We start from the raw sequence: 72,089 nt of genomic DNA, 5'->3' as shown, positions 1-72,089 counted from the left end.
AGCAACAATTCTTCCAATCACCTCCTTTGGCTTGAGATCTTTGTAATTGGGCATCATTTGGATCAATGTGCACACGGTATCATATTTTCCATCCAAGGCTCTTAGGATCTTCTTGATGATGAATTTATCGGTCATCTCTTCACTTCCTAAGCCGGCAATCTCATTTGTGATGAGAGCAAGCCTAGAGTACATTTCAGCGACACCTTCACCATCCTTCATCTTGAACTTGTCAAGTTGGCTTTGAAGCACATCCAACTTGGATTCCTTGACGGAGTCGGTACCTTCGTGCATATCAATCAAAGTGTCCCAAATTTCCTTTGCATTCTCAAGGCGGCTGATTTTGTTGAATTCTTCGGGGCATAATCCGTTGAAGAGAATATCACAAGCTTGAGCATTGTATTGCAACATCTTCAACTCATCCGCGGTAGCTTCACGGTTTGGTTCTCTCCCATCAAAGAAGTCACCTTGCAAACCAACACACACAATAGCCCAAACAGCGGGGTTATGTCCAAGAATATGCATTTTCATTTTATGCTTCCAACTAGCAAAATTAGTACCATCAAAGTAAGGACCTCTACGGTGATAATTTCCCTCGCTAGACGCCATACTCTCCTAGGTTGTGAAACCAAGGCTATGACCACCAAAAGCTATGGAGATCAAGCAAATGGAGACCAAAGCTCTGATACCACTTGTATGATCGAAAGTATGTCTAGAGGGGGGGTGATTAGACTACTTGACCAAATAAAAACTTAAACCTTTTCCCAATTTTAGTTCTTGGCAGATTTTAGCTATTTTAGGACAAGTCAAGCAATCATCACACAATTCAAGCAAGCATGCAAAGAGTATATTGGCAGCGGAAAGTAAAGCATGCAACTTGCAAGAATATAAAGGGAAGGGTTTGGAGAATTCAAACGCTATTGGAGACACGGATGTTTTTCCCGTGGTTCGGATAGGTGGTGCTATCCTACATCCACGTTGATGGAGACTTCAACCCACGAAGGGTAACGGTTGCGCGAGTCCACACAGGGCTCCACCCAAGGGCAACGGTTGCGCGAGTCCACGAAGGGCTCCACCCACGAAGGGTCCACGAAGAAGCAACCACCCACAAAGGGTCCACGAAGAAGCAACCTTGTCTATCCCACCATGGCCATCGCCCACGAAGGACTTGCCTCACTAGCGGTAGATCTTCACGAAGTAGGCGATCTCCTTGCCCTTACAAACTCCTTGGTTCAACTCCACAATCTTGTCGGAGGCTCCCAAGTGACACCTAGCCAATCTAGGAGACACCACTCTCCAAGAAGTAACAAATGGTGTGTAGGTAATGAACTCCTTGCTCTTGTGCTTCAAATGATAGTCTCCCCAACACTCAACTCTCTCTCATAGGATTTGGATTTGGTGGAAAGAAGATTTGAGTGGAAAGCAACTTGGGAAGGCTAGAGATCAAGATTCATATGGTGGGAATGGAATGTCTTGGTCTCAACACATGAGTAGGTGGTTCTCTCTCAGAACATATGAGTTGGAATGATGTGTGTGTTCTGATGGCTCTCTCACTAAATGAGAAAGAGGTGGAGGGGTATATATAGCCTCCACACAAAATCCAACCGTTACACAGTTTTCCAATCTCGGTGGGACCGAATTAATAAACTCGGTCGGACCGAAAATGTAAACCTAGTGACCGTTAGGAATTTCGGTGGGACTGACATGCAACTCGGTAGGACCGATTCGGTTAGGGTTTGGGCATAACGTAATCTCGGTGAGACCGAATTTGGTAATTAGCTAACCAGAGAGTTGGTCAGGCAAACTCGGTGAGACCGAGTGGAACTCGGTGAGACCGAAAAGTTACAAAGGGGAAACACTAAGTTTACATTGCAATCTCGGTGGGTCCGATTCGCTCTTTCGGTGGGACCGAAAAGTTACGAAAGGGAAACAGAGAGTTTGCAACCCCATCTCGGTGGGACCGAGATCCTTATCGGTAGAACCGAATTGCTAGGGTTTGGCAGTGGCTAATGACAAGTGAAACTCGGTGGCGCCGGATAGGAAGAATCGGTAGGACCGAGTTTGGCTTAGAGTTTAGGTCATATGTGGATATGGGAAAGTAGTTGAGGGTTTTTGGAGCATATCACTAAGCACATGAAGCAAGAGGCTCATTAAGCAACACCTCATCCCTCCTTAATAGTATTGGCTTTTCCTATGGACTCGATGTGATCTTGGATCACTAAAATATAAAATGAAGAGTCTTGAGCTTTTGAGCTTGAGCCAATCCATTGTCCTTAGCATTTTGAGGGTTCCACTTTCACATCCATGCCATGCCAATCATTGAGCTTTCCTGAAATAATTATCTTGGAATAGTATTAGCTCAATGAGCTATATGTTGTTATGAATTACCAAAACCACCTAGGGATAGTTGCACTTTCAGGAAGCTCCGCGTCGTCCGCCCGCGAGGCCTTGACCCTCGCGAGGGTCTTGGGTCTGTGTTGATGAAGATGGGCTGTGCTGGGCCCACCTTTGAGCCACGCCGCAGGCCACAGGCAGGCAAGTCTGGGGACCCCCGTTCCCAGAACGCCGACATAATGGATCATCAAATCCCAGAAGGTTTCAAACCTGTAAATATTGAATCATACGATGGCACTACAGACCCTGCGATATGGATCAAGGATTTCCTCCTCCACATCCACACGGCCCGCGGCGATGACTTACATGCCATCAAATACCTCCCACTAAAGCTCAAAGGACCAGCGCGGCATTGGCTTAACAGCTTGCCAGCAGATTCCATTAGCTGTTGGGAAGATCTGGAAGCCGCATTCCTCGACAACTTTCAGGGCACTTATGTCCGACTGCCAGATGCCGATGACTTGAGCCACATAATTCAGCAGCCAGAAGAGTCGGCCAGACAATTCTGGACTCGGTTCCTTACAAAGAAAAATCAAATCGTTGACTGTCCGGATGCAGAGGCCTTAGCGGATTTCAAACACAACATCTGTGACGAGTGGCTAGCCTAGCACCTTGGTCAGGAAAAGCCGAAATCTATGGCAGCCCTCACGACGCTCATGACCCGCTATTGTGCGGGAGAAGACAGCTGGCTGGCTCGCAGTAATAACATATCAAAGAACCATGGTACCTCGGATACCAAGGACGGCAATAGCAGGTTACGTCGCAACAAACATAAGCGCTGCATTAATAGCGATAATACTGAGGATACGAGAGTCAATGCCGGATTCAAAGGCTCTAAACCCGGTCAGCGGAAGAAGCCATTCAAACAAAGTACGCCGGGCCCGTCCAGTTTGGACCGCATACTCGATCGCTCGTGTCAGATACACGGCACCCCCGACAAGCCAGCCAACCACACCAACAGGGACTGTTGGGTATTCAAGCAGGCCGGCAAGTTAATTGCCGAAAACAAGGACAAGGGGCCCCATAGCGATGACGAGGAGGAGCCCCGGCAGCCACACACCAGAGGAGAAAAGAGGTTTCCCCCACAAGTGCGGAAGGTGAACATGATATATGCAACGCACATCCCCAAACAGGAATGAAAGCGTGCACTCAGGGACGTATATGCGTTGGAGCCAGTCGCCCCAAAGTTCAACCCATGGTCCTCCTGTCCGATCACCTTCGATCGCAGGGACCACCCCAATCGTTTGATCCTCTGTTCGGCTTTTATTTGTGAACACCGAACAAAGAATCAGGGGCTATAGTCTATGCGGTAATATTTTTCCTCTATTTTAAAACACTTACCTCAAAACCTGTTAGAAGGCTGGCACAGGCTTCAGTCAATCCGCTCTTGGCGGACTGAACCTTCTGGACCACCGCACTCATAAAAGTACGGTGCTCCTCGTCGATGGAAGCGCTTCCAGCAGATTGTCCGGCGCCTCTGGATGGACAGAGGTCACCGGCACAGGCGTCTTGCCCCTCTTGGAAGGAGGCCGCCCGCCCGAGCCCGGAACCACTGGAGGTTCCGGTGCGGTGTTTGGCTGAGGGCCGAACTCGGAGCTCTCAGGGGCCCCGTCCCCTCGGCTCCCGGAGTCCGGAAGGTTGCCTTGAGGTGCCTCCAGGACTGTCTCCCCTAGACCCGGTGCCTCTTGAGACAGCACATCGGCGTTGTCAGCGGGATGAGGGGAGGTGGCGGTCGGGACTGGATCGCTATCCATGTCCGACGAGCCCAGGGAGTCGTCCGATGATACATCGATACCGTCTCATGGTGGCCTGCATAATCATGTTTGGCGTTAGGGAAAGCAGTGCGGCAAAGGAATACTATGACTTACTCTGGTATCCAAATACTTATGAATTCCCCAGGGGCTTGGCCCTGGGCAGCCACTCGTCTTCGCCGTCGGCGGCTGTGGTAGAGTAGTCCGGAAGGAGAGTTCGCCCCTTCTTGGACCCTTCGGCCTCCCTAGTTGGGGCGGCCTTCCTTTTCTTGGCTCCCCCGTCTGGAGGGGGAGCATCCTCTTCTGCCTCCTCGTCTTCGGGGGAGGATTGCGCCGTAGAGTCCTCAGACGGTGAGTCCGATGACACCTGGTGTCGGGAACTCTTTCGGGTTCCCTTGGCCTTCTTGGTCTTCTCCGGCACCGTATAAGGAGTCGGAGTCAGCATCTTTGCCAGAAGAGCGTTTGCTGGGCCTTCGAGCAAGGGAGCCGGACAGTCGATCTGTCCGGCCATTTTCTGCCAGTCCTGTCAAAGGAACGGGAGTTTAGATCCCGCATGGAGTCAATCTATAAAAAAACAAGTATCCTGTAAGAGGTAAAGCAGCCTACCGCACTGGCTTGGCGCTTCGCGCTGAATCCGCGATCCTCAGTAGTGGGAGGGGAGACCTCGGCGCTCTTGAACAGTACCCTCCAGGCATCTTCGTGAGTTGTGTCGAAGAGCATGTTCAGAGTTCGGTGCTGCGCCGGGTCGAACTCCCACAAGTTGAAGGCCCGTTGTTGGCACGGGAGGATCCGGCGGATGAGCATGACCTGGACTACGTTGACGAGTTTGAGCTTCTTGTTGACCATGTTTTGAATACATGTTTGGAGTCCGGTCAGCTCTCCCGAACTACCCCAGGACAGGCCCTTCTCTTGCCAGGAGGTGAGCCGTGTGGGGAAGCCAGATTGGAACTCGGGGCCGCTACCCATGTAGGGTCACGCGGCTCAGTGATGTAGAACCACCCCGACTGCCACCCGTTTATTGTCTCCATGAAGGAGCCCTCGAGCCATGTGACGTTGGGCATCCTGCCCACCATGGCACCTCCGCACTCCGCCTGGCGGCCGCTCACTACCTTCGGCTTGACATTAAAAGTCTTCAGCCATAAGCCGAAGTGGGGCTTGATGCGGAGGAAGGCCTCGCACACGACGATAAACGCCGAGATGTTGAGGATGAAGTTCGGGGCCAGATCGTGGAAATCCAGGCCATAGTAGAACATGAGCCCCGGACAAATGGGTGGAGAGGAAATCCCAGTCCGCGGAGGAAATGGGTGAGGAACACCACCCTCTCATGGGGCCTGGGGGTGGGGATGAGCTGCCCCTCATCTGGGAGCCGGTGCGCGATGTCATCGGGCAGGTATCCGGCTCTCCTCGGCTTTTTGATGTCTCCCTCCATGACGGAGGAGACCATCCACCTGCCTCCCGCTCCGGACATGGTTGGGGAAGGTTGAGGTGGGAAGTGCGGACTTGGGCGCTAGAGCTCGAGTGTGCGAAAACGGATGAGCAAAGGAGGAAGAAGGCGTGGATGAAAAGATGAATCCTTATCCCTTTATATGGGCAGACGAAACTAAGCGTCCCCACTAGCCTGGTAAAACTCGCTTATCCCCCAAGCGTCGTAATCGATGGCGCGATTGGGTTACCCACACCTGTATTGATGAGAATCCCGTAATAAGGGGACACGATCTCTACATTGACAAGACATGTCAAAAAACTGCCTCGCGTTATGTGCGGGGCTAGTTAAAGAAACGGTTCGAATAATCACCGGGCCGTGACGTAATGTCATGTTGCCAAAATAAGTTAGCAAATTGGATTTGTGAAATATTATTCTCTCTATGGTGGTATGTGGAACTTATTTTGCAGGGTCGGACACTATCCTTATATTCAAAATTCTTCCGTGGCGTATTCAGAGGAGGAACCCGCCTTGCAATGCCGAAGACAATACTGCACGCCGGACTCATCGTCATTGAAAGCCTGGTTCAGGGGCTACTGTGGGAGTCCTGGATTAGGGGGTCTCCGGACAGCCGGACTATCTCCATTGGCCGGACTGTTAGACTATGAAGATACAAGATTGAAGACTTCGTCTCGTGTCCGGATGGGACTCTACTTGGCGTGGAAGGCAAGCTAGGCAATACGGATATGGATATCTCCTCCTTTGTAACCGACCTTGTGTAATCCTAACCCTCTCCGGTGTCTATATAAACCGGAGGGTTTTACTCCATAGGACACAACAACTACAACATACAATCATACCATAGGCTAGCTTCTAGGGTTTAGCCTCTCTGATCTCGTGGTAGATCTACTCTTGTACTACCCATGTCATCAATAGTAATCAAGCAGGACATAGGGTTTTACCTCCATCAAGAGGGCCCGAACCTGGGTAAAACATTGTGTCCCCTGCCTCCTGTTACCATCCGGCCTAGACGCACAGTTTGGGACCCCCTACCCGAGATCCGCCGGTTTTGACACTGACAGGGATTATCAGGCTCCCCCCTCTTCATCTTGATCTTCATCAGCCAAGCATCTTCTTCCATGTTGTTGGAGGAGCAAGAAGACATGATGCCTGGCTTGATAAATCTGACCAGAGACAAGAAGAAAAGAGAACAGAGGATTTCTCCGCAGTACGGTGATCAAGAAGTTTGGGGAGTATATAAAGATTTTTTATCTTGGGGGACAAGCATAAGGTAGAAAAATGGAGTACGGAAGGTGTCCCAGGTGGGCACAACCCCCCTGGGCGCGCCAGGTAAGCCTGGCGTGCCCTAGTGTCTTGTGCCCACCAGAGGACGCTTCCTCGGAATTTCTTTATTTCCAAAATTCTAAAATATTCTAAAACTGATAAAAAATATTGTTGCGGGTTTTTCGGAGTCCGTTTACTTAACATATCACGTACCTCCTTATTTTCACGATTCTGGAGTGTTCCGGAAGGACTCTTTTATGTGTGCTTCTGGTGTCATGGTTTGGATAATATTACTTTCAACATTAATAGGCGTACCTGAGATATAATGCTTTATTCGTTGCCCATTGACAACCTTCGGTTTAGTACCTTCAGAATTATTAATTTTAATGGCACCAGACCTGTAAACCTCCTCGATGACATATGGGCCTTCCCATTTTGAGAGGAGCTTCCCTGCAAAAAATCTAAAGCGAGAGTTGTACAAAAGAACACATTCTCCAACTTTAAACTCATGCTTTTGGATTCTTTTGCCATGCCATCTTTTAACTTTTTCTTTGAATAACTTTGCATTTTCATATGCTTGGGTTCTCCATTCATCTAAAGAGCTAATATCAATTAACCTCTTTTCACCAGCAAGTTTGAAATCATAATTGAGTTCTTTAACTGCCCAAAAAGCTTTATGTCCTAACTCAAGAGGAAAATGACAAGCTTTTCCATAAACCATTTTATAAGGAGACATACCCATAGGATTTTTATATGCTTTCTATAAGCCCAAAGTGCATCATCTAATTTCTTAGACTAGTGCTTCCTGGACCTATTGACAGTCTTTTGCAAAATTAATTTTATTTCTCTATTGCTAAGTTCAACTTGACCACTAGACTGAGGATGATAGGGCAATGCAATTTTATGGTTAACATCATACTAGGCAAGCATTTTACGGAAAGCATCGTGAATAAAGTGTGAACCACCATCGGTCATTAAATATCGAGGGACTCCAAACCTTGGGAAAATAACTTCCTTAAGCATTTTAATAGAGGTGTTGTGATCAGCACTACTGGTTGGAATAGCTTCTACCCACTTAGTAACATAATCAAAAACAACCAAAATATGTGTATACCCATTAGAGGAAGGAAAAGGTCCCATGTAATCAAATCCCCAAACATCAAATGGTTCCATAGCAAGTGAATAATCCATAGGAATTTCTTGACGCTTACCAATATTACCTATTCTTTGACATTCATCAAAAGATGAGACATACTTACGGGCATCCATGAAGAGAGTAGACCAATAAAATCCAGACAGCAATACCTTGTGGGCAGTTCTATCTCCAGCATGATGCCCTCCATAAGCCTCAGAGTGACATTTCCGTAGGATTTGTCCCTATTTATGCTCAGGTACACAACGTCTGATAATACCATCTACTCCTTCTTTATAAAGATGTGGGTCATCCCAAAAGTAATGTCTTAAATCATAGAAGAATTTTTTTTCTTTTGTTGGTACGTAAAGCTAGGTGGTAGATATTTAGCAACAATATAATTAGCATAGTCAGCATACCAAGGAGTACTATTAGCAATATTTATTGCAGCTAACTGCTCATCAGGAAAACTATCATCAATAGGTAGTGGGTCATCAAGCACATTTTCAAGCCTAGACAAGTTATCAGCTACTGGATTCTCAGCTCCTTTTCTATCGATGATATGTAAATCAAATTATTGTAACAAGAGAACCCAATGAATAAGTCTAGGTTTAGCATCTTTCTTTTCCATAAGATATTTAATAGCAGCATGGTCTGTGTGAACAGTTACTTTAGAATCAACAATATAAGTTCTAAATTTATCACAAGCAAACACAACTGCGAAGAATTCTTTTTAGTAGTAGCATAATTTCTTTGAGCACTACCTAGAGTTTTACTAGCATAATGAATAACATTCAATTTATTATCAACTCTTTGTCCTAGAACAGCACCAACAGCATAATCACTAGCATCACACATAATTTCAAAAGGCAAGTTCCAATCGGGTGGTTGAACAATAGGTGTAGGAATTAAGGCTTTCTTGAGTATTTCAAAGGCTTCAAGACAATCATCATCAAAAACAAAAGGGATGTCCTTTTTCAAGATATTAGTAAGAGGCCTAGAAATTTTAGAAAAGTCTTTGGTAAATCTCCTATAGAAACCAGCATGACCTAGGAAACTACGAATACCTTTGATGTCCTTAGAACATGGCATTTTCTCAATTGCATCAACCTTAGCTTGGTCCACTTCAATACCTCTTTCAGAAATTTTATGACCCAAGACAATGCCTTCATTAACCATAAAGTGGCACTTCTCCCAATTCAAGACAAGATTTGTTTGTTCACATCTCTGCAAAATTCGCTCAAGATTGCTTAAACAGTCATCAAAAGACTTCCCATAAATAGAAAAGTCATCCATGAAAACCTCAACAATCTTTTCACAAAAATCAGAGAATATAGCAGTCAAACATCTTTGAAAGGTAGCAAGTGCATTACATTAACCAAAAGGCATGCGTCTATAAGCACAGGTTCCAAAAGGACAAGTAAAAGTAGTCTTTTCTTGATCAGGTTGAGAAACAGGTATTTGTGAAAAGCCAGAATATCCATCAAGGAAGCAAAAGTGTGTGTGCTTAGATAATCTTTCAAGCATTTGATCAATAAAAGGCAGAGGGTAATGATCTTTTTCTAGTTGCTTTATTTAATTTTCTAAAATCAATTACCATTCTATAGCCTGTGACAATTCTTTGTGGAATAAGATCATTCCTATCATTAGGAACAATAGTTATACCTCCTTTCTTAGGGACACAATGAACAGGACTTACCCATCTACTGTCAGCTATGGGATAGATTATACATGCTTCCAGAAGTTTTAATATTTCCGTTCTTACCACTTCTTTCATCTTCGGATTTAACCGATGTTGGTGATCAACAACGGGTTTAGCATCAGGTTCCATATTAATTTTGTGCTGACATAGAGTGGGACTAATGCCCTTTAAATCATCGAGAGTATATCCAATAGCAGCTCGGTGCTTCCTTAGAACTTTCAATAATCTTTCTTCTTCGTGTTCTGAAAGGTTAGCACTAATATTTCTCAAAAAAAGGTTAACATTAATAATAACAGGATATATTTTCTTTTCATCAAGGTATGCATATTTCAAAGTGTCTGGCAATTGTTCTAATTCAAACACAGTATCACCTTTAGGTGGAGGAGGACCTCCAAGAGTTTCAATAGGCAAATTATGTTTAAGCAGAGGACGTTGTTCAAAGAAAACTTTATCTATTTCATTTCTTTCATGCATATGTAAATCATTCTCATGGTCTAGCAAATATTGTTCTAAAGGATCAGTACGTGGTACATCAATAGTAGCAAGACCAATTAATTCATCCTTACTAGGCAATTCTTTTTCATGATGATTTCTACTAAAGTTGGAAAAATTAAACTCACGAGACACATCACCAAAACTAACACCCACAGTTTGTTTCTTACAATCTATCTTAGCATTAACTGTGTTCAAGAAAGGTCTACCAAAGATAATGGGACATAAATTATCTTGTGGGAAACCAAGAACAAGAAAATCGGTAGAGTATTTTATTTTCGCACACAAGACATCAACATCTCTAATAATCCCAATTGGTGATATTGTGTCTCTATTAGCCAGTTTAATAGTAACATCTATTTCTTCTATCTCAGCAGGTGCTATATCTTTTATAATTTCTTCATATAAAGTGTAAGGAATAGCACTCACACTAGCACCCATGTCACATAAACCATGATTACAGTGATCTCCTATTTTAACTGAAATAACAGGCATGCCAACAATAGGTCTATGTTTATCTTTTCTATCGGGTTTAGCAATTCTAGCAGCTTCTTCACAGAAGTAAATAACATGCCCATCAATATCTTCTTCCAAGAGATATTTAACCATAGCAATGCTAGGTTCTAATTTAATTTGTTCATCAGGTTTAGGTGTTCTAATATAGCTTTTGTTAACCACAGTTGAAACTTTAGCATGTTCCTTTATCCTAACAGGGAAAGGTGGTTTCTCAATATAAGCAGAAGGAACAACTGGATCAACATTGTAAAGTATAGTTTCTTATTTAACTGGTACTGGTTCTTTAATTTCTTCTTTAATAGGTGGGTGATATTTAAACCACTTCTCTTTAGGGAGTTCAACATGAGTAGCAAATGATTCACAAAAGGAGGCTACTATCTCAGAGTCAAGTCCATATTTAGTGCTAAACTTCTGAAAAGCATCGGTATCCATAAAAGATTTAACACAATCATACTCAAGTTTAATACATGTAAGTGCATCTAGTGCCACCCCTAGTTGGTTTTGGAGTATTGACAACAAACCTGGTTGAGGGACTAATGTGTTTGTGAGAATTGCAGGATAACACAGGTAGTAGTCCCTCATTGATTCAGTTTACCTACCGGAGATGACCCCTAAAAATGTATGAAGACATTGACGACAAAGGTGGTATGTGAAGATATTCACATTGAAGACTATGACAAGAAAAGACATCGCGTGAAGACTATGGAGCGCGAAGACTTAGTTGTTTCGTTGTTTCCTTTTCTTCTGTGTTGAGTCATAGGAACCACCGTACTGTTAAGTGGGGTCCCAGTAAACAAAGTCAGAGTGACTGAAGTGATGCTTAACCAAAATCCTATGTCTTCGAGCGAAGACAATGAGAGCAAATCTTATCTAGAGCTGGATGAGTCAGCTTTACTTGTAGCCCAAGTAAAGTTGTCGCGTGTGTTTGAAATCTGACCGTTGGAACACATGTCAGTTCCTTAGTGACCCAGGGTCATTTCAGACAAATCGGGTCGGGTTGCCTAGTGGCTATAAATAGCCCACCCCCTACACCATAAATTGGTGGCTGCTCAGAGTTAGTGCACGACTTTTGTCGTTTGAGAGCAACCCACCTCGAAGCCTTTGAGAGAGAAATCCTTGTGAGGACAAAGCCCTAAACACCCAGAGCCAAAGAGTGTTAGGCATCACTGAAGTCTTCCTGTATGTGTGATCTGAAGACTTGTTACACTTGAGGACTGTGAATCCTCCAGCCGGTTAGGCGTCGCGTTCTGAGCATCCAAGAGTCATTGTGGATCACCGATGAACGAAGTCTGTGAAGGTTTGGAAGTCTACCTTGAAGACTTACCAGAGTGATTGGGCGAGGACTGGGTGTCCTTAGCTCAAGGGGAATAAGGTGAAGACATGATCTTCTGAGTTAAATCTCAGCCTCCCTAACCAGACGTACAGTTGTCACAGCAATTGGAACTGGTCCAACAAATCTTCTTCTACAAGCCACTGGTTCTATCCTTCCCATCTCTTTATTTACAGTTGGTCCTTGTGAAGTCATTGCTTGTTTGCATTATCTATTTGTCTTCACTGCGTGACTGCTTATTCTGATTGGCTTCATACTATCTTCCATCGTGATCCATACTGCCTAGTTGCTATTAGTCTTTGTGCTTTCACTTCATTGAATACTTGACTATGGCTTTCCTAGTGTAGTCTACCTTCCATTGCATGTTAATAGGTTCATTTTTAGCGTTTGTCTTCGAAACTTCCATGTTTCGAAGACTTCCATAAAAATCGCCTATTCACCCCCCTCTAGTCGATAACTAGCACTTTCAATTGGTATCAGAGCAAGGTACTCCCTTGTTCTGTGTGATTCGGTTTAACCACATGGAGTTTTAGCTATGTCGACTGCAGGGATAATCAAATTCTCCGCTACGTGCCCTGTCTTTGATGGAACTGAATATCCCTACTGGAAGAATAAGATGCGCATGCATCTTGAAGCCATTGATGTCGACCTCTGGTATGTCGTCAAGAATGGCGTTCCCAAGGCTGGTGAAGGTGTCACCGCTGCTGATGTCAAGAAGTTCATTCAACTGGATTCCACTACCAAGAACATCATCTGTGGTCATCTGACCGAAGGGCAGTATGGCCGTGTGAGTGCTCTGGAAACATCGAAGCTAGTCTGGGACTGTCTCTCCAAGGTCAACGAAGGCGTCTCAACCCAGAGAGATCAAAGGATCAGTGTCCTTCGCAACCTCTTCAACCGCTTCAAGAGAAACGACAATAAGAATGTTCAGCTCACGTTTGATCACCTCACTGACATCACAAATGAGCTTCAAGCTCTCGGCGCTACTGAGATCACCAAGCATGAAATCATAAAGACACTCCTGAGATCACTTGACAGCTCGTTTGACACCCTAGCCCTGATGATTCAAGAATGCCCTGACTTCAAGACACTCGATCCGTCTGACATACTTGAAAGGCTCAACACACATGAGTTTTAGCTTTCTGAGAAAAGAGATATCTACGGTCCCAACTATAGCCGAACTCGTGCCTTGAAGGCAAAAGTTGTTTCCTCATATGAAGAAGAATCTGACTATAGTTCTAATAATCCTGAAGACATTGGAAAGGAGCTTGCTATGCTTGTGGAGAAGTTCCAGAAATTCACCAAGAAGAAAGGCTTCAGAAAGTCTTCACGATCCAGCTCAAGGGGGTTCTTCTGGTGGATCTACCCTTGTCTTGGACTTCTCCAAGGGTAGGGTTTTAGCGGATGAGATCTTCAGATCTACTGGGAAAATGGTTCATCCTTCGGGACACAGGAGGTCTTTCATCCTAGTTGTTTCATTCAGCCGTGTAAGTGCATCTAGTGCCACCCCTAGTTGGTTTTGGAGTATTGACGACAAACCTAGTTGAGGGACTAATGTGTTTGTGAGAATTGCAGGATAACACAGGTAGAAGTCCCTCATTGATTCGGTTTTCCTACCAGAGATGACCCCTAAAAATGTATGAAGACATTGAAGTCAAAGGTGGTATATGAAGATATTCACATTGAAGACTATGACAAGAGAAGACACCACATGAAGCCTATGGAGCTCGAAGACTTAGATCTTTCGTAGTTCTCTTTCTTCTGTTTGAGTCATAGGAACCACCGTACTGTTAAGTGGGGTCCAAGAGAACCAGTCAGAATGACTGAAGTGATGCTTAAACAAAACCTATGTCTTCGAGTGAAGACTTTGAGAGCGAATCTTGTTCAGAGTCGGACAAGTCAGCTTTGCTTGTAGCCCAAGTAAAGTTGCCATGTGAGTTTGAAATCTGACCGTTGGAACACATGTCAGTTCCTTAGTGACCCAGGGTCATTTCGGACAAATCAGGTCGGGTTGCCAAGTGGCTATAAATATCCCACCCCCTACAACCATAAACGGTTGGCTGCTCAGATTCAGAGTACGGCTTTTGTTGTTTGAGAGCAACCCACCTCGAAGCCTTTGAGAGAGAATTCCTTGCGAGGATAAAGCCCTAACCACCCAGAGCCAAAGAGAATTAGGCATCACTTAAGTCTTCTTTTTTGTGTGATCTGAAGACTTATTACACTTGAGGACTGTGCATCCTCCAGCCGGTTAGGCGTCGCGTTCTGAGCATCCAAGAGACATTGTGGATTGCCGGTGAACGAAGTCTGTGAAGGTTTGGGAGTCTACCTTGAAGACTTACCAGAGTGATTGGGCGAGGTCTGTGTGACCTTAGCTCAAGGGGAATACGGTGAGGACTGGGTGTCCTGAGCGTGTGTTCAGGACTGGGTGTCCCGGACTATGTGTCCTAAGGTTTAAATACCTAGCCGCCCTAACCAGACGTACAGTTGTCACAGCAACTGGAACTGGTCCAACAAATCATTGTCTTCAGCGAGTCACTGGTTTCATCTTCCCTTCCCTTTACTTACTGTTACTCCTTGTGAAGTCATTGTATGTTCGCACTATCTTTTTCTTCACTGAGTGACTGCGTGTTCTGTGTGGCTTCACAATATCTTCCTACCTGATCCTTACTACATTGCTGCTATTAGTCATTGTGCTTTCACTCTATTGAATACTTGACTATGGCTTGCCTAGTGTAGTCTACCTTCCGCTGCAGGGTAATAGGTTTATTTCTATCGTTTGTCTTCATAACTTCCACGTTTTGAAGACTTTCATAAAAATCGCCTATTCACACCCCCCCCTCTAGTCGATATAACGCACTTTGAATTGGTATCAGAGCAAGGTGCTCCCTTGTTCTGTGTGATTCGGTTTAACCACCTGGAGTTTTACCTATGTCGACTGCAGGGATAATTAAAGTCTCCGCTGCGTGCCCTGTCTTCGATGGAACTGAATATCCCTACTGGAAGAATAAGATGCGCATGCATCTTGAAGCCATTGATGTCGACCTATGGTATGTCGTCAAGAACGGCGTTCCCAAGGCCGGAGAAGGTGTCACTGCTGCTGATGTCAAGAAGTTCGTTCAACTGGACTCTACTACCAAGAATATCATCTATGGTCATCTGACCAAAGGACAGTATGGCCGTGTGAGTGCTTTGGAAACATCTAAGCTGGTCTGGGACTGGCTCTCCAAGGTCAATGAAGGCGTCTCAACCCAGAGAGATCAGAGAATCAGTGTCCTTCGCAACCTCTTCAACCGCTTCAAGCGAAATGACAATGAGAATGTCCAGCTCACATTTGACCAACTCACTGACATCACAAATGAGCTTCAAGCCCTCGGCGCTACTGAGATCACCAAACATGAAGTCGTCAAGACACTACTGAGATCACTTGATAGTTCGTTTGACACCCTAGCCCTGATGATTCAAGAACGTCCTGATTTCAAGACACTCGATCCGTCTGACATACTTGAGAGGCTCAACACACATGAGTTTCAGCTTTCTGAGAAAAGAGATATCTACGGTCCAAACTATGGGCGAACTCGTGCCTTGAAGGCAAAAGTTGTCTCCTCATCTGAAGAAGAATCTGACAGCAGTTCGGATGATCCTGAAGACATTGGAAGGGAACTTTCTATGCTTGTGAAGAAGTTCCAAAAATTCACCAAGAAGAAAGGTTTCAGAAAGTCTTCCTGATCAAGCTCAAGGAATGATGAAGCTTCTGCTCACGACTACAAGAAGAAAACATGTCACAAGTGCAAGAAACCTGGGCTCTTCATCTTTGAGTGTCCACAGTGGGACAATGAGAACAAAAAGAAGAAGAAGAAGAGCAAGGAATATGACTCTGACGACAAGAAGAAGAAGAAATACTCAAAGTCTTCTTCCAAGTCTTCCTCAAAGTCTTCATCACACAAGAAGAGCTCATCTGGCAAGGAACGTGCGTTTGTTGGCAAGGAAATGGATTCAGAGGAGGAGTCCGCTTCTGAGGAGGCGGAGGTGGAGTCTAAGGAGGAGTCCGATTCAGGCGTCGCAAGTCTGGCTACAGCATACGTTGCCAAGTCCATCTTCAACACTGAAGACAATGACTTCATCACCGACACCGATGCAAATGACAAGGACTACTCCGCTTCTACCTACTGCTTCATGGCACGCGGTGCCAAGGTAAACACACGCACTACTCACTATCAAACATCTAGTGACGATGACTCTGATTGTGGTTCAAAACCCAGCTACAAAACACTTGCTAAAATTGCAACTGAACAACAGAAAGCTATGGAACATATTCGAAAACTGTTAGACAGAAGCGATGATCTGTTAGGTGCTGAAATGACTCGATCCGAATCCTTAATTGAAGACATAAAAAATCTTCACGTTAAGTATGAGGAACTAGAAAGTCGTCATGAAACTCTCTCAACAACTCATGAAAAGATTTCCTATGATTATCTTCAAAGGAAGCAAGATCTTGAGAAATTGAGAGCGGCTCATGAAGATCTTCAAAAGGAAAACGAGTCACTTCGCGCCGAACAGATCAGCTCCGCTCAGGAAGGATTTGAACCACCATGTCTTAAGTGCATTGAGCGTGATAATGCTACTACTGTTGCTGAATGTTCTACTGCTACTACTGTTGCAATATCTTCAACTGTTGATGTGGGAACTAACCCCTCTGCTGAGGATTCCACTGCTATTGCTGATGAGAATGCTAGGTTGAAGACATTGCTTGAAACAGGGATGTACAAAAGTCTTAAAGGGCATCAGACACTATGTGATGTCCTCAAAAAGCAGATTTTGAACCGAAACCCGAGGAAAGAGGGTGTTGGGTTCGTAAGGAAAATGAATGCTGATGGCTCTTACTGGAAACCTGAGCAGTACCCCAAAACCACATGGGTTGCTGCAAAGGAATTTTCAGCAGATCCATCCACTCTATCTGGGTTCACTTGTGCTAACCCCATTGTCATTGATGAATCCTTTGATGCAAACTATAAACTGTTTAAGAATCAGAATGGTGAAGTGTTTGCCAGGTACATTGGTACTAACTGCAGGAATGGACCGCCTATGAAGAAGATCTGGGTTCCGAAAAGGTGTCTGGAGAATCTTCCTGTGAATGTCATCATGACACCTCACGTGAAGAAGACAAACCTCAGACCAAAGGCTTCATACGGTCCAAAGGCTTCATACAGACAGAGGACTCACCTGAGTCGCACTAACGCAAATGTTTTGCAGGGAAACCATACTCAGGCATATGAATATGAGAGCGGTTCATCAAACCGCCATGTTCATAAGACCAAGAACTATTCTGCTTATTCTTATGAGTACTATTGTCCGCCTGCAAGACTGTTTGCTAGGGCTCCAAAGCCAAAGTTCTCAGATGCTGTACTTAGACTTATTGCTTCTAAGCCACCCTTGAAGATGTGGGTGGCTAAGAAAGCTTAACTCTCTTTTGCAGGGAAAGGTCTCCAGCAGAAAACCAAAATCGTCTGACGCTATTGCTGGGGACCTTAAACATCTTGTAGGGCGCAAGATCAAATGCCCGAATGGTCTTACTATGTACTTCGTTCCTGAATCGCTTGCTACTCTCCCTATTAGTCCTAATCTGGATCTAAGCTTTCATAACCCACTGATTCATCAAATGTTTTTGCTTCACAATGCTCTTCGTGAAGCCTATCCCCCTAACTGCACTGTAGGGTACGACACCAGCGTCTTCAGAATGGATTATTGATAGTGGGTGTACAAATCACATGACTGGCAAAAGAAGCCTTCTTATGGACTCAACCTTACGTCCATCCGACAAGAGCCACATCACATTTGCTGACACTGGTAAAAGTAAGGTATTGGGTCTAGGTAGAGTTGCAATCTCAAGGGATCAACACATGGATAAAGTCATGCTTGTTGAATCCCTTGGCTTCAACTTAATGTCTATCTCAATGCTTTGCGATTTAAACATGATCGTAATATTTGGAAAATATCGTTGCCTTGTTCTAATGGAATCTGACAAGTCTCTAGTATTTGAAGGGTATCGAAAAGATGATTTGTACATGGTAGATTTCTCAGTAGGACCACAGCTTGCCGTATGTCTTATAGCAAAAGCTTCAGAATGCTGGCTCTAGCATCGGAGGCTTGGGCATGCTGGCATGAGGAACCTCCACACCCTGGCAAAGAAGAAGCAAGTCATAGGCATCGAGGGCGTCAAGTTCAAGAAAGATCACTTATGCGGTGCCTTTGAGGCAGGAAAGATGACGAGGGCCAAACATCCCTCGAAGACAATCATGACCACTACTCGACCCTTTGAACTGCTTCACATGGATCTTTTCGGTCCCACTCATTACTCAACTCTTACTACTACTGCTTGTCTCTATGGCTTTGTCATTGTTGATGATTATTCTAGATATACTTGGGTGCACATAATCCTTTACAAGACTGAAGTGCGGGATGTCTTCAGACGCTTCGCCAATCGAGCAATGAACAACTATGGCGCCAAGATAAAGCATATCAGAAGTGACAATGGCACTGAATTCAAGAACACTGGCCTTGATACATATCTTGATACCTTGGGCATCACACATGAATTCTCAGCCTCGTACACGCCACAGCAGAATGGGGTCGTCGAACGCAAGAACAAAACACTCATTGAGATGGCCAGAACGATGCTAGATGAATACAAGACTCCAAGAAAATTCTGGCCTGAAGCCATTGATACTGCATGCCATACAATCAATCGTGTTTATCTTCACAAGCTTCTGAACAAGACATCTTATGAGATCCTTACTGGCAAGAAGCCAAATGTCAGTTACTTCAGAGTATTTGGCGCCAGGTGCTGGATCAAGGACCCACATCACACCTCAAAGTTTGCACCAAAAGCACATGAGGGTTTCATGCTTGGATATGGAAAGGATTCGCACTCCTACAGAGTCTTCAATCTCTTTCATTACAAAGTGGTTGAAACAGTGGATGTGCGGTTCGATGAGACCAACAGTTCACAAAGAGAGCAACTGCCAAATGTGCTAGATGAAGTTCCATCCAGTGAATCAATCAAACTAATGGGAACTGGAGAAATTATACCTTCTGAAGCTCATCCTGAAGAAGAACTTATCATCTCAGCACCTGATCAACATGAAGACAATGCTTAGCCTGAAGACATTCCTTCTAACAACGACAATGATCAGCAAGAGAAAAATCTTCGCCCTGTACATCCTCGCATTGCCAATGAAGTGCAGATTGAAAGAATAATTGATAGCATCAATGCACCCGGTCCACTCACTCGTTCAAGGGCAACTCAGCTTGCAAATTTCTGTGGGCACTTCGCATTCGTCTCAATAACAGAACCCAAGAAAGTTGAATAAGCCTTCATGGAACCTGAATGGATTCAAGCTATGCAAGAAGAGCTTCAACAGTTTGAGCTGAATAATGTATGGGAACTGGTCAAGCGTCCCGATCCTCGGAAGCGCAACATAATAGGCACAAAATGGATATACCGCAACAAACAAGATGAGCACGGTCAAGTTGTCAGAAACAAAGCTCGTCTCTTTGCTCAAGGATATACTCAAGTGGAAGGCATTGACTTCGATGAAACATTTGCTCCTGTGGCTAGACTTGAAGCCATACGCATACTGCTGGCCTATGCAAATCATCACAACATACTTCTTTATCAAATGGATGTGAAGAGCGCCTTTCTCAATGGCAAGATTGAAGAAGAAGTGTATGTTGCACAACCACCTAGCTTTGAAGATCCAAAACATCCTGTCATGGTATACAAGCTCAACAGGGCACTATATGGCCTCAAACAAGCCCCTCGGGCCTGGTATGACACACTCAAATACTTCCTGAAGAGCAAAGGCTTCATACCTGGTTCCCTCGATCCCACTCTCTTCACGAAGACATATGATGGTGAACTGTTTGTGTGCCAAATATATGTGGATGACATTATCTTCGGCTGCACCAATCAGAAGTACAGTGAAGAGTTTGGATATATGATGCAAGAGCAATATCAAATGTCTATGATGGGAGAGCTGAAGTTCTTTCTCGGTCTTCAAATACGACAGCAACGCAACGGCATCTTCATATCTCAAGAGAAGTATCTCAAAGATTGCCTGAAGAAGTTCGGTATGCAAGACTGCAAAGGCTTCATGACGCCAATGCCAGCCAAGCATCATCTGGGTCCTGACGACAATGGTAAAGAGTTTGATCAAAAGGTATACCGCTCCATGATTGGTTCTTTACTTTATCTATGTGCATCTAGGCCAGATATTATGCTTAGTGTTTGCATGTGTGCTCGATTCCAAGCGGCACCAAAGGAGTCGCATCACTTAGCTGTGAAGCGAATTCTTCGATATTTGGCTCACACCCCAACTCTAGGATTATGGTATCCAAAGGGCTCAGAGTTTGATCTGGTTGGATTCTCGGATGTTGATTATGCTGGTGACAAAGTTGATCGCAAGTCTACATCAGGCACATGTCACTTTCTGGGACGATCACTTGTATGTTGGTCTTCAAAGAAGCAGAACTGTGTATCTCTCTCCACTGCTGAATCTGAATACATTGCTGCTGGATCTTGCTGCGCTCAGCTTCTGTGGATGAAGCAAACGCTCAAGGACTATGGCATTCATCTGAAGCAAGTGCCACTCTACTGCGACAACGAAAGCGCCATCAAGATTGCCAACAACCCAGTTCAGCACTCGAAGACAAAGCACATTGAAATTCGTCATCACTTTCTCAGAGATCATGTTGTGAAGGAAGATATTGATATCATACACGTCAACACTAAAGAGCAATTGGCAGATATCTTCACCAAGCCCTTGGATGAGAAGAGATTTTGCCAGTTACGGTGTGAGCTAAATATCCTGGAATCCTCAAATGTCCTGTGATCAGGCACACATCCTAACCCTTATGCATATTGATGACTTAGATGTGCAACACACGAAGTAAAGTATATCTTCAATCAATGAAGACATACATTCTAAGTGTGAATACATTAATGTGGAATTTGACTTCGGAGCGCCACGATAATTGTGCGCCATGTCTGGGTCTAATACTTCCTATACGGTGGGTAACGCCACCACCAAATGTTCTATTTTGAAGTGTTTCAGTCATGGTGTTACCTTGCTATGTCTTCACATTTGGTTTGGCTTCAATCTCAACATGTCTTCATGATTATCTTCACTATGTTGTTTATATATATACTAGTGTTCTGTCCTCTACAGCATTCACTTATAGCTATGTCTTCTTGTTGAATCTTTTGAACTAAGTGAATGTGATCGGACCCTAACCTCTCTATGCTATCTATCTCAAACTCTATCTCTCCAAATCATATGCATTCTATTGAAACTGTCGAATGCCTTCTCTGTGTCCTTGTCAGCAGAAGATACAAAGACAAACCTTAAGTCCACTTTCAATGCTCATTCCTCCACATGAAACCCGGAGAAGTAGGAACGACCACCCGACAATCCAGGCGTGCGTGGGACGTGGAACAAACCCCAAAATTCTGCATGATGGCCACGTGTTCCTCAGATGCAAATCGCCAGGGGCACCAGTGTAATAACGCAGTGCCGCCCCTGTACCTATAAATACACACTTCACGGCGGTCATTATCTCTTCTTCCACTCTCGCACGAACCCTAGCGCCACCGCTAGCCCTCGACGATTCCGGCGACGAAGCGCTTCGCTGCCGCAACCTCTCCGACGCCGTCTTCACGCCGACCGCGGACATCGTCCTCTTCGCCATCGCCGTAGGTGTCCTCCGTCGCCAAGTTAGGGCATGGAAGATCGAACTGCTCGGCCTCATCTTCCACTCCGTCTAACAGTTCTTAGTGTGGTAAATAAAGCTTCCTTTTTACGGCACCGTTGATCCTATGGCTTTGTCACTTTCTACCACAAGCAGTTTCTATTCACACAAGTTAGATCTCTCTCATACTGCATCTCATAACATACCTAGTATATTCACTTATGCTTCACAAAGTAGTTAGATTCCTCACTTGTACTGATCTCTGGATTCGTACAAATCTGGAACCAACTCCTTATCTATGAGTGAATGTCTTCGCACGATGAGGTCAATGTCTTCTAAACTGATTTATATTCAAAATCTTCTGAGAATGCATATGACATCTTCCCCTTCCCTCGCACCTTAATGTTGTCACAGGTACATGTCCGTGGGAGAATCCCTTGGTTCTCATAGTCTGCATTCATTTGCAGAATTTTTACAGCATCATATAAATTCTCCCGAAGCAAGTTCCTGTTTGTCCAGCAAGCGAAAATCTTTGAAGCCTTTGAACGTGTTGAAGCCTTTCAGTTTAAAGTTCATGGCTTCAGAGAAATCAGCAAGGAAGGGTGGCAGAAAGCGTCGTGGAGAAACATCTAGAGATCTGCCAGATGACCTCTCAGAACTGTACAAGACAGATCCTGAAGAGGATTACAATCAGCGCAAGACCCGAATCCAATGGATTCGAAGATATTGGGCAGAACAATGGTTCAAATACCGATTTGTAACCCAGGAATATGCTGAGAAAAATGCCATCAAGAGACCGTGGGGAGACATCCTATACAAGAATCTTCAACCCAGGTCCAGAGATGAAGCCATTGAACAAGGCTTCTATCCCTGCATGATCCGTGGGCCACAGCCTGCTGATGCACACCCATCGTCACTACTATGGTGTCGTGACGACATTCTGTTCAAGCGCAACTTCCAGTTTTCCCAGAACTCAGCGAAGCAAAACAAGAAGACATTGGGACTAGACTTCAACCCTGGTCCCTCAGCTCCAAGGGCTGATGGCACACGAGATGCAGAACCCAATGTCGTCGGTCCTTTCTACAACCTTGAAGGCCTCATCACCCATATCTTGGTTCAAGGGACTGCAGTGAATGGGCCTGCATCTGATGCTGAGTCAGATGAAGCGCCTGCAGTGCCGAAGCCAAAGAAGTTGAAGAAGCCTAAAGCTTCAAAGCCTGCCCCTTCACCAAAAATCTCACGAGCGAAGCCACTGGCAACTGCACCTCCTAAAGACAGTGTGCAGTCCGAAGATTTATCACGCATCTCCAAGCCCCAGAAGGTCAAGATGCCTCTGCCACACACTGGCCAAGAGCTAACAGCTGCTGCCATTCTGCGCAATGATGCCATTAATCTGTCAAGTGATGAAGATCTTGCAGATGACGCTCTTGAGCAAATCATCAAGAGCAAAGAAGAAGCAGAAATCTTCAATGATCTGCCTCTCTTTGATGTAACAGTCATTCACAACTTCATTGATGAATGGTTTGACACGCCAAACATCAGCTTCGATGATCTCCAACTACCCATTGGCCTCAGTGTCGCCTTCCATGGCGCCATTGCTTCAGAGTTAGCTATCGCCCAGCGCATTGTTGAACTGAAGCAGAAGATTGACTTTGAGAAATCTCAGTTCAAGAAGCATATGGCCAAGCTCAGCGTGCAAGACGTGAAGAATTTCAAGATTATGCTGCACGAGCTCAAGGAAGCCTTTCTAAAGAAACGTGCAGAAGCTCAGGGTTCTCATGAGCGCATGAAGGTCCTGGCTGATAGGTGTGTGCAAGCCTACAATGAGGCTGAGAAGCGCAAGGCCCTTGGGCATCCTGGCATCGACCCCAGGATGGCTGCCAAGAAGCAGAAGAAGCCCGCTATGGCTGAACCTGAAGCACCAAGGCAGGAGGCAGATCCCCTTGTCTTCCCAACTAGCATGACTGGACCGAAGCCAAAGGCCAGGTCAACCGCTTCAGAACTGAAGAAGACCAGGACTGCTAAGGCTGAAGCAAGGAAGAGAAAACATCCTGAAGCCTCTGCTACTGCCCCTGCCAAGAAGAAAAGAAAGACCAAGAAGGAACAGGCTGCTCACACAGAGCCCTTGATTGTTGAACCCATTTCCATGGTTCACCCCGACGCCGATCCACAAGAACGTCAACTGACTGTCCATGAGCCTGCTTTCACAGAGGCTCATGAAACTGAAGACTTTCCAGCAGCTGATCCCATTGCTGCTGAAGACATTGGTCATCATGACCATGTTAAAGATGATGCAGCCCTTCCTCAGCTAGAACACCAACAGGTATCATCACCTATGCTAACACACAGCGAACTCATCAGCATTGGTCGTCCACTGACGCCAATTGCACAGGATGCTTCATGGGCGGATCGCCCACAAGAGAATGAAGACAATTCGGCTGCATCAGCCGCGGAAGAAGAAGTCCCACAAGTTGCCACTCCCCTGTCCCACCAAGAAGCAGTTCTCTAGGAGAACGTGATCGTGACCGATCCTCCTGCTCGTCAAGCGGAGGTTGAACATCTTGAGGCTGCCACCACCAACACCACTGAAGCCACTGACGCTGTCATGGCTGAAGCTAATGTGGAGCCCTCACCAACAAAAGCACCAGAAGTCAGCGAAACCACTGATCCCGTCACTTCTGTTCCTGAGTCTGCTGCCGGTCCCCAGTTCGACTATCATGTTGAGCACAGGCCTCAGGTACAGAAGCCAATCCCAAGATTGCCAAGGTTCCCAGGTCCTGCATCAGCACCTGGCTCCTTCAATATCAATGGCTTCAGAGCAGACAACACATTCTTCAACAGCTCCAGGAACCCCTACTCCAGGGAAAGAATATCATCTGATCGGTTCTGGAGTTATCCGTAGCGAAGCTATTACTCATGCGTTCTTTACAACCAAGGTCGCATCTTCCCACACAAGCGCCTTGACATTGAAGCAATAGCTGGTCTGCCCTGTCTAGAAGAAGCTCTGAATTGCTTCAAAGAGGTTGGACTGCTATCGTTCGTCACTGACCAAGAGCATTGGAATGAAGAGTTGCTGCTCCAATTCTATGCCACACTTCACATCCGCGGGTATAGCAGAGATCTGAAGACTTGGGTCCTGGAGTGGATGACAGGAAACGTTCATCACGAAGCCAAAGCCTTTGACATCATTGAGCTCACTGGTTTGCCCACTCCTGGCGATCTCTACGAGCATGGTTGTCAGCTTCATAGTGAAGCTATTGAGAGCATCTTTCAGAAGACTGAACCTAATATGAGTCAGATGCTCAGTATGATGAAGCCATTGCCCCAAGATGCTGCTTATCCCACGGAGTTCTTCGTTGAAGACCTTGAGTATCTGCCAAGAACCATTTATCACATCATAAGGCGAACTCTCTGGCCAATCAAAGGACATTCTCCCCATGCCAAGCTGGAAGGTGCAATGAAGACTTTGGTCTTCTACATTCTTCATGGAAAATGCTTCAATACACAGGATTTCTTCATTCGCCAACTTGCTGCATCTGGCTCTGATCTGTTTGGTTTGAAGTTCTACGCCCCTTGGGTGATGCGGCTGATCAAACTTCACTCCGCTATCTCATATCATCCCTCGGCCCGCAACCATCGGATCTTTTTGCCTGATGTGGATATGTCTATTGAAGCCATCTATCCTGAGCCTGCCAAGGAACCTCTCAGTCTTCAGAATGCACAGCATCAAAGTTTCACTCAGAACGTTGAAGGCGTTGAAGCCGTAACTCGTGTGTATCCTTTGGCTGGCACTACACGTGCACCGCATCCTGCTCTCACTGAAGCCACTGACAGTACAACTGCTCCACGACCCAAGAAGCGCACTCATGTTCTCAACGACCGAGAGCTTCTTGTGGCTCTTCATCAGAAACAGGATAGGCATCATGACTGGTTGAAGCGTCAGATGCAAAGCCTCTTGGTGGATGTTAATCGCATTCACAATCTTGCCACCAAGAATGCTTTTGTTTCCCATGAAACCTCTCGCCGCACATGGAAAGGGCTAACACTGATGTGTTCTGAAGATGATCTTCAAGAGGATGGCTTCACTGAGCGATTCAAGTTTGACTCCACACCTCCTCGAAGGGCAGTGCTGCGACGAACTCCATCCCTTGAAGACTCTGAGTTCTCTTCAGCACGCTCAGATGCTACTTCACCGCCACCTCCTTCAGCACTCTTCGACTCTGCTCCAAGCTCTTCAGCACCGCCAAACACAACCAACGACCCTGCTGCTTCACCTACTCCTCATGTGGACGAGTAGATGCTCTATGTCTTCAAACCTTTTTGGTCCTTACTAACAAAAGGGGGGAAGCATATGAGGTTGATAGTCTTCAAGCGGGTCCATATGGGCGGGTGCTTTATATTTTGCTTCGTGCTTACAACTCTCGTTTTGCTACATTTGGTTCTTTGAGTTGTAACACTTAAACTCGATGGTCGTCTGCCACTTATATGTCACCTTGTGTTGCGATGATAAATTCCGCATGTGTGACGATAAATTCCGCACTTAGATCATTCTGCAGACGTCCATTTTCCATTATGCATGTCATTATCTTCATATACTTTCACATCCATAGTGGATTGTCATCATAAGTTGAAGTGGATCTCCACAAGTACAACCTGCCATGTGCATTTGCATTCCAAAAGCAAATTACTTATATGCACATCTTCAGGGGGAGCCCTTGCAACTTATGAAGACAATTCCGTATCCTTTACAATTTCACAGATTATATTCCCCGTTGAAAACTTCAACTAGTTTGTCATCAATCACCAAAAAGGGGGAGATTGTAAGTGCATCTAGTGCCACCCCTAGTTGGTTTTGGAGTATTGACAACAAACCTAGTTGAGGGACTAATGTGTTTGTGAGAATTGCAGTAACACAGGTAGAAGTCCCTCATTGATTCGGTTTTCCTACCAGAGATGACCCCTAAAAATGTATGAAGACATTGAAGTCAAAGGTGGTATATGAAGATATTCACATTGAAGACTATGACAAGAGAAGACACCACATGAAGCCTATGGAGCTCGAAGACTTAGATCTTTCGTAGTTCTCTTTCTTCTGTGTTGAGTCATAGGAACCACCGTACTAGTTAAGTGGGTCCAAAGAGACCAAGTCAAGAATGACTGAAGTGATGCTTAAACAAAAATGTCTTCGAGTGAAGACTTTGAGAGCGAATCTTGTTCAGAGTCGGACAAGTCAGCTTTGCTTGTAGCCCAAGTAAAGTTGCCGTGTGAGTTTGAAATCTGACCGTTGGAACACGTGTCAGTTCCTTAGTGACCCAAGGTCATTTCGGACAAATCAGGTCGGGTTGCCAAGTGGCTATAAATAGCGCACCCCCTACAACCATAAATGGTTGGCTGCTCAGATTCAGAGTACGGCTTTTGTCGTTTGAGAGCAACCCACCTCGAAGCCTTTGAGAGAGAATTCCTTGCGAGGATAAAGCCCTAACCACCCAGAGCCAAAGAGAATTAGGCATCACTTAAGTCTTCTTGTCTATGTGATCTGAAGACTTATTACACTTGAGGACTGTGCGTCCTCCAGCCGGTTAGGCGTCGCGTTCTGAGCATCCAAGAGACATTGTGGATTGCCGGTGAATGAAGTCTATGAAGGTTTGGGAGTCTACCTTGAAGACTTACCAGAGTGATTGGGCGAGGTCTGTGTGACCTTAGCTCAAGGGGAATACGGTGAGGACTGGGTGTCCTAAGCTGCGTGTTCAGGACTGGGTGTCCGGGACTGTGTGTCCTAAGGTTTAAATACCTAGCCGCCCTAACCAGACGTACAGTTGTCATAGCAACTGGAACAGGTCCAACAAATCATTGTCTTCAGCGAGTCACTGGTTTCATCTTCCCTTCCCTTTACTTATTGTTACTCCTTGTGAAGTCATTGTATGTTCGCACTATCTTTTGTCTTCACTGAGTGACTGCGTGTTCTGTGTGGCTTCACAATATCTTCCTACCTGATCCTTACTACATTGCTGCTATTAGTCATTGTGCTTTCACTCTATTGAATACTTGACTATGGGTTGCCTAGTGTAGTCTACCTTCCGCTGCAGGGTAATAGGTTTATTTCTATTGTTTGTCTTCATAACTTCCACGGTTTGAAGACTTTCATAAAAATCGCCTATTCACCCCCCTCTAGTCGATATAACGCACTTTCAAGCCGTCATGCCTTCCGTCTCTCGGAGGATTCTGTGGTAGCGGCTCTGTAAGCAGCAATTGGAGGTTCGGCAATTGTTCTTCATGTTGATCACATCAAAGACAAGGTTTATTCTTTCCATGTTTCTTGCAAGCAAGTTGGTTTTATTATTATGGATCTTCGTTCCTTTGCCTGTGATCTGTTCAAGTGATATTTTCATTTCTGGGGTAATGGGGACCCTAATTGGATTAGAGAGCTCCAGATATGGAGGAAGGAATGTGATGCTGAATTGATTCTAGCTAGTCCTACTAAGCGTCGATCATCTTTAGGTCTCTTGGCCATGCATAAACCTCCAGTTAAATCAGCTATCGAATCCGCTGCATCTGCTCCGAAAAAGCTCTCTTTTGCCACGTTTGAGAGTTATTCTGCTTGCAAGGGTTATAGATATCCGGCTACACAAGAGTGTATTGACACCATTAGGGATGCTGGGTATGATCTTCATGTTCATGAGCGTGTAGTCATACATCAATCCCCTCCCGTGGACTTGCTTTGGACGGTGGCTCGTCCACCCATTGTTTTTGGTACATTCACTCCTTTGCCGGAGTTGAGCCGGCCGGCATCATCTGCGCCGGTGACTGATCCGATTTATGGGGAACTTTCCCCCATGCATGATGGGATCTCGCCCGCACATTTCACTGAGGCGGGATTACCACTCATTCAAATCAATTGTCAGGTTTCCAACTCAACTTTGGAGGTCCGACAAGTCTCGAGCCCATCTTTGCTGCCTAGCCCAACTACTTCTGGACCTTCCATGCCTCAGGGTCTGAACCCTCTGGGACACTGTCAGGATATCCCCTCATCTCAAGAGGCTGCGAGGCAGTTTGAAGCTATGGTCGATGACATGGTGGACCATGTGGTTACATGCACTATTTGTTCACAGAGGGGCCACTTGTCAGTGGAATGTGGAATGCGAGCGGTCTGTTCGGATTGCTCTCGTCCAGGTCACTCTAGCCGCGACTGTAATGATTTCGCGCGCTCCAATGGACTGGTTTGGAGGCCAATTTCGGTGCAACAAAAAACGATTTTATCGAAATCTATTGTTTCTCATGGGAACAGAGCCGGAGTTATTGGGATAGACTGCCTAGTCCCATCGACGCAGCCCCCATTGCATCTTCCCTCTCCTCAAGCCAAAGAAAACCCCCGACAAGCTTCTGGCTCTTCCATGGCGAACTATGAGCTCGATCCTCAGCGCTTTGTGCCTCCTGGCCATCACATCATCGACGGTGGCGATCGTCGGCTTCCGCGCACCTTCTTCACGCCTGCTGCTCGTCCGCCCCGTCGTCATGAGGACTTCATGGTTGCTGAGGTGATGCCTGTGCCGGAGGGGCCGCTCGGCCCAGTGCGGGAACAGGTTGTGCAGTTTCTGCAAAATAGAGGTATTATGGTCCGATCTACTCAGCCATGGTTTCATGGGGTGGGTTTGTTTCAAGTCAGAGATCCATCGGTTAGATACACCTTGATTGAGCATGCACCTTTTCCGTTGGGCAACGATCATTTTGTTAGATTTGTGAAGCATGATGAGGGAGAAAATTTTAAGGGAACGCATGGTTTTTGCAAGGGATGGTTAATGTTCATTGGGATTCCTCTGGATTACCGCACTACAGAGTACATCCCGCAGGTTGTAGGCACTTTTGGAAAGTTTATTTCTTGGAATAGTGAGGATCCTTACCTGGTCCGGACTTTAGTTGAGGCTAGCTTTCCAAATATGCCGCTGGTCCCAAGAGATGTTGTTTTTGGTGATTATGCAGAATATGGAGGTGCTCAAGTGTCTTGGACTGCTGCATGTTATGTTCTAGGTGCAGATTTTGCAGATCAGATGCCGAACGATGAAGACCCAATGCCTCTGGATGGGAACCCTCACCCTTTGTCAGGTAATCTGGTTCCGGATAATTTGATGGTTGTCTTGCCACCATACCCAATCTTGGGATGGAATGATGCACCTGTTGTTCCTCCTCCTCCTCCACATGTGAATGACGAAGCGCCTGGTTGGGGTAATGGCGTGTTGGGAGAGGAAGCAGAGAACGAGCAAGCCCTCCAGCCTGCTGCTCCCGAACATGATCAAGTTTCAATTGTGATTGATCAACCAGAGGGATCGGTTTCTATGGACCAACCAGAGCAGGGCTTTGATGATTTGCCTCTCCCAGATCTTCAGCAGCCTGTCTTTGAGGAGAATCAGCTTGCAATTGTGCCTTACCAACCACCTGTGATTCAGCAGCATCAAATCTTTATTGGCATGGCACGCATTGTGGCTGGACCTCCTCTCCCTCCTGAGATGATTTGGAAGAGGTCTTTCCAGAATCTCATGTTTGATTTTTCAGTTAAGGAGGTGCCAAGGTCAATTTTCTTCCAACCGATGGGCACAATCATTTATTCTAAGAGGTCCTGGTCCATTGCTTTTGATGAATCAAGAAAGATGTCTTGTTTGACGGCCTCTTTGCCCTTGGTTGCTGCTGTCAGAAGGCCTGTCATGGTGAAGCGTCCGGTGGCCAGAGCTTTATTTGAGGAACTGCCGGCTGCTACAGTTTCTGTTTCCCAAGAGGTCGCATCTGCTAATTCTGTTGTTTCTGTTTCTGCTCAGTCATCACCTCTGGTTTTCTCTGTGGAACAATCTACTGCGAGAAAGAGGAGAGAGAAGAAGAAGGCTCCTGTTGTTGATACGTCGTTAAGACGTTGCACTCGGAGCGCGCCAAAGCTGGATGGATTCAAAAATGTGGTTTTCGAGCAGCTCTCATTTCAACCATCAAAGAAGCGCCCCCGCGCAAAGCCCATGGAAGACAAGGCCCAGCCCACTTCTACGGCTAACTCTGGAGATGCACAGACTACTGCACCACCACATACTCCGATTCGTGTTCTTCAGGCCGTGGGCGCGGAGCTGGAGATTGATCCTTCTCTTCTATCAGTGGACAAGCTTATGGCTAATGCACAGGAGGATTCTTCTGCATCTTCAGCTTAATGTTTATGATATCTTTTATGTCGAGGTCGAGAGTGCCTATTATGTTTGTTTTCTTTATGGTTGAACTGATACCGATCTAGGACGTGGCACTTTGTGGTTCTGAACTTTGTTATCTTTTGGATGGCATGGCATTGTGTGTCATGCTCTATTTGCTCTTCTACGCATCGGTCATTAATGAATCGTGTTACAACGCGTAGTTGGAAAATTTTATGTTGGAATGTTCGTGGTCTGAATTCTGATGCTAGGCAGCGTTCTGTCAGGGAGAAAGTGACTGATAGTCAGTGTTCGGTGGTTTGTCTGCAAGAAACTAAATTATCCTCATGCTTGCGTACAACTATGAAAAACATATGTCCCTATGGTTTTGATCAATTTGTTGAGTCTCCATCTAGGGGAGCCTCTGGGGGTCTTTTAGTTGTCTGGTGATCCGATGTGTTTCATGGCACTCTGCTAGAAGTTAAACCCTACGCCATCGTTATGAAATTTACCTCTGTCCATAATAACGAACAGTGGTTTCTGGTTAATGTATATGGCCCCTGTCAGGGTGAATTGCGTGATGAGTTTGTTTCCTGGATCTATAATTTAGACATTGACCCGGACAAGAAGTGGATGTTGATGGGGGATTTCAACTTTATTCGTTCCACTGAAAATAGGAATCTCCCAGGTGGTGATATCAATGATATGTTTATTTTCAATGAAATTATTGGCCATTTGGGACTGCTGGAACTTCCTTTAAAAGGAAGAAAGTTCACTTGGTCTAACATGCAGGACATGCCTCTTCTGGAACAGTTGGACTGGGTTTTTACCTCTGCTAGTTGGATTAGCATTTATCCCATGACGCAAGTGACTCCTTTGGCTAAGACTGCGTCTGATCATGTACCTTGTCTAGTTACCATCAGTACAACAATTCCAAAAGCTCATATCTTCAGGTTTGAAAAAATTTGGGTCCATCAGGCTGGTTTTATGGATTGTGTGCAGGAGTTCTGGACTCATCCCTCTCGTAAGACCCATATCTCAGCAATTATTGTGGATAAATTAAAGGCTTTGCGTTTTGCTTTGAAGAAATGGCAAAAAGGTTTGTCACATATTAAAAAGTTAATTGAGAAGTGTAACTGGGTAATTCTTTGGTTGGACAATCTTGAGGACATGAGATCTCTTTCAAGACCTGAGTTTAATTTTAGGAAAATCACTAAATTGCATCATGAGCATCTGTTGCACATGCAATATCTTTACTGGAGGAAGAGATGTACCATGAGGTATATCAAAGTGGGAGAGGAAAATTCCAAGTTCTTTCAGGCCATGGCAACTGAAAGATATAGAAAGAATTCCATTGCTAGCCTTTACTGTCTGATCGCACAGTCACATCAAACCATGAGGAAATGGCCAAAGAGTTCTTGTTTTCTTTCAAAAGCAGAATGGGGACGGTACGGCCAATATCTTTGGATGAAAACATATTGTCTTTAATACCTACGGTTCAGGGCTTGGAGGTGCTCACAAAACCATTTGATCTAAAAGAAATTGAACAGGTTATTAAAGACTTGCCTATTGATAAGGCCCCTGGGCCTGATGGTTTTAATGGCCTTTTTAAAAAAAGTGTTGGCGCATAATTTCTGCTGATTTTATTCAATTGGTTCATGAGTTCCATGCTGGAACAGTTCAGTTAGAAAATCTCAATGATGCATATATTACTTTGATCCCAAAGAGACAGACACCTGAGAGCGTGGGAGACTTTAGGCCTATTTCACTCACCAGTGTTGGCCTAAAATTTCTTACAAAGCTTGCTGCTAACAGATTTCAACAGGAGATCACCAAATGTGTGCATAAAAACCAATATGGCTTCATAAAATCAAGAACAATCCAGGATTTCCTTGCTTGGACCTTTGAATATATCCATCAGTGCAATCAGTCTAAACGGCCTATCCTTTTGCTAAAGCTAGACTTTGAAAAGGCTTTTGATTCTATCCAGCATGAGGCTATCATAAGGATTCTTGTTGCAAAAGGTTTTGATGACAGATTGATTATTTGGATTAAGCAGTTGTTGTCATCACGCACTTCTTCTGTTCTACTGAATGGAGTTCCTGGTAAACATTTTAAATGCAAATGTGGAGTTAAGCAAGGGGACCCAATCTCTCCCTTGCTTTTTGTTATAGCGGCTAATCTCTTGCAGACATTGATCAATGATCTTCTTCAGCAAGGTTTAATAAGCAGGCCTCTGCCAACCCATGATCCTGATTTTCCTGTTGTCCAATATGCCGACGACACACTGCTTTCCTTAAATGCTGAAGAAGATCAATTGGGGGCACTGAAATCAGTATTATATTCTTTCTCAAAGGCAACTGGACTTCAGATTAACTTTCATAAGTCCTCCATGTACCTATTAATGTGATTGACCAGGATGCTACTGATCTTGCTGCCTATTTTGGATGTAAGTTAGGCAAAATGCCTTTCACATACCTAGGTCTGCCAGTGGGGACTACCAGGCCAAAAATTGTGGATCTTCTTCCCCTTGTGGATTTTATGGAGAAAAGTTTGACAACAAGTTCTTGGTTTTTGCCTCAAGGGAGTAGATTGCAATTAGTAAACTCTGTCATTTCCTCTTTGCCTATCTTCTTCCTTTGCATCTTGTCAATTCCTCAGGGTATTTTGAAGCAGTTGGAAAGGATTCAGAGGCAGTGTTTGTGGAGGAAATATGGTCAGGAAAGGGGCCATTCGCTGGTTGCTTGGCCACTTGTCTGTAGGCCTAAGTTGAAGGGGGGGCTTGGAATCTTAAACCTTGGTTTGCAAAATGATGCTCTCCTCCTGAAGCATCTGAACAAATTTTATAATAAGATGGATGTTCCTTGGGTTCAGTTAGTTTGGGATTCTTACTACTTTCAAAGGGTTCCACATGATACCATTCTTTGTGGCTCTTTTTGGTGGAAGGATATCTGCAAATTGACGGAGAATTTCAGAGCAGTTACTTCGGTTGATGTGCATAGTGGAGATACTGTGTTGTTCTGGTCTGATTATTGGCTACTTGGAAACAGTGTTGTCCCTCTTCAAGATCGATTTCCTAGACTCTATTCATTTTGTCTCCACAAAAACCTCTCAGTCCGGGAAGTCTTTCAGGCTAGCAGTTTCCAAGAACTTTTTTACTTGCCTCTTTTTGAACAAGCCTTTCAGGAACTACAGCAGCTCTCCTCCTTAATGGGGTCCTTCCATTTGGACAGTACCTCTCATGACTCTTGGGGGTGGAGGCATGGAAAGAAGTCTGAATATACTGCAAAAAAGTTTTATGACTTTGTCTATCAGCCAATGGTAGCTAACCCCATCCTGGGGTGGATATGGAAAAGTTGCTGTACAATGTCGATTAAGATGTTTGCTTGGCTTGTAATAATGGACAGGGTTAACACTAAAGACAAGATTCAGAGGAGGCATTGGAGGATTAATGAGGGACCAGAATGTGTTCTTTGTCCTACTGGGATTTTGGAGGACAGAAATCACCTCTTTTTCCAGTGCAATTTCAGTGTACGCGTGTGGAATTATCTGCAAATTCTATGGAAAGACAATGATGACATGGTGGAGATTGCTTGCCATGCTAGAAAGGACTTCAACAAACCTTTCTTTGGGGAGGTGGTTTTCACTGCATGGTGGAATATTTGGAAGGTTAGGAATGATAGAGCATTCAGGAACATCAAGCCATCTTTCAGGATGTGGAAAAATGGCTTCATTCATGACCTCACTCTACTCTCTCACAGAATCAAACGGAAGTATAGAGAAGCCTTACTTAAGTGGATTGTTTTTCTTCCTCCTTGAGGAGATTTGCTTCTATGTAACACTCTAATTATTAGATTTAGTGCACCCCTCCTTTGTATAGCCTTCTTTTGTTTCTTCTTTTCTTTGTTCTTGTTTTTTTCCTCACCTTGAGGAAGCACTGTATGGTTCCTGCTTTCTTTTAATAAAATGCTGTGGGGTGTAAGCCCTGCAGTCTCCATGGTCAAAAAAATGATGAAGCTTCTACTATGACTACAAGAAGAGAACATGCCACAAGTGCAAGAAACCTGGTCACTACATCTCTGAGTGTCCGCAGTGGGACAATGAGAAGAAGAAGAAGAAGAAGAAGAGCAAGGAATATGATTCTGACGACAAGAAGAAGAAGAAATACTCAAAGTCTTCTTCCAAGTCTTCCTCAAAGTCTTCATCACACAAGAAGAGCTCATCTGGCAAGGCTTGTGCATTTGTTGGCAAGGAAATGGATTCAGAGGAGGAGTCTGCTTCTGAGGAGGCGGAGGTGGAATCTGAGGAGGAGTCCGATTCTGGCGTTGCAAGTCTGGCTACAGCCTACGTTGCCAAGTCCATCTTCAACACTGAAGACAATGACTTAGTCACTGACGCCAATGCTAATGACAAGGACAACTCTGCTCCCACCTATTGCTTCATGGCACGTGGTGCCAAGGTAAACTCAGGCAATGCTCACTATCAAATATCTAGTGAAGATGACTCTGATTGTGGTTCCAAACCCAGCTACAAAACACTTGCTAAAATTGCAACTGAACAACAGAAAGCTATGGAATATATTCAAAAACTGTTAGACAAAAGCGATGACCTGCTGGACGCTGAAATGACTCGATCTCAGTCCTTAATTGAAGACATAAAAAATCTTCATGTTAAGTATGAGTAACTTGAAAGTCGTCATGAAACGCTCTCAACAACTCATGAAAATCTTTCCTATGATTATCTTCAAAGGAAGCAAGAACTTGAGAAATTGAGAGCGGCTCATGAAGATCTTCAAAAGGAAAACGAGTCACTTCGCGCTGAACAGATCAGTCCCGCTCAGGAAGGATTTGAACCACCATGTCTTAAATGCCTTGAGCGTGATAACACTACTTCTATTGCTGAATGTTCTACTGCTGCTATTGTTGCAATATCTTCAACTGTTAATGTGGTAATTAACCCCGCTGCTGAAGATGCCACTGCTATTGCTGATGAAAATGCTAGGTTGAAGACACTGCTTGAAACAGGGATGTACAAAAGTCTCAAAGGGCATCAGACACTATGTGATGTCCTCAAAAGACAGATTCTGAACCGAAACCCTAGGAAAGAGGGTGTTGGGTTCGAAAGGAAAATGAATGTTGATGGCTCTTACTGAAGCCTGAGCAGTACCCCAAAACCACATGGGTTGCTGCAAAGGAACCTTTAGTGGATCCATCCACCCTATCTGGCTTCACTTGTGCTAATCCTATTGTCATTGATGAATCCTTTGATGCAAACTATAAACTGTTTAAGAATCAGAATGGTGAAGTGTTTGCCAGGTACATTGGTACTAACTGTAGGAATGAGCCACCTATGAAGAAAGTCTGGGTGCCCAAAAGGTGTCTGGAGAATCCCGTGAATGTCGTCATGACACCACAAGGGAAGAAGACAAACCCCAGACCACAGGCTTCATATGGTCCAAAGGCTTCATACAAACAGAGGACTCACCTGAGTCGCACTAACACAAATGTTTTGCAGGGAAATCATACCCAGGCCTATGAATATGAGCGTGTTTCATCAAACTGCCATGTTCATAAGACCAAGAACTACTCTGCTTATTTCTATGAGTATTATTCACCTCTTGCAAAACTATTTGCTAGGGCTTCAAAGCCAAAGTCCTGGGATGCTGCACTTAGACTCATTGCTTCGAAGCCACCCTTGAAGATGTGGGTGGCTAAGAAAGCTTAACTCTCTTTTGTAGGGAAAGGTCTCCAGCCAAAAATCAAATGCGTCTGAAGCTATTGCTGGGGACCAAAACCATCTTGTAGGGCACAAGATCAAATGCCCAAATGGTCTTATTATGTATTTTGTTCCTAAGTCGCTTGCTATTTGTCCTATCAGTCCTAACCTCGATCTAAGCTTTCATAATCCACTTGCTCGTCAAATGTTTATGCTTCACAATGCTCTTCGTGAAGCCTATCCCCCTAACTGCACTGTAGGGTATGACACCAGCTGCTTCAGAATGGATTATTGATAGTGGATGTACTAATCACATGACTGGCGAACGAAGTCTTCTCATGGACTCAACCTTACGTCCATCTGACAAAAGTCACATCACATTTGTTGATACTGGTAAAAGCAAGGTATTGGGTCTAGGTAGAGTTGCAATCTCAAAGGATCAGCACATGGATAAAGTGATGCTTGTTGAATCCCTTGGTTTCAACTTAATGTCTGTCTCAATGCTTTGCGATTTGAACATGATTGTGATATTTGGAAAATATTGTTGCCTTGTTCTAATGGAATTTGGCAAATCTCTAGTCTTTGAAGGGTATCGGAAAGATGATTTGTACATGGTAGATTTCTCAGCAGGACCACAGCTTGCCATATGTCTTCTTGCAAAAGCTTCAGAGTGCTGGCTCTGGCATCAGAGGCTAGGGCATGCTGGCATGAGGAACTTGCATACTCTTGCGAAGAAGAAGCACGTCATAGGCATCAAGGGCGTCAAGTTCAAGAAGGTCACTTATGGGGTGCCTGCAAAGCTGGAAAGATGACGAGGGCCAAGCATCCCTCGAAGACAATCATGACAATGACTCAACCCTTCGAACTGCTACACATGGACCTCTTCGGCCCTAGTCACTACTCTACCCTTACTACTACTGCTTGTCTCTATGGCTTTGTCATTGTTGATGATTATTCAAGATATACATGGGTACATATAATTCTCTACAAGACTGAAGTGCAGGATGTCTTCGGACGCTTCGCCAATCAAGCCATGAACAACTATGGCGTCAAGATCAAGCACATCAGAAGTGACAATGGCACTGAATTCAAGAACACCGGCCTCGACACTTATCTTGATACATTGGGCATCACTCATGAGTTCTCAGCTCCGTACACGCCGCAGCAGAATGGCATCGTGGAACGCAAGAAAAGAACACTCATTGAGATGGCCCGGACGATGCTCGATGAATACAAGACACCAAGAAAGTTCTGGCCTGGAGCTATTGATACTGCATGCCATGTCATCAACCGTGTTTATCTTCACAAGCTTTTGAGAAAACATCCTATGAACTCCTCACTCGTAAGAAGCCAAATGTCAGTTACTTCAGAGTATTTGGTAATAGGTGCTGGATCAAGGATCCACATCACACTTCAAAATTTGCACCGAAAGCACATGAAGGTTTTATGCTTGGTTACAGAAAGGATTCGCACTCCTACAGAGTCTTCAACCTCTTTCACTATAAAGTGGTTGAAACTGTGGATGTGCGGTTCGATGAGACTAACGGCTCGCAAAGAGGGCACCTGCCAAATGTGCTAGATGAAATTCCACCTAGTGAATCCATCAAGCTTATGGGAACTGGAGAATCATACCGTCTGAAGTACAGCCTGAAGAGGAACTTATCATTTCTGCACCTAATCAACCTGAAGACAATGCTCAGCCTGAAGACAATCCTTCAAATGAATACAATGATCAGCAAGAGCAAAATCTTTGTCCAGTTCATCCTCATGTTGCAAATGAAGTACAGATTGAGAAGATAATTGATAGCATCAATGCACCTGGTCCACTCACTCGTTCAAGGGCAACACAACTAGCAAATTTCTATGGGCACTTTGCATTCGTCTCAATATCTGAACCCAAGAAAGTTGATGAAGCCTTCATGGAACCTGAATGGATTCAAGCTATGCAAGAAGAGATTCAACAGTTCGAGCTGAATAATGTATGGGAACTGGTCAAGCGTACTGATCCTCGTAAACACAATATCATAGGCACTAAATGGATATATCGCAACAAGCAAGATGAGCATGGTCAATTTGTTAGAAACAAGGCTCGTCTCGTTGCTCAAGGATACACTCAAGTTGAAGGAATTGACTTTGATGAAACATTTGCTCCTGTGGCTAGGCTTGAAGCTATACGCATACTGCTAGCCTATGCAAATCATCATAACATCCTTCTGTATCAAATGGATGTGAAGAGTGCCTTTCTCAATGGCAATATTGAAGAAGAAGTGTATGACACACTCAAAGACTTCCTGAAAAGCAAAGGCTTCAAACCTGGTTCCCTGGATCCCACACTCTTCATGAAGACATATGATGGTGAACTGTTTGTATGCCAAATATATGTGGATGACATTATCTTCGGCTGCACTAATCAGAAATGCAGTGATGAGTTTGGATACATGATATAAGAGCAATATCAGATGTCCATGATGGGTGAGCTGAAGTTCTTCCTTGGTCTTCAAATACGGCAGCAACGCAACGGCATCTTCATATCTCAAGAGAAATACCTCAAAGATTGCCTGAAGAAGTTTGGAATGCAAGACTGCAAAGGTTATACGACGCCAATGCCAACCAAAAGTCATCTGGGTCCTGACGCCAATGGTAAAGAGTTCGATTAAAAGGTATATCGCTCCATGATTGGTTCTTTACTTTATTTATGTGCATCTAGGCCAGATATCATGCTTAGTGTTTGCATGTGTGCCCGATTCCAAGCGGCACCAAAGGAATCACATCACTTAGCTGTGAAGCGAGTTCTTTGATATTTGGCTTACACCCCAACACTAGGATTATGGTATCCAAAGGGCTCAGAGTTTGATCTAGTTGGATTCTCGGATGCTGATTATGCTGGTGACAAGGTGGATCGCAAGTCTACATCAGGCACATGTCACTTTCTGGGACGATCACTTGTGTGTTGGTCTTCAAAGAAGCAGAACTGTGTATCTCTCTCCACTGCTGAATCTGAATACATTGCTGTTGGATCTTGCTGTGCTCAGGTTCTATGGATGAAGCAAACACTCAGAGACTATGGCATTCATCTGAAGCAAGTGCCCCTCTATTGCGACAATGAAAGTGCCATCAAGATTGCCAACAACCCAGTTCAGCACTCGAAGACAAAGCACATTCAGATCTGTCATCACTTTCTCAGAGATCATGTCATGAAGGAAGATATTGATATCATTCACGTCAACACTGAAGAGCAACTGGCAGATATTTTCACAAAGCCCTTGGATGAGAAAAGGTTTTGCAAGTTGCGGTGTGAGCTAAATATCTTGGAATCCTCAAATGTCCTGTGATCATGCACACATCCTAACACTTATGCATGTTGATGACTTAGATGTGCAACACACGAAGTAACGTATATCTTCATCTAATGAAGACTTACACTCTAAGTGTGAATACATTAACGCGGAATTTGACTTCGGAGCGCCACGATAATTGTGTGTCGTTTGTGGGTCTAATACTTCCTATACGGTGGGTAACGCCACCACCAAACTTTTGTTTGGAGTGTTTTCTGTAGGCGTTACATTTGCAAAGTCTTCGCATTTGGTTTGTCTTCAATATTAACATGACTTCATGCTTATCTTCACTATATTGATTTGGTCTTATTCGGATATATTCATATATTTGCGTTCCATCCTCTACAACATTCACTTATAGCTATGTCTTCTCATTTGAATCTTTTGAACTAAGTGAATGTGATCGGACCCTAACCTTTCTATGCTCCTGTCTCAAATCTATCTATCCAAATCATATGCATTCTATTAAAACTGTCGAATGTCTTCGCTGCGTCCTTGTCAGCAAAAGATACAGAGACAAACATTAAATCTGTTTTAAATGCTCAATCCTTTTTGCCTGAACCCAGAGAAGCGGGAACGACCCCCCGACAATCCAAGCATGCGTGGGAACGTGGAACAACCTCCAATGTGTTGCATGATCGCCACATGTCCTTCAGATGTGAACCGCCAGGGGCAGCTGCGTAATAATGATGCGTCGTCCCTGTCCTTATAAATACACGCCACACCCCAGTCATTATCTCTTCTTCCACTTCTCCTTCTCTCACAAACCCTAGCACCACTGCTAGCTCTCGACGACGCCGGCGACGAAGCGCTTAGCTGCCGTGACCTCACCGACGCCGTCCTCACGCCAGCCGCGGACATCGTCTTCTCCGCCATCGCCGTAGGTGTCCTCCGTCACCAAGTTAGGGCACGGAAGATAGAACTATTCGGCCTCATCTCCTACTCCGTCTAGCAGTTCCTCGAGTGGTAAATAAAAACTCTTTTTACTGTCGTTTTGTTCTTATAGATTCATCCTTTTTACCAAAAGTGGTTTCTGCCTCCACAAAGTTGGATCTATCCTGTCTGCATCTCATACAATGCCTAGTATGTTCACTTAAGCTTCACAAAGTAGTTAGATTCCTCACTTGTACTTATTCGTGGATTTGTACGAATCTGGAACCAACTCCCTACATATGAGTGAATGTCTTCGCACTATAAGGTCAATGTCTTCTAAACTGATTTATCTTCAAAATCTTCTGAGAATGTATATGACCTCTTCCCCTTCCCTCGCATCTCTAATGCTGTCACAGGTACATGTCCGTGGGAGAATCCCTTGGTTCTCATAGTCTGCATTCATTTTGCAGAATTCTTACAGCATCACATCAATTCTACCGAAGCCAGTTCCTGTCTGACCAGCAGACGGAAGACTTTGACAGTGTTGAAGCCTTTTAGTCTAAACTTTATGGCAACAGAGAAATCAGCAAGGAAGGATGGAAGACAGCGCCGTGGGGGTACATCAATGGATCTGCCCGAAGATCTCTATGAACTATACAAAACTGACCCCGAAGAAAGTTATGGTCAGCGCAAGACACGAATCCAATGGATTCGAAGATATTGGGCCGAGCAATAGTTCAAGTACAGATTCGTCACCGAGGAGTATGCTGAGAAGAATGCTATCAAGCGTCCTTGGGGAGATATTCTCTATAAAAATCTTCAACCCAAGACCAGAACTGAAGCCATTGCTCAAGGATTCTACCCTTGCATGGTCTGAGGGCCACAGCCTACTGATGCCGACCCATCGTCATTGCTATGGTGTCGAGATGACAATCTGTTCAAGCGCAACTTTTAGTTTTCCAAGAACTTGGCCAAGGAAAACAAGAAGTCTTGGGGATTAGACTTCAACCCAGGCCCCTCTGCGCCACGTGCCGATGGCACACGCGAAGCTGAACCCAATCTTGTTGGTCCCTTCTACAACTTAGAAGGTCTCATCACTCATATAATGGTTCAAGGGGTAGATGTGGATCAACCTACAGACGACGCTGACTCTGACGAAGCGCCTGCACCACCAAAGCCGAAGAAGCGGAAGAAACCTAAGGCTTCGAAGCTTTCCACTCCACCAAAAGTGTCGCACGTGAAGCCCTTGGCCACTGCTCCTCCTGCACCAAGTGTGCAGTCTGAAGATCTCTCTCGCATCTCCAAGACTGAGAAGAAAAAGAAGAAGCCCGTGCACTCCTCTAGTCATGTTCTGACTCCTCCTGCTGTTTTGAGAAACGAGAATGACGCCATTGATCTGTCGAGTGACGACGATCTTGCTGATGACGCTCTTGAGCAATTGATAAAGAGCAAGCAAGAGGCAGAAATCTTCAACGACTTGCCTCTCTTTGACGTGGCAGTATTAAACAACTTCATTGATGAGTGGTTTGACACCCCCAATCTCAGCTTTGATGATCTGCAACTTCCAATTGGCCTAAGCGTCTCCTTCCACGGCGCCATTGCTCCTGAGCTAGCTCTTGCTCAGAAAATTGTTGAGGTAAAGAACAAGATTGATTTTGAAAAGGCTCAGTTCAAGAAGCACATGGCCAGGCTCAGCGTGGCAGATGTCCGGAACTTCAAGGTCATGCTGCATGAGCTCAAGGAAGCGTTTCACAAGAAACGTGTGAAGCCAAAGGTTCTCGTGAGCGCATGAAGACTCTTGCTGCCAAGTGCGTTCAAGCTTACAATGAAGCTGAGAAGCACAAGGCTCTTGGGCGTCCTGGCATCGACCCTAGGAGGGCTGCGAAGAAGAAGAAGCCATCTGTGGACCACATTGAACCATCCAGGCGGGAAGAACCTCGCATTGTCTTCCCAGCCAGCATGACAGGCGTGAAGCCTAAGGTCCCCAAAGTGGCTTCAGAGCTTCAGAAGACCAGGGCAGCTGAAGCCAAGGCCAGAAAGCGCAAAACCAAGATCACCACTGATGAAGCTCCACCCACCAAGAAGTGCAAGACCAAGAAAAGCAATCGGGCTACTTCCACAAAGCCCCTTGTAGTCGAGTCAATCTCAGTGGCTCGTCCTGCGTCTGAACATCGTGAGCGCCAGTTGATAGTTCATGAGCCTGCTTCCACAAAGGCTCCTGAAGTTGAAGACATTCTAGCTGTTGACCCCACCGCAGCTGAAGACATTGGTCATCAAGACAATGTTGAAGATGATGAAGTCCTTCCTCAGATCGAGCACAATGTGGTATCATCGCCTGTTCTCACGAACAGCGAACTCATCAGCATTGGTCGTCCATTGACGCCAATTGCTCAGCATGACTCATGGGCTGATCACCCTCAAGAATCCCCTTGTGATGAAGAAACACCAGTTACTCCCCCAACACAGGTCACCACTCCGGTGATTGAGGATGAAGACTTTGAGGCCCAACCAACTCCATCTCCACAGGCGTCGCCAGCATTTCGCAGGCTTCGCAAAGGACCAAGGCCACAAGTCAATCTGTCCAGTGTTCCAGAAGGAGATGAGCGCCAATCTGTTTCACGCCAAGTGTTTCCTGAAGCCTCTCCAACTGTGAACAACCCTGAGTATGAAGCCAAAGCGGTTGAAGATATTCCGGCTACATCAACCGATGACCAAGAAGAAGAAACAAGAGAAGAAGAAGCACGTGTTGCCACACCCCCCCACTAACCAAGTTGTTCTCGAGGAGAACGTGTCCGACCCTCCAGGTCCTAAAGTGGAGGTTACCAATACTGAGGCGGCCACCAACATCAACACTGAAGCCAATGACGTTGTCATGGCTGAAGCTAATATGGCACCTGAAGTCAATGTGGTGCCTGAAGTGATAGCACCTGAAGCCAATGCTGCACCTGGTGCAAATCTGCAGCCTGAAGTCGCTGCGACTGCTCCTGTACCGCCTCCAAGGCCACATACCATTGAGCAAGATACAACTATGGTCAGCTGGTCACTGTCAGATGGCCCATTCTGGTTCCTCCTCCTGCTGCTGGACCCCAATTTGATTACCATATCGAGCACAGGCCTCAGGTCCAGAAGCCGAAGCCAAGACTGCCCAGGTTTCCAGGTACTGCCACTTCACCAGGGTCCTTCAATGCTAATGGCTTCAAAGCACACAACACCTTCTTCGATAGCGCCAAGAACCCCTACTCAAGGGCAAGGATCTCCTCAGATCGGTTCTGGAGCTATCAGCAGCGCAGCTATTATTCATGTGTTCTTTATGATCAAGGGCGCATCTTCCCTTATATGCGTCCTGACTATGAAGCCATTGTTGGATTGCCTTGCCTTGAAGAAGCCCTTGACTGCTTCCGTGATGCGGGTTTGCTCAACTTTGTGACTGACAAGGAGCCTTGGAATGAAGAACTTCTGCTTCAATTTTATGCTACCCTCCACATTCACGGATACAACAGGGATCCGAAGACTTGGATCCTTGAGTGGATGACGGGTGACGTACATCATGAAGCTAAAGCCCAAGACATCATTGAGCTTACAGCCCTGCCCACTCCTGGCGAAGATTATGAACCAGGTTGTCAACTACACCAGAATGCTTTGGAGAGCATATTCCGGAAGCCATAGCCTAATTTGAGCCAAATGTTGAGCATGATGAAGCCTCTGCCACGCGACGCTGAATACCCAACGGAATTCTTTGTTGAAGACCTAGAGTATCTGCCCCGCAGCATTTATCACATCATCAGGCGAACTCTATGGCCTATCAAAGGACATTCATCTGCAGCGAAGCTTGAAGGAGCAATGAAGACTTTGGTTTTCTATATCTTCAATGGCATCAGCTTCAATGCTCAAGACTTTTTCATCAGGCAGTTGGCTGCATCTGGCTCCGACATCTTTGGTCTGAAATTCTATGCTCCATGGGTAATGCGCCTTATAAAGCTTCACTCTGCAATCAACTATCATCCTTCTGCACGCAATCATCTCATATTCTTCCCAGAGGTTGATCTGTCTGTTAAAGCCATCTACCCAGAGCCTGCCAAAGAGCCTGTTACTCTTCACAATGCTGATCACCAAAGCTTCTCATAGCCCATTGAAGGAGTTCAGGCCGTTTCTCGTGTTTATCCCTTGGCTGGCAATACACGTGCCCCTCGCACCCAAACTAAAGCCACTGAAAGCACCATTGCCCAAAGGCCTTGGAAGCGATCTCGTGTTATCAATGACCAAGAGCTTCTCGTCGCTCTACATCAGGAACAGGATAAGCATCATGACTGGCTTAAGCGTCAGATGCAAAGCCTCTTGGTGGACGTCAATCGCATTTGAAATCTTGCCACCAAGAATGCCTTTGTTACACATGAAACCTGTCAGAGGTCTTGGAAGAGTTTGATGTTACTCAATGCTGAAGCTGATCTTCAAGATGATGGCTTCACAGAGAGATTCAAGTTTGACTCAACTCCTCCGAGGAATGCTCACTTGCGTCGGACTCCCTCACTTGAAGACTCTGACTACTCTTCCTCAGCTGCAACAGTAAATGCCAGAGTCATAGATGATCAAGATGATGCTACCTCTCCACCTCCAACTTCGGCGCGTATCGACACTGCACCAAGTTCGTCTGCACCACCAAACCTCAATGACGACCCTGCTTCATCGCCTACTCCACATGGGAACGAGTAGCAAGCTCTATGTCTTCGAACCTTTTTGGTCATTACTGACAAAAGGGGGAGAAGCATATGAGTTTATAGTCTTCAAGCGGGTCCATATGGGTGGTTGCTATACTTTTGCTACATTTGCCAAGTGCTTACAACTCTCGCTTTTGATACATTTGGTTCGTTTTGAGTTGTAACACTTAAACTTGATGGTCGTCCGCTACCTTTTCGACACTATGTGATGCGAAGATAAATTCCACATGTGTGATGATAAATTCCGCACGAAGTCATTTTGCAGACGTCCATTTTTTCATTATGCATGTCATTATGTTTGTTATATCCTTTCATGCATGATAAATTGTCTTCATAAGTAGAAGAGGAGCTCCGCAAGTACAACCTGCCATGTGCATTTGCATTCAAAAGCAAAATACTTATATGCACATCTTCAGGGGGGGCCTTTCTGCTACTTACGAAGACAATACCTAAATCCTTTGCAATTTCACATACTTTTATCCCCGTTGAAAACTTCAACTAGTTTGTCATCAATCACCAAAAAGGGGGAGACTGTAAGTGCATCTAGTGCCACCCCTAGTTGGTTTTGGAGTATTGACGACAAACCTGGTTGAGGGACTAATTTGTTTGTGAGAATTGTAGGATAACACAGGTAGTAGTCCCTCATTGATTCGGTTTACCTACCGGAGATGACCCCTAAAAATGTATGAAGACATTGACGACAAAGGTGGTATGTGAAGATATTCACATTAAAGACTATGACAAGAAAAGACATCGCGTGAAGATTATGGAGCGCGAAGACTTAGTTGTTTTGTTGTTTCCTTTTCTTCTGTGTTGAGTCATAGCAACCACCGCACTGTTAAGTGGGGTCCCAGTGAACAAAGTCAGAGTGACTGAAGTGATGCTTAACCAAAATCCTATGTCTTCGAGCGAAGACAATGAGAGCAAATCTTATCCAGAGCTGGATGAGTCAGCTTTACTTGTAGCCCAAGTAAAGTTGTCGCGTGTGTTTGAAATTTGACCGTTGGAACACATGTCAGTTCCTTAGTGACCCAGGGTCATTTCGGACAAATCAGGTCGGGTTGCCTAGTGGCTATAAATAGCCCACCCCCTACACCATAAATTGGTGGCTGCTCAGAGTTAGTGCACGGCTTTTGTCGTTTGAGAGCAACCCACCTCGAAGCCTTTGAGAGAGAAATCCTTGCGAGGACAAAGCCCTAAATACCCAGAGCCAAAGAGTGTTAGGCATCACTGAAGTCTTCTTGTCTGTGTAATCTGAAGACTTGTTACACTTGAGGACTGTGAATCCTCCAGCCGGTTAGGCGTCGCGTTCTGAGCATTCAAGAGTCATTGTGGATCGCCGGTGAACAAAGTCTGTGAAGGTTTGGAAGTCTACCTTGAAGAATTACCAGAGTGATTGGGAGAGGACTGGGTGTCCTTAGCTCAAGGGGAATAAGGTGAAGACACGGTCTTCTGAGTTAAATCTCAGCCTCCCTAACCAAACGTACAGTTGTCACAGCAACTGGAACTGGTCCAACAAATCATTGTCTTCTACAAGCCACTGGTTCTACCCTTCCCATCTCTTTATTTACAGTTGGTCCTTGTGAAGTCATTGCCTGTTTGCATTATCTATTTGTCTTCACTGCGTGACTGCTTGTTCTGATTGGCTTCATACTATCTTCCATCCTGATCCATACTGCCTAGTTGCTATTAGTCTTTGTGCTTTCACTTCATTGAATACTTGACTATAGCTTGCCTAGTGTAGTCTACCTTACGATGCATGTTAATAGGTTCATTTCTATCGTTTGTCTTCGAAACTTCCATGTTTTGAAGACTTTCATAAAAATCGCCTATTCCCCCCCCCCCCTCTAGTCCATAACTAGCACTTTCAATACCTGACTCTTTACCTTTGTCGAGTTCCCAATCTTCAGAGTTACATTTAATTCTTTCCAAAAGATCCCACCGGAATTCAATAGTCTTCTTCATAGAAGAACTAGCACAAGAAGTGTCAAGCATGGTTTGATCATTACGAGAAAGCCGAGCATAAAATTTCTGGATAATAATTTCTCTTGAGGGCTCATGAATGGGGCATCAATATAACATTGACTTAAGCCTCCCCCAAGCTAGAGCGATACTTTCTCCTTCACGAGGCCAAAAATTATATATATATATAATTCCGATCATGGTGAACTAGATGCATAGGATAATTTTTTTGGTGGAACTCCAATTTCAAACGATTCCAATTCCATGATCCGATATCATCGCATAGCCTATACCATGCTAATGTCTTTCCCTTCAAAGATAAAGGGAAAACCTTTTTCATAACTTCATCCCTGGGTAAACCTGCAACCTTGAACAATCCACAAATTTGTTCTACATATATCAAGTGCATATCATGATGTTCGGTTCCATCTCCTGCATAAGGATTAGCTAGCAGTCGTTCTATCATACCCAAAGGAATTTCATATTCAATATTTTCAGTAGGTTCAGTAGGTTGCGGGTAGCTAATTGTGGTTCCGGACGAGGTGAAGATACCACGAACAAACCCCTCAAAGGATTGTTTTCCATAGTAACAAGTGACAATAAATTTCAGCACACTATATAAATGTTTCCTTACCAAAGGCGCTTCACTCCCCGCCAACGGCGCCAGAAAATAGCCTTGATGACCCACAAGTATAGGGGATCAATTGTAGCTATTTTCTATAAGTAAGAGTGTCGAACCCAATGAGGAGCAGAAGGAAATGACAAGTAGTTTTTAGTAAGGTATTGTCTGCAAGTGCTGAAATTGTAAGTAGCGAGTAGTTTGATAGCAAGGTAATTTGTAACGGGCAAGTAATGATAAAAGTAACAAGTATGCAGCAAGGTAGACCAATCCTTTTGAGGTAAAGGACAGGCCAAAACGGTCGCTTATAATAAGCAAAGCGTTCTTGAGCATACACGGGAATTTCATCTAGTCACTTTCATCATGTTGGTTCGATTTGTGTTTGCTACTTTGATAATTTGGTATGTGGGTGGACCGGTGCTTAGGTGTTGTTCTTACTTGAACAAACCTCCTTCTTATGATTAACCCTCCCGCAAGCATCCGCAACTACGATAAAAGTATTAAGAATAAATTCTAACCATAGCATTAAACTTTTGGATCTAATCGGTCCCTTACGAAATAGCGCATAAATTGGGGTTTAAGCTTCTGTCACTCTCGCAAGCCACCATGTAATTGCTACTCCACAATGCATTCCCTTAGGCCAAAATATGGTGAAGTGTCATGTAGTCGACGTTCACATGACACCACTAAGGGAATAACAACATACATACTATCAAAATATCGAACACATATCAAGTTCACATGATTACTTGCAACATGATTTCTCCCGTGACCTCAAGAACAGAAGTAACTACTCACAAATAATGACCATGCTCAAGATCATAGGAGTATTAAATAGCATAATGGATTTGAACATATAATCTTCCACCAAATAAACCATATAGTAATCAACTACAAGATGTAATCAACACTACTAGTCACCCACAAGTACCAATCTATAGTTCCGGTAACAGGATTGAACACAAGAGAAGAACTAGGGTTTGAGAGGAGATGGTGTTGTTGAAGATGTTGATGGAGATTGCCCTCCCCAAAATGGGAGAGTTTTTGGTGATGATGATGACAATGATTTCCCCCTCCAGGAGGGAAGTTCCCCCGACGGAATCGCTCCGCCGGAGGGCAAAAGTGCTCCTGCCCAAGTTCCGCCTCGAGGCGACGGCGCTTCGTCCCGAAAGTCCTCCCCTTATTTTTACTAGGTCAAAATGACTTATAAACCAAAAGATGGGCATCGGAGGTGGGCCGAGGAGGCCACTACCCACCAGGGCGCGCCTGGGGGGCCTGGCGTCCACGTGGGTTGTGCCCACCTGGTGGCCCCCCTCTGGTGTTTATTGGCTCCAATATTTCTTAAATAATCCATAAAAATCTCCGTGAAGTTTCAGCTCATTTGGAGTTGTACAGAATAGGTGGCCTAACGTAGCTTTTCCAAGTCCAGATTTCCAGCTGCCGGAATTCTCCCTCTTAGTGTGTTCCTTGCAAATTATGAGAGAGAAGGCATCAGAATTACTCCAAAAAGCATTATTATGGATAAAAATATTATAAATAACAGCAAGAGAACATGATGCAAAATGGACGTATCAATGTACATACCTACGGAAATGTTTTTCTGGGATTCACCGTGCGGGATGTACATACCTACGAAAATGATTTGGTTTCGATGCCTTGCCCGATCGCACACGAGCTCATTTAGTGTCCCAGGAGGGCCTATCCCCGGCGATTTCTAGGTCATGTGGGAAGGACCCCCCTATCGCCCACACTCACTTGGTGATGGTTCCAAATGTCATCACGGAAAGGGGTTAAAAAATGTTTGTATGGCACCTACGCGTACTAGTGCCCCCTCACCTTGTCCCAGTTGCCCCCGCTTTATCTTCGGTGACTCGATCAATGTGATTGACATCCAGGGCCCGACACATCACATCACACCCTCCTTAGTTGTATGACACTGCAGGGTTACTATCAAGTGCTGACGATGATACCTCATATAGCACTTCTGATGAGATCTCTGTAGTGTAGTTAACCGCTCGTGGTCATCGAGGGTCATTCCTTCTTCACCACTACCCGATAACGACTCTTCCCTGCTGATACGTCTCCAACGTATCTATAATTTTTGATTGATCCATGCTATTATATTATCTATTTTGGATGTTAATGGGCTTTATTTTACACTTTTATATCATTTTTGGGACTAACCTTCTAACCGGAGGCCCGACCCAAATTGCTATTTTTGCCTATTTTAGGGTTTCGAAGAAAAGGAGTAACAAACGGAGTCCAAACGGAATGAAACCTTCAGGAACGTGATTTTCTCAACAAACGTGATCCAGGAGACTTGGAGTGGCTGTCAAGAAACAAGGGAGGAAGGCACGAGGCAGGGGGCGCGCCTAACCCCCCTCCCTGGGCACGCCCTCCACCCTCGTGGGCCGTCCATTGCTCCACCGACGTACTTCTTCCTCCTATATATATCCACGTACCCCCAAACATCCAGGAGCACCACGAAGACCTAATTCCACTACCGCAACCTTCTGTACTCGAGAGATCCCATCTTGGGGCCTTTTCCGGAGCTCCGCCGGAGGGGGCATTGATCATGGAGGGCCTCTACATCAACTCCATGGCCTCTCCGTTGATGTGTGAGTAGTTTACTTCAGACCTACGGGTCCATAGTTATTAGCTAGATGGCTTCTTCTCTCTCTCTTTGGATCTCAATACAAAGTTCTCCTCAATTTTCTTGGAGATCTATTCGATGTAATCTTCTTTTGCGATGTGTTTGTCGAGATCCGATGAATTGTGGGTTTATGATCCAGATTATCTATGAACAATATTTGATTCTCCTCTGAATTATTTTATGTATGATTGGTTTACTTTGCAAGTCTCTCGAATTATCAGTTTGGTTTGGCCTACTAGATTGATCTTTCTTGCAATGGGAGAAGTGCTTAGCTTTGGGTTCAATCTTGCGGTGTTCGAGCCCAGTGATAGAAAGGGTACCGATACGTGTTGTATTGTTGCCATCGAGGGTAAAAAGATGGGGTTTATATCATATTGCATGAGTTTATCCCTCTACATCATGTCATCTTCCTTAAAGCTTTACTCTGTTCTCTTGAACTTAATACTCTAGATGCATGCTGGATAGCAGTCGATGTGTGGAGTAATAGTAGTAGATGCAGAATCGTTTCGGTCTACTTGTCTCGGACGTGATGCCTATATACATGATCATACCTAGATATTCTCATAACTATGCTCAATTCTATCAATTGCTCGACAGTAATTCGTTTACCCACCGTAATACTTATGCTCTTGAGAGAAGCCACTAGTGAAACCTATGGCCCCCGGGTCTATCTTCTATCATATTAATCTCCCAATACTTAGTTATTTCCTTTTCCATTTATTTTACTTTGCATCTTTATTTTCTTTATCATAAAAATACCAAAAATATTATCTTATCATATCTATCAAATCTCACTCTCGTAAGTGACCGAGAAGGGCTTGACAACCCCTTTATCGCGTTGGTTGCGAGGTTCTTATTTGTTTGTGTAGGTGTGTGGGAATTGAGAGTGATCTCCTACTGGATTGATACCTTGGTTCTCAAAAACTGAGGGAAATACTTACGCTGCTTTACTGCATCACCCTTTCCTCTTAAAGGGAAAACCAACGCGGTGCTCAAGAGGTAGCACCTGCAACCCTTCAAGAGTGAACCATCGAGGGTGATTCCTCCTTAGTTCACCTTGACGGTTACATCAAATGGGAGCCCATCGAGGGTGATTCCTCGGGTTCCCCCCTTGTTTTTTTGGACACATGATTACTTTGACTTTACCCCAGAACCATGATGAAGTCGGGTCGGCCCCGAGGGGTACTCGCGAGAGAAATGTGAGGTCGGGTTGACCGCGAGTGTACCCGTGAGTTGATGTGTGGTTGGGTTGACCTGGAGGGTACCCACGAGATAATTACGTGGCACGGCCGGGCATTCCGGGCCTTTGCCGTAAGTCCACGAGATAGGGCGACGGGGTCACATGATCGTAAGTTTCTGCTCGTTACCACGCGCTCCAAGACACTAACGGTTTGGATATGTGATCCGAGTAGGCCTCCGGCCTTTTCGCACTAACCATCACGTGGAAATAAGTATGGGCACTCTACATCGTATGTATCAGCCGAAAGCTCTTCGGACATCAGCGACTGAGCGGCGCGCGCCCGGGTGGCCCATGTAAGCACCTTCCTTGTATAAGGAGGTAGCCTGGACTAACACCGGCCGCGTACACAACATGCAAGAGTACAAAGGGCGATGGGCCCAAGACCCCTGCGCGCTTAGGATGTAGACCGGCGTGCTGGCCTCTCTGTTGAGCCTAGGTAGGACTGTGGCATGTCGATCAGCCGAGGCCGGGTATGGTCTGATGGTGTGCCTGGCTAGAGTTAATCGAGTGTGTTGGGTAAGTTTGTGCACCCCTGCAGAGACGTTTAATCTATTTGAATAGTCGTGTCCACGGTAACGGACGCTCGGAGTTACATCCCGATCAATACAACTAGAACTGGATGTTGAGGCATGAAATGATTATGATGGCTCCGGGATTGCTTTCTCGCAAGGAGTCGAGAAAGGATCTTTGGGCATTAATGCTACAACATACTTTTTATAATAATATGCTATTCTGTACTCTTCTACATGTTGCAAGATGCTTGAAGATGCTAGTCTTTGATAGGCTAGGACTTTCCCTCTATTTTGGCGTTTTTGCAGTCTAGTCCACAGATACAGCCCCATTCCTTTGATATCGATGCATACTTAGCATAGTTATGATGTAAGTCTTGCGAGTACTTTGGATGAGTACTCACGATTGCTTTGCTACCCCCTTTTTCCCTGTACCCGATTGTTGCGATCAGATGACGGATCTCAGGAGCCAGACGCCACCACCAACGACTACTACTACCCTGAGGGTGCCTACTACTACGTGGAGACCGCCAATGACCAGGAGTAGTTAGGAGGCTCTTAGGTAGGAGGCCTTCCCTTTTCGATCTATGTTGCTTTTGTGCTAGCCTTATTAAGGCAAACTTGTTTAACTTATGTATGTCCTTAGATATTGTTGCTTCCGCTGACTCGTTTGTATTCAAGCCCTCGAGGCCCCTGGCTTGTAATATGAAGCTTATATGACTTTAATTTGTGTCTAGGGTTGTGTTGTGATATCTTCCCGTGAGTCCCTAATCTTGATCGTAGACATTTGCGTGTATGATTTGATGGTGTGCCCGACAATGGTTAATCGAGCGTGTTGCGTAAGTTTGTGCACCCTTGCAGAGAAGTTTAATCTATTCGAATAGTCGTGTCCACGATAACGGACGCTCGGAGTTGTATCCCGACCGATACAACTAGAACTGGATGCTGGGGCATGAAATGGATATGATGACTCCAGTATTGCTTTCCCGCATGGAGTCGAGAAAGGATCTCTGGGTGTTAATGCTACAACGTACTTTTTATAATAATATGTTATTTTGTACTCTTCTACATGCTGCAAGATGCTTGAAGATGCTAGTCTTTGAAACGCTAGGCCTTTCCCTCTATTCTGGCATTTCTGTAGTCTAGTCCACAGATACAACCCCATTCCTTTGATACTGATGCATACTTAGCATAGTTCTAATGTAAGTCTTGCGAGTACTTTGGATGAGTACTCACGGTTGCTTTGCTACCCCATTTTTCCCCATGCCCAATTGTTGCAATCAGATGATGGATCCTAGGAGCAGACGCCACCACGGACGACTACTACTACCTCGAGGGTGCCTACTACTACATGGAGACCGTGGACGACCAGGTGTACTTAGGAGGCTCCTAGGCAGGAGGCCTTGCTTTTTGATCTATGTTGCTTTTGTGCTAGCCTTCTTAAGGCAAACTTATTTAACTTATGTCTGTCCTCGGATATTGTTGCTTCCGCTGACTCGTTTGTATTCGATCCCTCGAGGCCATTGGCTTGTAATATGAAGCTTGTATGACTTTAATTTGTGTCTAGAGTTGTGTTGTGATATCTTCCCATGAGTCCCTGATCCTGATCATACACATTTGCGTGTATGATTAGTGTACGACTGAATCGGGGGCATCACACTACGGCCCCACTTGCGTGAGTTGTCCCATGCTTCACCGCCTGCACCCTGTTCCTCCACCTCTTGTCTGGTGCCCCACATCTGTCCATGTCCGATTCCAGCAATCTGCCCATCACAGCACCACCAATTTGTCGTTTGCAGCAAAATCCATCATCGGTCGCAGCATTCTCTTCCTCTGGTTCCATGTTGGTCAAAATCCACGAGCCATGCTGCAACTGGCATTGATAAAAGCTGAAAAAAATCTGCAACCAGCATCAGCAAAAGTTGGGACATTTACGACCCCTTAGCGATCCCAGTGCTACGACCGACAATGGCATTTGCTACGGCTGAGGTCGACAAATCATGCAATTGGCGCTGACAAAAGCTGGGATCGGGCATGAGCATAATTGCATCCAGCATCGATGTGACGACAGCGACTGGGGAGAGCCCAGTGTACAATAACCAATGGCGGATGCTTGGCGACTCCGTCGGAAGAATACTAAGGCGCTCTGGATTGCCATTGAGCAGTTCAAGCACGAGGCAGCGGAGGCGGCTCTGTTGGCGAAGCTCAAGCGGCAGCTGGACAGGTCCGTCTGATGGCTCAAAGGGCTCATCATCCTCTCCGACACCTTCTCCTCCTACTCCGACGATGACGGCGGCGGCGACGACCACGGCGCCTCGTCCGACTACTCGGACGATCTTCCACCAGCCGCCAACGCCTACAGTTGTGCCGATGACCGGAATGGGAAAGGGTCAGTGGGGAAGTGGTGAAGATCGGCCTTCTCCACTTTAAATTCAAGTTTTTAGATATAGTTTAAACGTGTCCATCGTATTATGTGCATTATGTGAACTATCGCGATCTTTCGAAGATCCGATTGTTGGTGAATGGATTGTGCATTTGTATGTATGTTTCTATGTCCGCTCATGATCTCTGTAGTTTTACCGATGTTGCATGGTTTTGTATGGATATAGGGGATCGGATATTATATACGTGGATCTGGACGACACAATTTGAAGACTGACCGGACACTGTCTCCGGACGCGCCCGGGTGCGTCCATGGGCATTTAAGCTGCTAGATTTGCCATGTCTGGTTGTAGATGCTCTTAGAGCATCTCCAACGGCGACCTGCAAATTTCCTTCCGCGTCCGTCCATGGACAGGGGGGGCATTCTATAGACACTGATGCGGGAGACCACCATCCAACTGTAGCCACATACATTTCAAACTCTTTTTCAACAAACTGGACGAAATTCGAGCAAACAAGGCCGGATTTCATATAAACATGACGGATTTCATACAAACAAAGCGGATTTTCATTACATTTCTAACATTCAGAACAAAAAAATTACCCGACCCTAAACCTATCCTATGGCGGCGGCGCCTGGCGTCCAAGCCCGTGCCGTCCTCCATCTGCCATCTCCATGAGCACCAGTGATAAGACCGATGAAGTGAAGGTACAGTGTTCGGCGAGGAAGGGTAGAACACAGGAGACGGACTGTCCCACATGGGACACAGCCATGCCACCTCTAGTGCCCTACTCATCCTCAGAGGAGCCGACTGTAACGCCCTCGATGCGGCTATAGCTCCCACGTGTCCAGGCACGACTTAGAGACATAACCGCATTGAAAGCAATGTCGCAAGTTAGGCAATCTTCACAACATCCCATGTAATATAGATAATAAAAGGGGAGAAACATAGTTGGCTTACACTCGCCACATCAATCAAAGTACATAAATAGCATTACAACATTCAAACACTCATGGCCCGACTACGGCGCCAAAATAAAAGATAAACCCAACATGCGACACGGTCCCGATCACCCCAACTGGGCACCACTACTGATCATCAGGGAAAGACACATAGTATCGGCGTGAGTCCTCATCAAACTCCCACTTGAGCTCAAGCGCGTCATCTGGAACGGAATCATCAGGCCCTGCATCTGGTTTGGAAGTAATCTGTGAGCCACAGGGACTCAGCAATCTCGCACCCTCGCGATCAAGACTATTTAAGCTCATAGGTAAGGCAAGGTAAAATATGTGGAGCTGCAGCAAGCGACTAGCATATATGGTGGCTATCCTGTTCGCAAAAGAGAGCGGGAAGAGAGAGAGCAAAGCGCGAACGAGTAACTAGAGGCAACCTGCGGCAAGCATTACTCCAACACTGTGTTCACTTCCCGGACTATGCCGAGAAGAGACCATCACGGTAACTCACACAGTAGATTCATTTTAATTGATTTAAGGTTCAAGTTATCTACAACCGGACATTAACAAATTCACATCTGCCCATAACCGTGGGCACGGCTTTCGAAAGTTCAAATCCCTGCAGGGGAGTCCCAACTTAGCCCATGACAAGCTCTCACAGTTAACGAAGGAATAGACCTCCTCCCGAGACGTTCCGATCAGACTCGGTATCCCGGTTCTTCAAGACACTTCGACAAGCTAAAACAAATCTAGCAACACCGCCCGAATGTGCCGACAAATCCCGATAGGAGCTGCACATATCTCGTTCTCAGGGCACACTCAGATGAACACTACGTACAACTAAAACCAACCCTCGAGTTGTCCCGAGGTGGCGTTGCAAGTGGCTCTGTTTGGACCAACACTCAGAGGAGCACTAGCCCGGGGGGGGTATAAATAAAGATGACCCTCGGGCTCCAGAAACCCAAGGGAAAAAGAGGCTAGGTGGCAAATGGTAAAACCAAGGTTGGGCATTGCTGGAAAAGCTTTAATCAAGGTGAACTATCAAGGGGGTTCCCATTATAACCCAACCGCGTAAGGAACGCAAAATCCGGAAACATAACACCGATATGACGGAAACTAGGGCAGCAAGAGTGGAACAAAACACTAGGCGAGAGGCCGAGCCTTCCACCCTTTACCAAGTATATAGATGCATTAAGATAACAAGGCAATATAATGATATCCCAACAAGTAAATAATGTTCCAACAAGGAACGGTCTCCAATCTTCACCTGCAACTAGCAACGCTATAAGAGGGGCTGAGCAAAACGGTAACATAGCCAATCAACGGATTGCTAGGACATGGTGGGTTAGAGGTTTGACATGGCAATTTGGGAGGCATGATAAGCAAGTGGTAGGTATCGTAGCATAGGCATAGCAAAAGAGCGAGCATCTAGCAAAGCAAAGATAGTAGTGATTTCGAGGGTATGATCATCTTGCCTACAAAGTTGTCAGAGTTGAATGGATCCTCGAAAGCAAACTCAACGGGCTCCTCGTTAGCAAACTCGTCTCCCGGCTCTACCCAAATAAGACAAACAAGCAACAAGGACACAATCAACCACGTGCAAAGTCAAACAACATGATGCAAAGATGGTATGCTATGCGGGATGCGATATGTGATGCATATGCAAGATTTGACAAGGAATGAATGAGCCTGGCCTCAACTTGGTAATCCAAGTGTGCCACTGGAAAGGTGAGATTAAATCTCTTGAAAACGATATAAAGATCACCAGAATCGGAGTTACGGTTTGGAAATGGCAAGCAATTCAAATATGACCACGTTCTGCGATTTACAGCAAGTAGCCATCTAAATGCAATAAGATGAACATGCTAAAGCACTCAAACATGACAACAAAATACATGGCAGGGATCCATACATGATGCTTAACAAAAGATGAACACTGAGCTACGGCCAATTCATCCATTAACAGGTTCAAACAAGCATGGCAAAAATACATTTGGTAAACAGATCTCAGACTTAGTGAAATTAACACTTGTCTGGAATTTTAGATCAGATAGCACACTTTGGAGCATGAAAACTATATGCTACAGGACATTAACATGGCAAAGTAAAGCACGGCATGGAGCTACTCAAAGAGATTAACAAAAGTCCCTTAGTGACCTTGAGCCAAAAGGGATCAGAAAATACATTTGCAAGCATGTGAACATGGCAAAAACATAATCAGATCACAGACTTAGTGAAAAACTGGAGCATGCAAATCAGGTATCAAGTAGGCATGTTTACGAGCTCGATACACTCACTACAGAGCAAGTCATGACAATCTAAGCATACACCCATCAATAATACACATTATACAAGCTAGATATGGCAAGAACAATAACATAGCATGCACGGATCAACTACAACATCCTCGGCAAAATCGCTAACAAGTAGGCAATCTGCCCAGATTCACAAAATGGCAAAAGTGGAGCTCGATTGACTGAAGCTAGGGTGCTCCATAATTGCAAACAAAGACATGGATGGATAGAGCACTACAAGATTAACAAATCATCCTTACTGATCATCCTTAAAAGAGGCACGGATCACTAGGAAACAACATGAACATATGGCCTATTGAGGTAAACAGTTCAAGGACTTAGTGGAAATGCTAAGTCCCTGAAATCAGCATTAACGAATGCTCCACTTTGCAAGCTTGTGCTAGTCACCACACACAACACAAAAATACATGGGTTGCACCTCTAGATAGATGGCAAAACATATAACAAAACTCATGTAGAGCTCAGGGGCATATCATGCACACAATAATCATGGCAAAAATGACAAATATCTAATTGGAGCAGCAGATCTGACAAATATCTCAAATAGCACTCTTCCAATAGCATTTCGGGCATCAAGATGAACTCAAATGAAAATGATGCAATGAGATGAAATGATGTGCTCTTTGAGATGAACATTTTGATATGCTATATGCCCAAAACGGAGCTACGGATGCGGAGTTATGATGCGATGAACATAACCAAAATAATTAAGGTTAGGGATAAAAGTCAACCCGAGATCCAGATCTGGATCTGGGGGTATTGTAGCAGCATGGTTCCCGAGGATAGCCGGAATCAGCGCCGGAGTTGTCGGGCGGCCGGGGTGAGGTGGGTTCGGCGCCGGAGTTGGATCCGTGCCGGAGATGAACAGAGGCGGCGCCGGCGGTCGTCGGGCGGCGGAGAGGAAGGTCGCCGACGCGGTGCGGCGCGGCGAGGTTGCCGGCGAGCTCGCTGCGACGGCGGGGTAGCGCGGCGGCCGGCGAGGAAGGTCGGGCGGCGCTCGCCGGTGCGGCGAACGAAGGGCGGCGCGGCGAGGAGCTAGGTGGCGGCGGCTTCGGGCTCGCGGGGGCCCGATCCGGGCTTCCCGGGCCGCGGCGGAGACGGGCGCTGGGCGGGACATGTGGCGCCTTCTCAGTGGCTCCGACCGGCGGCGGCGGTTGTCCGGCCAGGGGCGGACATGTCCGGCACAACACAGGAGCGGGTTTGCTAGGGTTAGGGTAGAATGATCCGAAAATTTGGGGAAGGAGCTATATTTATAGGTAGGAGGGGCTAGGAGAGTCCAAATAAGGTGCGGTTTTCGGCCACGCGATCGTGATCGAACGCTCTATATGATGGAGAGGGTTTTGGTGGGTTTTGGGCCAAATTGGAGGGGTGTTGGGCTGCAACACACACGAGGCCTTTTCGGTCCCTTGGTTAACCGTTGGAGCATCAAACGAAGTCCAAATGGTACGAAACTTGACAGGCGGTCTACCGGTATTAAACCAAGGCCGCTTGGCAAGTCTCGGTCCAATCCGGAAATGTTTAATCCCCACACATGAATGAAAGGTAGAAATGACCACCGGAGGAGAACGAAGCGCCGGAATGCAAAACGGACAACGGGGAAAATGCTCGGATGCATGAGAAGAACACGTATGCAAATGCAATGCACATGATGACATGATATGAGATGCATGACAACGATAACAACACACGGAGACAAAAACCCAAACCCGAGAAAATAAAATAACTTAACGCCGGAAACGGCAAGAGTTGGATTACATATTGGGAAAAACATATCCGGGGTGTTACACCCACGACCTATCTATCGCCAGTGGACGTGAGGTCCATGCTAGAAATGGTGGTGCCGTCGCTGTCGTCGTCCCACCGGGCCGCCTGATGGTTCGCCAGCGAGGCGTAGGAACGCGCAGCTGGCGTCGTTCTCCTCCGCGATCGCGTGCAACTGTGCCCCCGCGACGGACGCTTCTTGGCAAGCGGCGGCTTGAGCACGGACGGCATCGTAGATGGCACGCTGCTCCGCGATGAAGTTGGGTTTCACCGCGACCATGGCCGCCACGGCCTCCTCACTCGCTCGGTCGTCGTAGATCTGGCCCTTCGCCAACCAGTGCTGCTCCAGGAGGAACATGTTGTACCGCTGTTCATCTTGCGCCTGCTATAACACCGACAAAGGCGCCGACCCAGACTGCACCTTCACCATGGCGACGTTGTAGTGCGCATGCGCCTCCTTAATGGTGAAGACGGCGTGCATAGGAGGCGTGGGGGCCGAGGCGGTGTCGTCGGATTCCGTCTCCATCATGGTGTCGTCCTCGTTGTCAAAGAACTCGGGCGAGCTGGCCGGCATGTCAGCCTCGATCCGCCTGGCACGGTGGCTCTACCAAGCGGCGGCAAGGGTGGCCACGACGTGCTTCATCTTCGTGGAAAGGCTCTCCCAAAGAACTTCGCCGCCTGTAGTCATGGCGGATGCAATGCAAGGAAGGAGGATTGGGAGCGGCTTGTGTTGTGGTGTGGAATTAGCCAGGTGCGGCCGCCTTTAAATAGCATATTCTGGTGAGGCGAGGTGTCCGGGTGCGTCAATGTGTGGCGCCAGAGTGTGTTTCTTGGCCGGCGGGTCTGCTTAATGGTGGCATATGGACGGACGGGCATTGAACGGACGTGCTAGATAACCGCCCCGCCCCGTCCAGTGATGCGTCTCCGGCACTGAATAGGTGCGGACACAGGATACGCGTTGCGGGCGGCGCCCTCGGCCGGCGCGCCACTTCAATGCGGAGCCAGTGAGAGGTTGCGTTTGCCATGAGCCGTCTTCAATGTTGAGCGGCGCGCTCTACAGCGGCATGAATGCGGGCAGCTGATGCTGGACGGGAACACGCGCGGGCAAGGCTGGAGGGGTTTTGGAGGGCCAGGGCGGTCAGAAACGAGTGTGGGGTCGGTCTAGACTCCCGCAAAGCCCTCCACATTTGTCTCCAGTTTGTGGAAGAAATCGCGCTGAACCATGTCGCGAACCCCATACAGACCCTTGTTGGATGACTTTCACTGTTCAGACATCACGGTCCAGACGCATGCGGGGAGTTTACAGGTCAGCTTGGAGACGTGGTTCAATTCATGCGCAAGCAAAAGTTCCACCAACATTTTGTCTCTTTTTTTAATGAACATTTCTTTTGTCTTTTTATTTTCGCGGGAACCGCCAACATTTTGTCTATCCAACTATATTTAGTAGCGTATATATACCTGGGCTAAAACCAAACATACCCTAATTACACGGACGAAAAAAATCCGTTGGGGGGGATACTGAGACGTCAGGCCAACTCCACCGCGTGACCCCAAACGGACGTCCGTTTTGTCCGGATTCTGTCCGTTTGGGTAGCGATTTGGGGTCGTGTCCGGGCGTGTCATGGGATGCGGTGGTCGTGCGCCCAGCGCGCGACCGCATCCATTTGCCCCATCCTGTCCGTCAGGGCCAAAAATTCCCATATTCTCATCAAAACTAGTTTGCACGTCCAAATATTTTTCTAAAAATTAAAATAGTTTTACAACCCAATTGAAATTGTCCTTAATAAAAAAGTTTTACAACCAAATCGAAATTGTCTTGACTGAACATAAAATGAACCAATACGTCTACTGGTTGCCAATGTGATCCCACACGTGCTCAACCAAGTCATTTTGAAGATTCAAATGGCTGTGACAATCACGCATCTCACGGTGGAATTGCACAAATTGTTCAAATGTGGCCGGGTCTTGGTGCAGGGGCTCAATATTTTCACCTTCATAATCAAATCCTTGGTCGAAGATACTCTCATCACGCTCGTCCTCGATGATCATATTGTGCATGATCACACAAGCAGTCATCACCTCCCAAAGCTTCCTTTCATCCCATGATAGTGCAGGGTTTCGAACGATACCCCACCGGGATTGAAGCACACCAAAAGCACGTTCCACATCCTTTCTAACACTCTCTTGCATTTGGGCAAATCTCTTTCTCTTCTCACCTTGGGGTTTCGAGATTGTCTTCACAAAAGTTGACCACTGAGGATATATACCATCAGCTAGATAGTATCCCTTGTTGTACCGGTGGCCGTTGATCTCAAAGTTGACAGGTGGAGAGTGGCCTTCTGCAAGCCTTGCGAAGACTGGAGAACGATGCAGCACGTTGATATCATTGTGAGAACCTGCCATGCCGAAGATAGAATGCCATATCCAAAGATCCTGCGAAGCCACCGCTTCTAATATGACAGTGCACGCGTTGACATGCCCCTTGTACTGGCCCTGCCAAGCAAATGAACAGTTCTTCCACTCCCAGTGCATACAATCTATGCTGCCAAGCATGCCTGCAAAGCCTCTAGCTGCATTGGTCGCCAACAATCTCTCTGTATCAGCTGCAGTTGGCTGCCTCAAGTACTCTGGGCCAAACACCTCGATCACAGCCTGGCAAAACTTGTACATTGACATCAGACATGTTGTCTCACTCATACGCACATACTCATCCACCAGATCGCCTGGAATTCCATATGCAAGCATGCGGATGGCCGCGGTGCATTTCTGGTAAGAGAAGAATCCAAGCTTGCCAAGGGCATCTGTCTTGCACTCGAAGTATGGGTCATGAGCAACCACTCCCTCTCGGATACGACTGAACACATGCCTTGCCATTCGAAAACGGCGACGGAATTTATCCGGCTTAAAGAGCGGGGTGTTGGAAAAGTAATCGGCATAGAGCAGGGCGTGGTCTCTCTCCCTGTTACGGTTCAGGTTGGGAGCACGGCCAGGGACCGACCCCCTGTACCGAGGAAGCTGCCGTTGAATATGGTCGTGAACGACCAGTGCAGCCACCACAAGATCGTCATCATCCGACGACGAATTGTCCGATGAACAAAGTAAGTGATGGAAGAAAAACTCGTCTCCATTGTCCATACCTTTGTTGGCAAAATGTCGAACACCTTGCGGTCGTGGTGGCGAAGAGGCCGCGATGATCACCTCGACGCAGCAGGGGTGGTTGCCGGTCGGCTACTGGCCGCTCTAGAGCTCTCGTCGGAATCTGCCGCGGCCGCCGTGGTACGTCGCCGACGTCGTGTCCCCTCTGCCACCGGCAAAGACGGCGATGGCCAAACCTCCTCCGATCGCCGGCCAAAACTACGGCGAAGACGTGGTTTGGTATAGACGGCCGGGGGCTGCGCGGTGAGGAGGCGGCCGGAGAATAGCGGCGGCACCGGCGGCGGGGCGGGACGGAGAGAGAGGGTGGAAGTGCTGGGAGCGGAGAGACTGCTGGTGTCCCCGACAGGCGGGCCACGGGGGGACAAGGGCGTGCGTCAAGGCCGTCCGCGCGCGTCCGTTTCACCCCAAACCGAGCGCAAGTTTGGGCCGGGGATGGATCGAAAACGGACGGAATTCGGACATTTGTCCGTTTAAGGTCGCGCGTTGGGCCGCGCTATTCGTCCATTTACCTCAAATGAACATACCCGGACAAGATAGGATCGGGTGGTGGAGTTGGACTCAGGGTTCTGCAGCGGCAAGAGGGCATGGTACAAGGAGGGAGGGACCGACGGATGTACCCGGCCAGTGATGTGATGCTGATGGCGTGCCGGGAAATCTCGGGACACAGGGGTCGATCGGACGGTACTGTACTGCCGTGGCCGAGATACGTACTACACACGCAATGGCGTCTGCCGCAGCGCAGTTGGCACTTTGGCACGGCAGCAATAGTAGTACTACCCCGGAGTATCGTTTGTCGAGCCGCTCCGTTCGTGCGTACGTACGTACTACGGTTAATGCGCGTACAGGGGCGTGACATTACGCATCACGAGTCAGAGCTGCATGGTTGGACATATGGTCGCTAGCTAGGGCACGTACACGCACAATTATTTCGTCGTCCTCCGACCTCTGGCCAATAATTAGATACCGGTGCACCTCTTTATCCGTTGTGTAAGGCGCTGCTGTCACTTTGGACACCATCATCCACGTGGTTCCCCCAACTTAACACATGACCAGTGAAGAAAGGTTGAGTAGACGGTCAATTCATCGACGTACGGTTCGTGCGCGTCACATCCTTCTCTGAAAGTTAGACATTGTGATTAATTTCTTGGAATGCAAGCATTCAGTAACAAGAAAGTTAACGAGACATGACTCCAACCACTCCATTTCAAATCGATGGCACATCTGCTGATTGGTCACTATTGCTTTGATAGGTAATTTTATTCGGACTAGGACTTGGGGTTGGCTAGGCACGAAGTAGTAGAAGCCTCCAGTGATGCATCGAAAGCGAGATGAGTACATATCCGATTACATGACTAGTTTTGCGTACTAGTATATTTGTTTGTTCGATCATCTTTATGCACCGTATTCTCTTTTTTTTGAGGAAATTATGCACCGTATTCTCAATTAAAGTATATGGAAAATGTATACCTAAAGATCCTGAATCCTCGAGTTGAAGATCCCTGAACAAAACCCTTTTTTGTCGGTAGTAGTAAGTTGCATGCGTGTCTTAGCATTTCCGGCGAAACGATGGCCAATCATGTGCGCATGATTTGGTTTCTTCGCCGGCAATTAATGCACCCTCCGCTAGATCCTCTCCGTCTCCGGGGAGCGATGCAGTTGATAAACTGGAGATGGAACGCGCGGGTCGAAATTAAGCCCGCGCGGGACCAAAAAATGAAAACTCCCGAGCGGTCCGCGAGGGTCGACGGAGGCGGGGCGTAGGTAGGGAGTGGCGCGCAATGATTACGGCGGCGATCTGCGGCCCGACAGGCCGACTCGTCTACCCCCGAACTGGGGGACCTGCCGGCTATTCTCCTGCACCCCGCCCATGCGCCGGGCCACGTGGTGGAGCGCCGGGCCCCGGCTCCTTTCCTGCTGCGTGGGCCACTCCACCCAGCAAGATACTACAACCGACGAAGTAGTTTTTGACATGACGAGTCGGGTCAAACACATTGCACTCTCTTCTCTCTGCACCTCTGGCCTCCGCTATGGCCACAACCAAGTGCGTACAGTACTGTACATCATATGGATGGATAGTTCAGTTTCACGCGGATAATCATGCTGGCACGGTGGCACCGTGAGAAGGATAAATCTCAACGAATGGATTATAAAAGAAAGATCGACAAAAGTTGGATTTTATGAACTCAAGATGAAGCATTAGGTGGATACAAACACAATAAACACGCACCGGCATCTGCATAATTAGGATGCACATAACCAACGCCCACCCACCCACATACATACACACAAAAACACACCGGCAATAGCAAAATCATATAAGACGAAAGTTATGTCTAAACGAGGAAAAAAATACCCAAAAGCGATATAATGTTGTATCGACAAACTATAACCGCGCCAGACAAGGACAACGGGGTTCTTCACCAACAACGCCTTCAGCAAGGGAGCGGTACTCAAGCATCGTCGTCACCGGATCCAACCACCAAAGGCGGATTCTACGTTTTCACCCTAAAGAACCATCTGACCATATCTGAGCATTGTCTTCAACAAGGTAACAACGCAAAACATTGCCATTGCCAGGTATGACCCACTTGGGTTAGACCTAAGTTTTCACCCCAAAACTCGTCGAAGTCAATCATGTGTTGCCGCTGCCATTTTTGGCGATCCAAGCGACCACATGCTGATTTAGAGAACCGATCGCCACTGTTGCACGACCATACCTTTGCGTCAAGTCGTGCGCGTAGATTGCATTTCACTGCCGAGGGCAACTACCAGATCTGGAGAGAGGAACCCTCGCGGAGATCTTTTGATGGCCACCGCAATCTGCAGCAAGGTTGCCGTCGAAGTCCAGAGCGGTCACATGTTGCCTCCATAGCCGCCGGGGATGAAGAAGTCGGACCGACAAATCAACCAGTCCGGGATGCCATCTGCACAAACACAACCACCGTAGCACAACCATGAAACCTACGAGCTTCACCACAGTGTTGTTTCGCCGGCCGCGACCAAAGCCCTAGCTACAAGTGTAGCCCCCGTCTGTGGGCGGCCACCCAAGTTTGGCAACACCCAACCATGCCGGAAGTAGGCACCACTTCCACACGACTGGACATCGAGGCCGGACTCTACTTAGCAAAGCTAAGAGCTGCATGGAGGCCTAACCAGGCTGCCCGTGGCTCGAGCAACACATGGGCAACGAGATCCAATCGAGGCAGACGACCACGAGGGAGAGATCCCGCTGTCGCCGACCACGGCGAGGAGCTTTGCCCAGCGGCATTGGCCGACGACAGAGGAGAAAGGAGGTAGAGAATGGACTAGGGCGGCGGTGCTGAATCTGCCGCCCGAGTCGCCCACAGGATGATGCATGGCCGTTACATTTCTGTTTCCGGTTCACTCTCCCCGAATCGTGAATGGATTATCAAATGGGCTTGGGTGTCAAAATGTTACTCTGACGGTTCTTCTCGTGGATGAATATAGGCGATTTGATTCTGTCATGGCTGTAGATAAATCTGTAGTCACAAATGAAAGAATGACAATCAACTAATAATAATACGGTGTAAGGGAAACTCCAACCGGGATCATCAGATCAACATTATCAAACGTCCGAACATGGACATCCAACCAGAGTTACCTGATGTCTAGCCCCATTCGTTTTTCTTTTGTACTCTGAACATTGAAAATAATCAAAGATAAAATACCACAATATGGTTTCTGGAAGCGAATTTTTTTTCTTAGAGACGGGTAAGTATCATTATGAGGTGTGTATCAACTATTAAATTCTCTGTTCGGTTTAACAATGGTGTTTCAGATATTTTCACCCCTTCTGGAGGTCTGAGGCAAGGAGACCCTCCATCGCCCTATTTATTTTTGTTATGTGTTGAGGGTTTCTCTACATTGCTCAGCAAGGCCCAACAGGACAAAAAAACAGAGTATAGTTTGGGAGGGACGACCCTCACATAACTCACTTGCTTTTCGCGGATGATAGTATTGTGTTTCTTGAAGCGGAAATGACTAGTATGGTGGAAACATATCCTCTCGGTTTATGAGGAAGCCTCGGGTCAAAAGGTTAATCTTTAGAAGTCATCTAGCGGAGCTAGGTTTGATCATTGACAAGGGTTGTGAGGACAATCATAAGAAGCTATGAAGGGTAGAGTGGTTATTCAGTCATAAGCCTTAACTAAAATGTATTTGGGCCTACCAACAGTGGGTGGATGATCAAAAGAGGGGTGCTTCAAATATGTCAGGGAAGGATCAACGCAAAATTGTTTGGATGAAAGTCTCATGGTTTGTCAAAGAAGGGAGAGAGGTGTTGGTCAAATCTGTTCTTCAGACCACATCGACATTTGTTATGAGTTGTTTCCGTTTCACCAAAATTTTGTGCCAGAACCTAAAAAAAATCTTGTCAAAGTTTTGGTGCGGAGCAGAAAACACTAAGCGCCAAGTTCATTGGATTTCTTGGGATAAGATGTGCAAATGCAAATGGCTGGGAGGTATGGAGTTCAAAGATTTAGAAGCCTTCAACAAAGCCCTTTTAGCAAAGTAGGTGTGGTGAATTCTTACAGTCCTGGATTCTTTGTGCACTAGAGTTTTGAAAGCTAGGTATTTTCATCAAGAAGAGTTCATGAATGCCACAAGACCCAAGAGTGTATCATGAACTTGGAAGAGCACCATACATGGGTGAAGCCTGCTGAAGGGACTTCAACTGAATTCCAAGAGATGTTGCAAATAAACCTATTAGGGCGAAACATAACAAAATATTCACATATCTGATGATCTGCTCAATTACTTGGGTAAGGAGTGGAACGTCGAAACCTTACAATGGGTTTCCGTGATAGTGATGTGCATGATGGTAGGCAAACTGCAATTAGGGGGGCCGGAAGATAGGTTACTTAACATGGAAGTATGCCAAAAATTGCACATTCTCAGTACGCTCAACTTATCACTTAGAGGTCAGCCTTAAGGATCATGAAAAAGCTACACTGCAAGGTTCATTATCGGCTGCGGACCAACAAGGGTGGAAAGAGTTGTGGAGTACGGGGCAAAGCCAAAATCCATGTTTGGAGACTGTGGAAGAATGGGTTTGTTGTAGAGGTGATGGAGTTGCATAGGCATAGAATTAATTGGGGGGGGGGTTGTGTCGTGTGCGAAGAGACAACTTTTCACCGGTTTTTGGAGGTGTCCATATGTTGAACAATGTTGAAAGCTGATTCAATAGGACCCGATGTGGTTTAGGGTTAGGGTTTTTATTCATGTTTTCCGCTGCGAAATAAATAAAAGTGCTCTTTTTAAAAGGTCAATAGAACTAAAGTGAGAGTTAATTTTTAAGAGCATGTTAAAGTAATTATTGAAACAATTATGATTCTGTTACTTTATGACCAACGTTGTTAATAACATAATCGTGATTTATTGTTGTTATATGTGCATTTATTCCTATTTCCCGCCCAATGGTGATATAGTTTCAATTGCACAAACAGTTGTATGTTTTAATTTTGACCAACGTTGGATTAATGCATGCAATTGTTGTTATGATCTCACTTCATTGTGGTTTTCGGAGGGTACTACTTGATGATCTGCATCAAGAATGTTCCAACCCTCAGAAGTGACAACTACACTAAATGGAGAAAGAAGGTCGACTTGGCTTTTGATTGTGCTGAGGTGGACTGGGTTGTGGACACCCCACAACCGGTCAAAGCAATAGAGCCGGTCAGAGATGCAAATGATGATGATGCTACTTGGGACAAAAATAAGAGGGATCATGCTCTAGTGCAGATGTCATATACCCTCGACAACCAAAACCGGCTCACCGCCAATAAAAAGTGCATGGCTTTCATAAAGAACACAATTGAGAACACTATTGTGCGCTCAATTGCAGAGTGTACTTTCGTAGGGGGTTTATTGAAAAGATAAAGAGACAGTTCACTGGCTCTTCAAAGACATATGCTACCCAGTTGCTAAAGTAGCTGGTGACAGAAAAGTACACAGGCGGTGGACATGGCATAAGAGAGCACATCCTGAGGATGAGCAACATGGCAGCTAAGCTTATACCCATGGATTCGGATTTGGAGCTCAAGCCTGCACTCCTTGTTCACCTGGTTATGGCTTCACTGCCAAAAGAGTTCGACACTTTTGTTGTCAACTACAACATGTCGCCTGAAAAATGGGACATTGAAAAGACCATAGCCATGTGTGTGCAAGAAGAGGACAGACTTAGAACCTCACATGGTGGTTCTCTGAACTATGTGAAGGATAATAATAAAAAATAACTACAGTCAAAGTAGCAATGGTTCACCTTCAAAGTCACATGGAAAAACTCCCACACAATATCAGCATCGACAAAAGTCTCTTCCAGTGGACAAAGATACATGTCTCCATTGTAAGCAGACTAGGTATTACAAGAAAGATTGCCCTGTTTGGCTAAAGTCAATAATGGCAAAGAGAGGTAACAACATTGTTTCCTTTGTAGATGAATCCTTGTATACACAATTTTCGAAATCTACTTGATGGATTGACTCAGGTGCAACTGTTCATGTTGCAAATTCATCACGGGGATTCCATTCGACGCGGACTACACAAAGAAGCGAAAGAAGCATTGAAGTTGCAAATGGAGTTCAAGCAGAAGTTGAAGCTGCCAGTGACATCTCCCTGGAGTTAGCTGATGGATTCAAGCTTCGGCTTACAGATGTTTTATATGTTCCTTCATTACATAGAAAATTGATCAGTGTTTCATGTTTGGATAAAGATCATTATGAATGTCATTCTGGACATGGCAAGTGTGCCATATGGTTTCATAATACTCATGTGGGTGTTGCTTTCCTTCACAATGCGGTTTATTTATTATCACTACATGAAAAACTGTATTCAGTGTGTAATGGGAATGAGCATGTTTCCGCGTCGGATAAAGAACAAAAGAAAAGAAAGAGAACTCATGACTAATCGAAATTATGGCACTGTCGCTTGGGCCATATTTCGAAGGGGAGAATAGAAAGACTGGTTAAAACTGAAATTCTTCCTCCATTAGAGTTCTCAGACTTAGAACAATGCATAGATTGCATTAAAGGAAAGTATGTAAAACATATAAAAAAGGTGCAAACCGTAGCACAAGAACACTAGAAATCATTCACACTGACATTTGTGGACCATTTCTTGTGAAAAGTGTGGATGGCTATGACTCGTTCATAACATTCACAGATGATTACTCCCGATATGGTTATATTTATCCAATCAAAGAAAGATATGAAGCGTTGGATAAATTTAAGATATTCAAAGCTGAAGTTGAAAATCAGCATGATAAAGGAAAAAAGATAGTAAGATCTGACCGTGGGGGGAGTACTACGGTCGGCACACTCCATATGGCCAAGTCCCTGGACCCTTTGCAAGGTTCTTGCAGTAGACTGACATAGTGGCCCAGTATTCAATGTCAGGCGAGCCTCGGCAAAATGGAGTAGCTGAAAGGCGTAACCGTACACTAATGAATATGGTGCGCGACGTGATGAGTTACTCCACCTTGCCATTGGGATTATGGATGGAGGCGCTTAAAACCACCATTCACATTCTCAATAGAGTACCAAGCAAGTCGGTGCCCAAAACACCGTACGAGTTGTGGACAAGAAGAGTGCCCTCCCTACAACACTTCAGTGTGTGGGGGAGCCCAACTAAGGCCAAAGTGTTTAATCCAAATATTGTAAAGTTAGATCCCAAAACAGACAGTTGCCACTTCATTGGCTATCCTGATGGAGACATGTATCTCTCTGGGCAGTAGAAACGAAACCCTTTTGATCTATCAGGATAGCCAATTAGGTGGCAAGTGATTGTTTTGGGATCTAACTTTGCAATATTTGAATTAAACACTTTGGTCTCAGCTGGGCTCCCCCACACCTTGAAGTGTTGTAGGGAGGGCACTCTTCCTCTCCAAAACTCGTACAGTGTTTTGGGCACCGACTTGCTTTGTACTCTATTGAGAATGTGAATAGCAGTTTTAAGCGCATTCGTTCATAATCCCAATGGCAAGGTGGAGTGACTCATCTTGCTGCACACCATATCCATTAGTGTATGGTTACGCCTTTCAGCTACTCCACTTTGTTGAGGCTCGCCCGACATTGAATACTGGGCCACTATGTCAGTCTCCTGTAAGAACCTTGCAAAGGGTCCGGGGACTTGGCCATATGGAGTGTGCCGACCATAGTACCCACCCCCCCCCCACACACACACACACGATCAGACCTTACTATCTTTTTTCTTTTATCATGCTGCTTTTCAACTTCGGCTTTGAATATCTTAAATTTATCCAACGCTTCAGATCTTTCCTTGATTGGATAAATATAACCATATCGGGAGTAATCATCTGTGAATGTTATGAAAGAGTCATAGCCATCCACACATTTCACAGGAAATGGTCCACAAATATCAGTGTGAATGATTTCTAGTGTTCCTGTGCTACGGCTTGCACCCTTTTTGATATGTTTTACATACTTTCTTTTAATGCAATCTATGCATTGTTCTAAGTCTGAGAACTCTAATGGAGGACGAATTTCATTTTGAATTGTCTTTCTATTCTCCCCTTCGAAATATGGCCCAAGCGACAATGCCATAATTTCGATGAGTCATGAGTTCTCTATCTTTTCTTTTGTTCTTTATCCGACGTGGAAACATGCTCATTTGCATTACTCACAGAATACACTTTTGCACGTAGTGATAATGAATAAAGCTCATTGCGAAGGAAAGCAACACCCACATGAGTATTATTAAACCATATGGCACATTTGCCATGTCAAAAATAACATTCATAATGATCTTTATCCGAACATGAAACACTAATCAAGTTTCTGTGTAATGAAGAAACATATAAAACATCTATAAGAAGAAGCTTGAATCCATGAGCTAACTCCAGGGGATGTAGCAGGCAGCTTCAACTTCTGCTTGAACTCGATTTGCAACTTCAATGCTTCTTTTGCTTCTTTGCGTAGTCCGCGTCGAATGGAATCCCTGTAA

Source organism: Triticum urartu, chromosome 3 (genome assembly GCF_003073215.2).
Source record: "Triticum urartu cultivar G1812 chromosome 3, Tu2.1, whole genome shotgun sequence".
Lineage (NCBI taxonomy): Eukaryota > Viridiplantae > Streptophyta > Magnoliopsida > Poales > Poaceae > Triticum > Triticum urartu.
Note: the sequence above shows the minus strand (reverse complement) of the source record.